We start from the raw sequence: 59947 nt of genomic DNA on the forward strand, positions 1-59947 counted from the left end.
AAAGTGAAGGCCATGTGTAGGCTTGAAACTCTGCTCAAAGTCACTAGAAGGTCACGAGAGGTTTGAAACTCTGCTAACAGTCACTAGAAAAGTAACTAGGTTTGAAACTCTGCGTCACTCGAGAGGGTTGAAACTCTGCTAGTGATATAGGGGTCGATTCTAAATCAAAAAGTCACTAGAAAAGTAACTAGGTTTGTAACTCTGCTGGCGAGGTTTGCGCCTGTGCTAACGTCAAAGTCAAGGGGGTCGAGGTTTGCGCTCGAGATAAAGTATCGGAGGTGGCCGATTCTAAATTACACTATATTCTAAATATGACTTTGAAGATGTGGTGGGGATTGACGCTTATATAAGCCTCTATATGTTCGTTACAAGGTGTACATGTATTAAAGATGTCGTGGATGGCATATGCTGAGGAATCATTGGCCAAAGCTGTCGATTTCGTAACGGCCGTGAGACGCCTTAAGCAGCATTTTTCTGCATTAGCATTTGATGCAGAGCACGAGGCGATATATGGACGCGGTGAATATAGCCCAGAGGAGTGCCAAGCTATTGCCGCAAAGTATGAGTTAGGAGAGGCAATATGTGACAGTTACTTAAGCTATAAAATATGTGACGAGTGTATTATCCGGAAACTAAGGGATGCAAAGTTGGAGCAGTTTAGTGAACAGTTGCAAGCGTGGAAGGATGAGTCTTCAGAATCCGGTGAAGAGTGTTAAATTCGATGAATCCAATAATAGAACATATGTAATGGTGACGTGGCATTTTGCTTACTGGGCAGCAAGGAAAGGCCCATGGGAAACTGTAGCAGTCGATAGAGTTCGATTCCGACGTAGAATCGAGCAATATCATGCAATAATTTCTCCAGTATTAGAAGCCGATCATCGTTCGGCAATGTATCGCTGTAGATTTCAAGGTCACGAGTTGGAAATATAAGGGTGAGCGGCAGCGATGGTTTCAATCAGTCCAATAGTGTTCTTGAAACAGTTAAAATGGATCTTAACGCACTCAACACCAGTACATTCTGTAAAGTATTCAAAAATGTCAAGGACTTGGAAGTGGGGGAGAAGTTTAGAATTGTGAATGCCGACACCATAAATACAAAATATGGTGATCGAATAGTATTGGAAACTGAAAATTTTAAATGTGTGCTGCCATTACGATTCTATGAATATTTCAAGGAAGGCGATCGCCTGAACGTCCTCAAAGAGTCCTTGAAGACTAGTGATGTATTCATCGAAAGCGCCGGAACAGCGGGGAAAACTACCAATTTAAAATTTATGTAAACAATAGATTAGTGTTGTTGTATTGTTGTTGTTGTCGTGGTAAATAAAACATAATATTATAGATAATTGTCTTTTCATTTCGAAATAAAATGAATGTCCCATGAAAAAATACTTCAGTTGTGGAGTGGTCGTCGTCGTCGTGTACTTCGCTCTCTCATGAATACACTAAAGAAACTATCATCCATGGCGACGAAAAATAGCTGTAATAGTAACTATTTCACGTGCTCGTGTTGGTGTTGTAATGATAATGGATATGGATCAACGCCACCATCATCTCCTCAAGTTGAAAATATGCATAGCAAAGCGATTGAGGAACGTTTAATAGATTGTACCTCTTACGCCCTCTTCGACAGCTTAGATAATTCCAAATACATTGAAATCGGCTACAGTACACACCTTAACCTTGAACCAATCCTTCGCATCGCATGCGGCAGTGTTATGCTCATGAAAAGGGAAGATTGGGTGACACTTTTAAAATGGCAAACATATCTCGAAATGAAGTTTTTCCGATCACAAGAGATCGAAAGATGGATAGATTGGTCGAATGTGAACGAAGAGAAAGATGTCGAACGAGATCAAAGTTCGGATACACTTAATAGTAATATCACCATCTACTATACGTGGGAGTCAGTGAAGGGGGCTACTGAAAAAATGTTGAAGAGTGTAAGAATACAATGTGGCAACAGCAGCTCTCAATATTGCACGATGGAAAAGAACGATATTGAAGAACTGTTTAATTTGAAAGATATAATCAACTATCGATTTGATTTACTGGAATCATACGCTCTGTCCTGTTTCTATCAAGATTTTATCGAACAGGTGATTAACTACCGTCACTTTCGTAAAATGGAGTTTGGTGACGAGGAGGAAGAGGACGATGACGACGCTAACATCTATCGGGATATTGAAGATGTGCTAAACTATAAGAATAATGTAAATTCTCACAATACAGAGTGTGCATGATGGAAATATTACACTATAGACCTACTTATTTAATGTACCACATATATCGACGTCCTCAATAAACGATTACTGCCTTTTAGCATTTTTTCATTTGCCCCCAGATTTCCTATAAATATGCAACCACACTGTAGCATGTCAACAATGTTGAATCGGAAGCGGAAGTGTACGGATGGAAGTGGCTTGGTTAATACTCTCATAAACAAACTTCCAATTGAGCTACATATTCCCGGCTATCAATATTGCGGACCTGGTACTAAATTAGACAAAAGGTTAAGGCGCGGAGATCCCGGCATTAATCCACTAGACGCTCAGTGTAAAGAGCACGACATTAGCTATAGGGATAACCAAGACTTGGAAAGTCGACATCAAGCAGATCGAGTTTTAGAGCGCAAAGCTTGGGAACGGTTGAAAGCTTCTAACGCAAAATTAGGGGAACGAGCAGCGGCTCTCACAGTGGGCACCATCATGAAGGTAAAACGAAAGTTGGGGATGGGAGTGAAAACGAAGAAGAAGAAGAGCAGTTTATTGAACTTGCGCAGGACAATTGCTAAGAAAATGAGGAAAAGCGGCAATACCGCGGATGTTATAAAGTCAGCTGTTACTGCAGCAAATATGGCCATAAAAAGTTTAGGTGGTAGGAAAAATGTAAGCGTACCTAGAGTTATTCCCATACCAAAACAGGGTGGGGTTTTACCATTTTTGATACCCCTATTCGCCGGTTTATCGGCAGTGGGAGCTTTAGCCGGTGGCGCGGCAGGCATTGCTAAAGCAGTTAATGCATCTCGTGACGCACGTAAAATGCAAGATGAAACTTCACGCCATAATCGCACGATGGAATCGATCGCTATAGGAAATAAAAGTGGCGGTGCGCTGTATTTGAAACCTTACAAATCGGGAGGCAGTTTGGCGTTGCATTTAAAAAAAAAAAAAACTTCAAAAAATTGCCAAAGCGGCCGTTAACAGATGTAGATCTACGTAAGCACGCAAAAGGGTGTGTACCATACTTTAGGGACGTGTTTATGCGAGATAATATGCCTATATCGCCATGTAAAAATGAATCCGGGGTTATTAATTTAGATAGTCAAAGGGGGCGTGGCACTCATTGGGTCTCGTACAAAAAACGTAGTAGACGAGTTTGGTACTATGATAGTTTCGGTAATATTCCACCACCACGAGAAGTGATCGAGTATTTCCGCGACTGTAAAATCTATTATAATTACGGACAAGAGCAACAATTTGGTACAACGAATTGCGGCCATCTGTGCTTAAAATTTCTGTATAAATAACACGAGCACTGACTAAACGAGCAGTAGCTGTAATCATGTCGACGACGTTCAGCATAGAGGGCGTTGGAAATACGGCGAGTCATGATTTCTATCCCCCCATTGAACTTCCTTCGGGGAAAATGTACGTTATCGGGATGGTGGGGTTTTATGGCTGTAACAGCATAAGAAACATTCACGCGGGAAACGATAAGTTTTACTATAAAACTGAGTCAAATAGCGTATACTCCAAGGTGATAACAATTCCGCACGGTGCGTACGAGTTGGAAGAGATAGGTAAGCGAGTATATAAAAGCTCACATTCCTACAAGCCGCTTTAGTCTACGTGCAAATAACAATACGCTCAAGTGTGAACTTAGCTGCGAATTTGATATAGATTTCACCCCAAGAGATTGCATAGGACGCATGCTCGGTTTCGAATCGAAGATATTGGATGCGAATGTTCTACATACATCTGCTTTAGATATTCAAATCATTAAGCATACCAACATTCACATAGAGTGTAATCTCATTACGGGATCCTATCGAAACGGAAATCGCGCTAAGGTCCTTTACGAAATAGACGTTTCCGTTCCACCAGGTTATCGCTTAGATAAAATTCCCAGTAATACTCAATATTTGGAAGTAAATACCAGTAGAATTAGCAATATAACTATAAAGTTGACGAATCAAAAGGGCGAACCGATCGATTTCGGGGAAAGTGAACCGTTTACAGTACGATTGGAGTTAAAAGAATATGGGGTTACGTATTAATCAAGGTCCATTGCCAACCTTCCTCAACACTATAAATAAACAAGATAACCGGAAATCGAGTTATTCTCAATCGAGACAGGGACCGGGCACATTAATGCCAGTAGAAAAATTTTTCTTGGAATCCATTGGCCTGAAAGTGCAAAATGGCGGCGGCAGCAGACTCGTTAAACGTCTTTCAAAGCGTACACTTTGACGAAACGATTGTTAAATCCGATATTCATACCCATCTTCCATACGGAGGATCTTCAGATTACGGACTTTCCAGTGAAATACGAATATTAATTCAAAATCAAGAGCTGATAAGCGCCACCTACGACAGTTTTTTGTACTTGGAAGGAAAAATTGAATGGAGTCAGCCGGAAGGAGAGGGTGCCATCGCAAAAACATGCAACCTAACAAACAATTTCGCACCATTCCTTTTCGAAGAAATTCGCTATGAGTTGGGAGGTCAGAAAGTGGATGTATGCAGGAATCCTGGTATTACATCCTCACTGAAGGGATACGTATCGTATACGTCTACTGAAAGCAAAGGTCTCAAACATTTGGGGTGGTCACCGACCGATGAATCCCTTCAAGTAGATTTCAATAAGAGCAACAAGGAGAAGCATTTCGCTGTTTGCATTCCGCTAAAACACATATTCGGATGCATGGAGGACTATCGACAGGTTATCGTAAACATGCGACAAGAATTGGTATTAATTCGTGCTAGAAGCGATGCCAATTGCTACATCGGTACCGCCGACGATGCAACAATAACATTAACAAAAATTCAATGGAAAGTTCCTCACGTGACCGTTAGCGATAGCGCCAAAATTAGCCTATACGAACGCATCAATAAAGATGCTATAATCACAATGCCATTTCGTCAATGGGAACTGTACGAATTGCCCGCTTTAAAACAGGCACAGTCGGATATATGGCCAATCAAAACTTCAACTCAACTAGAGAAACCACGATGGATAATTGTGGCATTTCAACGAAGCGGTAAAAAGTTTTCACACGAAGCAAGAGCGGCCAATTTCGATAACATCAATATTCGAAATTTAAAACTGCATCTCAACTCGGAAAGTTATCCGTACGAAGCGATGCATTTAGATTTTAATGCCAACAAGTACATCATTGCATATCAAAACTATTTAAACTTTCGGCGCGATTATTACTCGAAAGATGAGCATCAAGACGCCCTCTTTGACTATTTGTATTTTAAAAGTTGCCCCATCTTCGTGCTGGACTGTTCAAAGCAAAACGAATCTCTGAAGCATTCGACGGTAGATGTTAAGTTGGAAATGGAGTCGATGGAGGCCTTCGAGGCGGGAACGGTTGCCTATTGTCTGATCCTGCACGATGCACTAATTCAATACAATCCTCTGACCGGGGAAGTGAAGAAACTATGATTTGTATTTATTTAAAATGTATAAATAAAATGTAATGATAAAAAATGTTCGTAGTCTTATTTCAACCGCGACCCCAAAATGAAGGTAGTGGTGCAGAAGCAAAAGCTGCTCGTTCAAAATCTCGACACGACGCCAAATGTGGACCGCAAAAAAACCCATGGCGTATTACTTCCAAACAGCGTAAGATGCGTCATTTGTGGACCGTCCAATTGTGGTAAAACGAATACGATGCTCAGTCTGCTAACTGAACCTAATGGTCTCCGATTCAAACACGTGTACGTCTATTCGAAATCGCTGAATCAGGACAAATATAGGGTTTTGGGGGAAATTTTGCAACCAATGAAGAATATAGGCTTCTTCACATTCAACAAGAACGCGGACATTATGGAGCCCAGTGCTGCCAAACCTAATTCGGTTTTTATCTTTGACGATATCGCTTGTGAAAAACAGGATAATATTAGAGCGTACTTTTCAATGGGCAGGCATAACGCCATCGATTGTTTCTACTTGGGTCAGACGTATTCTAAAATTCCTAAACAATTGATTAGAGATAATGCCAACTGAATTGTCCTATTCGAACAGGACGACTTGAATTTGCGACATATTTATGAAGATCATGTCGCACCCATAATAACCATGCAGCTGTTTCGAGAGATGTGTTCGGAAAGCTGGCGAACCCCGTATGGGTTTATGGTGATAAATAAGGATGCGGATGTGCAAAACGGTCGTTTCAGGAAAGGCTTCGATCACTATATAATACCATGAAAACATGTTTATTGTTCAGTTCAACTGTAACAGCTTTAACAGCTTTACCAGCTTTTAACAGCTTTAATACCTCTAACAGCTTAACAGCTGAACGGCTTTAACTAACAGCTGAACAGCTTTAACCGCTGAACAGCTTAACAGCTTTATTGGGGGGAACAGACCCTGTTCCAGTTGATCTGTTCATTTGATATCGGTTTACCTGTTCCGTTGATCATGGATAATAAGGAGATGGCCTTGAAACGACGAATAGTTCAGGCGCGTAAAGCGATACAGCAAAAGTACAATCGTCTCAAAGCGGATCGTTTTATTAAAGAAGTGGAATTTGTACGAACGTATAAACCGCTAATTCAACCGCTAGCTCAGATCGTAAAGAAAATCGAACCGCTGCCATCATCGGTTATGGAAACGAAAAAGGAGGAGCCATCAGAGGATGAAGTATTTACATCACCTCCCAAAAAACGTCAATCTCCTATACAAAAAGAAAGACACCACCACAGCGTACGACGCCTGCGATACCTTATTACACGCGAGTGAGACGTAGGCCCTCTTCCCTTACCGAGATCAGTCCGCTAGCTAGACTTCCCTACTTTCAAAAATATCCACCAACTGATATTAGTCCTATGGTTAGACCTTTTCATCCCACGGCTACTCCATCATTGAGACAGCCGCCATCATTTCTACAGAGTACAGTGATAGGAGAGCATCAACCGGAAGAAGAGGAAGACGAGTCCTCTATCGCATCAGAATCATCTGCTTCATTACTTGATATGCAAGGTTCGCAAGCCTTTTTGGAACAATACAAACACCTACCACGTATATACGTTGAGCGCATGATAAGAGATACGAGTAATGCAATTGACACCACCTTTGGAATTCATTATAATGTCGAAACGGATAAGTGGAGAATGGGCAAGACTGAGGTGACGATAGATGACGAAGATTTGGTCATTAACGGGAACCGGTACAAAGGTACTGCGGGGCTATACGAACTTATCATCATGAATGAACCGGATGAATCGCTAGTATCCAAGCAGGATAGAAGTAACTATAAGCAGATAATAATAGCAACTCATGTCGCACGGCGCAATTACGACCCCACAGAACAGATTCGTGGCAATAAGAGCAAAAAGTATACGCTTATAATAAAGCCTCTACTAAAGGAGGAGGAAGCGGCGAATAGGGGGCGTGCGAAATCGGGAAGCGGTATTACTCTATTCAAGGAACTCGACCGGCCGATCGAATTCAAATACTGGAATAGCGTGCATGAATTGATTAGAGACCTAGAGGTTTTATGGGGTGAAAAAATGGCAGGCAACACAGGAGTAAAAAATGATATAATATCAATCGTGGAAGAGCTGTACGAGGAGGGTTACATACAAAAGCCCACGCAGCGATTTTTACGTCAACTAGTATAAATACCCCATTTCCGTCTTCCCCGCCTACATTCATCATGGATAAATTCGGACGTTCTCATACCCATGCTCAATTTGGAAAATTGCTAAAGACAAAATTTTCCATTACCGACGATACTATAAATGTGGAACGTAAGAGACTAAGTAATGTTGAGGATCCTATTGAACGTCATGATGCTCTAACCTTACAACATTACCTATCAACAAGACTGGATCTCAATGGAAATCGTTTGATGAATGTGGCCGATCCAGTAGACGATGGCGATGCCATAAATAGAGGATACTTCATGTATTACATGCAGATTGCGAAAGTACCTGTAGACGGTCTTCGTAATTACGTGGAGGCACTAGAGGAAGAGTTGAAGGCGGTCAAAGCAACCCTACATAAACTAATAGAGGATGCAGCAGGTGGTGAACGAGTTACACAAAGCGGCGCGCAAAAACTTCCCCCGTAGACGTATCATCATTAAAGGCTTCGATGATCTTTGGCAAGCAGATCTAGCCGAATTTATACCTTACGCAAAAGAGAATAAAGGCTACAAATACATATTGGTAGTTATCGATTGTTTTTCAAAATATCTATGGACGCGAGGGTTGAAGACTAAAACGGGTGAGGAGGTGACAAAAGCCGTACAGGCTATTTTCAAATCTACGAGACGCAGACCGAAAAATCTACAGACCGATGCCGGGAAGGAATTCTATAACAAATCATTCGCCAAATTGATGATGCAAGAACGCATTAATCACTATTCCACGTACAGTACGAAAAAGGCTGCACTGGCCGAGAGGGTTATAAGAAGTATAAAAAACCCCTTGTACCGGCAGTTTAGTTTACGTGGAAAATATGTATGGATAGATGCAATCGAATCGATCACGAGCGAGTACAATAATCGTAAACATCGAACAACGGGGATGAAACCGATCGAAGTGAAGGCCGATACAAAGCTGGACGCCTACCGCCACATCAAGCTCTTCAACAAGAGATATCGTTTTAATGTTGGCGATGTTGTTCGAATTAGCAAATTTAAATGTATATTTGCGAAGGGCTACACACCCAACTGGTCTAGCGAACTATTCAAAATTGTAAAAGTACGAATAACCAATCCGGTGACGTACTTATTGGAAGACATGAATGGAAAACCGATTTTGGGTGGATTTTATGAGCAAGAGTTGCAAAAGGCCAAATATTCAGATGTATATTTGGTTGAAAAAATACTCCGCCGGAAGAAGGATAAAGTTTATGTGAAGTGGTGGGGCTTAGAAGAAAAATCTTGGATCGATAAAAATGATATAGTTTAATATTGTAATTTTTTTTTATAAATAAAAACAAATATTTTAGAGTGTTTTTTTTTTATTGTTACGTTTAAGGAATTCTCATAACCTATCTACTGCATCTAGTGTTGATGCTTAAATAAAACTCTATATATGCAGGTGCTATTTTATTTTCCATAAATATACATTTGATAAAGATATTTGAAAGCTCCTGGATCGTTGCACTGGTTCAGCTTACAGCTACAATTATAAAAAATTAATTTTTCAGCTTCTCACTCCCGATACACTACCTGCTCGTAGCCCCAAGGAAGAGTGTTAATGCAGTCTGGTTGAATAATCCGCTTATCGTCGTGCGGACTAAGGACCACTTTATTCTGTTTGATTGTAAATACAGAATGCTTTTTCGATCTGATGAGGTGCTGATGACTCTTTATAATGTCGGCATTAAACAGTGAGTTCTTGTAATCATCTATGGTGATTGTCTTAATACTCGCTGCAGTTGATCCCTTAGATTTTTTAACTACATCTTTTGTATCTACGCGATAAGCGTACATTTTAGCGCGAAGACCAACAAATTCCAGCATAATTTTGCCATTGCTTTCGTCCTTCATTAGACCGGGAACCTTTTTATTCACTAGCGGTATTCCAAAAACGTTATCGCGCTCATAACTGGACGTATCGAATAGATGTATATCCTCCTTTATCATCGACTCGTATATGTCGGGTACGTTGGTGAACGAGTAAATCAGACTGTCGGTATCGGTGTATAAGAGTTTAGCGTTATTTTGGAATTTAGGCAGTACGTAATCGTAATGGAAATTGTAAAGGAACGTTTTGGAAATGTCTAGAACCGCAAAACCCACATATATCGGTTTGTTGAGGAACACCTCTAATCGATTCATTTCAATAATGACCATATCGTTATCAAATAAGGTGCAACTATGAAAATTTGGTTTTGCAATGCACGCCATTGCTCCATATCTTCCCTCGTAGCGAGATACGAGACGTACATCTTTATATTTCCTTACGTTCCCCATTAATTTCCCAAACACACTGTTGACCCATCAATTTGAAAAAGTGTATTTCGAATTCGTTTTTTGCTTGCTTTCTCATGGTCGCATTTAAATCAACGTACGTACGTAGCCACGGCGATTGCTTGAAACGTAAGACGTGATGTATTTTCACTAATTTTAATCCGTGTCGGACGTACAACTTTAAATTCCGATAATGGACGACGTAGTTACGTTTCGCGTATAATGTCAGCAATAGTTTCTTTAATTTCGAGCCTGGGGGAATTCTATGTTCGGGAGCCAATGGCAGCTGACTGTGGGTCTTATGAATATGATTGGGATAGTCAAAATCGCATTCTAGAATGTAGCCAATGTCCGAATCGTCTGGATGATTTAATATGTCTAGCGTTTCAAAGTTTTCTACAAACGAAAATTCTCCGCATGGAAGCGGCTCACACATTGTGCGCCCATAAAGCGAGTTTACGTCCAAGTACATTAAGTAGTTCGTAGGGAGGTTGGGATCGTATCCGCTTAACATATATTTATTGTTCGCTTTAGCATATCGAGTACTACACTGAGTTACACCGCCTCGAGTTCCACTCTCGATGAAAAGAATTTGATCGATATCGGTTAAAAGTTCCAGTTTAACACCCGTAATTTTTAACATGGCGTCAAATGCGAGCCCTGGAGCCGTGTAATAGTGCAAAGGATCCAGCTGATACGTTTGCATGCAAGTGATTCGGAAAGTTTCGAAAATATCGGCCAAAAGAAGCACGTCCGTTTTTAAGTAAGGATCGGAGTATTGACCTAAGGTTTGAATGGAAAATACGCGCCACACGTTTGAAGCGTGCTCGTACTCTTCGTCAGTAATGTCCTCGTTATGTAAATGACTAAAAAATGCATCCTTTGGCGGTAAAGCGGTCTCATCTAGCTTTTCCCAACAATCCAAATATTCGTAGGGGAAAACACCTTTTCTCGTTAGCAGATTGAACTCGGTGTCGTTACGACTATAGGATTTAGTGATAGTTTTCTGTTCGTCACCCAAGTACGCTGATAATTTATCAATACTACTACTCATAAATCGGAACGAGTCGATAAATCGAAAAGAAATTTTTGTATTGTCCACGTATTTTGTAAAAGAGATGTACTTTTCTTTGTTTAATGGGAGCAATTTTATGTGGCCCGGTAAACCAGTGGATAGTTCTCGAATAAAAAAATGCGCATCGTAACCGCTTAGATTATGAAATACGACGGGAATTACGGTGCTATCTTGGTAGTTTATGTTGCACCGAGAGTGTGAAGCGCCCCTATACAGACCTCTGCCCTTATGATTATGGTCCCTACAGCGAATGTCCCCATCCACGAAAGGTTTTTCACAAATGTGACAGTGCGTGGCATTCTCGAAATCTTTGCGTTGCTCATCACTCATCGTCTCCATGGGAACTGGGTTGTTAAAAATTGTATTCGTCCAAACTGCAATGTCCCCTAATTGTTTAATAAACCATTGAATGCAGTCTGCGCCCCGATACAATGAAAATTTTGAAAGAGACTCATCGTATGAACATTTCAGATAGAACGCGATACTAAAGGGTATGTGTTTCTGGAATAATTTCGTACAATCATCGTTGTTGCCAAGATCGCCATCGCATTTAACTAGAATGCTTTCAAGGTCAGCGTAAATAGCGAACGGGACCTTCTCCTTGTACGCGTAATGCGCAAATTCTAAATATTTCTCTGTTTCGTTTGGTACCCTAGCAGCGCACTCGTTTATTTGCTGACAGTAGGTAGAGTGTTTCGCAAGAAGGGCGCTGGAGGAGAAATGGTTTAAGCATACATTGCAAAAAAATTTCTTATGACCCCACTTCGATAGTTGCGAAGATAATAAGGCCGACATATTTTTAATCCAAGCAAAATGGTAATGAGTTCGCGGACTGTCTTTGGAAGATAATACTAATAAATTTACGGTGCGAGGAGCATTGCGGTTGCTACTCACCATGAATGGCATAACACGCTGCTTTTCGACACAGTACAAATTAATAGAGAGATTGTTCAATTTCTCAAACTTCTTTACATCATTAAGCTTAATGGGGAATTGAATATTGCCACGATTTAACACGGTATCGAAATGAGGATATTTTGACACCCTATCTACATGATTGTTCGCCGGATACAAAGCCGAAACTATTGCCCAAAGAAAGCAAAATTCGTCATTATTTTTTACATTAATAACCGCATGCTTTCGAGCGATAAATTCTGGCGTTTTAATGAAAGTTGAAATACCGCCCCTTATGGGAACGTATTTGTTTATGTTTACTTTTAAATTGTGTATTTCCTGTAAAGCGAACCCGGACCCTTCTTCCTGATATAATGAAAGCTTATTCTGTAACCTATCGATCACTTCATTGTCATAACACTCGCGCAAATCAGTTCCCCCGTCAATAATCAAATTTTTCGTTGCAAACGTTTTCAAAGTGACATCGAGATTTTGAGGATTAATGAAACTACATACAAGAGCGACGTTTACTTTTAACATTGACTTACGTGACATAACGCTTACCTTTTCAGTGAAAATATCGTAAGCCTTTTGCAAAAAAATTAACGGGTCTTTGTATTCGAAATTCACAATTATACCAGTTAAAAGGCGAGATTTAAAACAGGAGTGCACTGAGCGCCAGATTAGAGGACGCACATTACCATTACCTAATCCACCACCTTGAACGTTACTTAGCTTTTTCTCTAGAAGCAATGCATAATATTTAAGAAGTGCCAAATTTGATTCTAATCTAGCCGGATTTTCATTTTTATTATATATTTTATTACTAAGAGCTTTTTCTACTATGGAAACATTATCACGTAAAATTGATAAATGACGAACAATCTCATCCCTATGTTTTAATAAAGAAATACACTCCCGTGTCAGATTTACGATCCGAGTGCTCATTAATCCTACCGGATGATACCATATTTGCACACGCCTGTTACGTTGCAATGTCACTGCACAGATGTGCGACTTGCACACGTTTATCTGTTTGAACTGAGGGTTCACGGGTGTCTTTATATTACCATCCTATGAGTCATGGTTTTTTCCAAGAAGAGTGCCTCCTTTGTTCTCACTTCTCAGAATGTTCTATGAGTCATCACCTTTAACCTTCATTTAGTTCAGGTAAGCTCCTTAGTTTTGACAACAACCACCCGGTTGCAGAATAGTAATTGTGTAATTATTAAACAGTATGAAGTTTCGATGAGAGAGACATGGAGAAATTAATTTTTAATCATGCTTATGCCCTCCGGAGACACTCTATGCGGCATTTTCATTTATTGTAATTTTTGTTTGGTTTTTGGGGACGTTAAACGGGGAAGGTATAGATTTGCGTCTATTAATTGCACGGCATGTGAAACTCCCGCATGAAATGGTGTATATAAAAATATGTTTCTAAATCTTTGTTTAGCGATGCAAATAGGGGTCTAACTGAGAAAGAATTTTATTCAAAAATGCATACGGTCATTTTTTCAATAAATATTTTTATACAATAACTAAAAATTGCATATTTCTGTGAGCTGCCGCTCGCGCCTCCCCTGTAACTTTAGAACGGGCGCCTGCAATTATTCATCCTTGAACGCCTTATAATTATAAGACTCTGATGTATCAATGAAAGTCATGAAACTTTATAGTTGGCATTATACAAATATTTGCATGTGACAATTTTTTATGGTAGACATTTTTCACATGTATGCAAAACGCCTCTTAAATCCCGAACAGTGCAAAGGGCTATTTTGATCAGCACTTTTGTGTTGCACATCGCCTTCCAAGAACTAAAATAGTACAATGTACAAAGTGTCTTTTGTTTTGACCGTTGTTCGCAGGAAATTGCAGGAGCAGTTCGTATCTTTACGTCATCGCCCGATTTTCCTCAAACGCAATTTTTTCTAAGAACACCATTTGAGCATCGAACTAACTTACAGAAATAAAACATGCTACGTAAACGTATGTAAAATGTTGGGCAGATATGAAAGTCAATTTCGAAGAAACGAGAGAAGCTTTGCTTATATCATTTTTAAATCATGCTAAAGAAGGCAGTATTTCCTACAAAAATGTCCTTGATGCAATCTGGTTGCGGTTAAAAATTGTTGGACTTGAAACGCCGTTCCAGGAAAAAATTTGAGTCTTCTTAGCCTTGTAATTAAAATCGTACCTAGTAATTTTTCGCTAAAAATCCCCATAAATGCCTGTATTATAATTGAAAATAGACCCAATGCTTTGGAAATGTTTCATTAGTGAGATTATGAATGCGATGAACGTTATCGCAATTCTCTCATTTCCATTAGTTATTTTTAGGAGCAGGTACGTTCTTGACGAACACAAAGTCTTTTGCGTTCCCAATAAGTTTACTAAACTGTAACAACGAGAAAACTATTGGATATGACTGGAGAAATGTCATTTTTAATCGCGCAAATTGTTATCCACACTGTTCACGTAAAATGTTTGTAGCTAAACATGTCCTCAGTGTGATAAATAGGTGCATTTTTTTACCTCGAATCGTAACTATAAGCTAATAACGTATTAGCATTGAGTAAAGAATTTATTTATTCAAGCCTTCAAGCGATAGGCGATGTTATACCTAATTAATTAAATGTGTTTAATTAAGACATAATTTTTTATGCAAAATGAAATCAAATTATTAAAATTTGAGGTGCACGATTATTCGTTCTTGAATCCGTATAGGTACTCTTCTTTTACCTGAATCATGAATGCATTTATCTAGTTCGTTAGGCATTTCTGTGAGCATCCGTCATCGCATACGATTCTTAGAATTGGTACAAGGTGCGTACTGCATCCAATTTCAATGTATTTACCCTGACTGTTGCAAAGGGTGTAAGAGGTACAATCGATTAAACGTTCTTGAATCGCTTTGCTATGCATATTTTCAACTGGTGCTGCACCGTTATCAATACAACACTAACACAAGCTGCATGTGAAATAGTTGCAGCTATTTTTAAACGACATGGATGTAATCATGAGAGAGCGACCACTCCACAACTAAAGTACCTATTTTCTCATGGGCTGTTAATTTTATTTCGAAACGCTAGCGCAGTTCAGAACCACTCAATCCTAGTGACTTTTCTAGGAGGATTTTAGTGTGATTTAGAATCACCCGTACACTACCATCGACAAGAACCCTCAGGCGCAAACCGAATTACTTTAGCTCGGACGCAAACCTTCGAACTTTATCTCGAGCACAAACCTTGACAGCACAGGCGCAAACCTCGCTACCACAGTTCAGAACCCCTCAATTCTAGTGACTTTTCTAGGGATTTTCATTTAGTCAGATTTAGAATCAGCCATATATTACCATCGACAAGAACCCTCAAGCACAAACCGACTTACTTTAGCTCTGACGCAAACCTCCGATACTTTATCTTGAGCACAAACCTCGACCCCCTTGACGTTAGCACAGGCGCAAACCTCGCTACCACAGTTCAGAACCCCTCAATTCTAGTGACTTTTCTAGGGATTTTCATTTAGTCAGATTTAGAATCAGCCATATATTACCATCGACAAGAACCCTCAAGCACAAACCGACTTACTTTAGCTCTGACGCAAACCTCCGATACTTTATCTTGAGCACAAACCTCGACCCCCTTGACGTTAGCACAGGCGTAAACCTCGCTACCACAGTTCAGAACCACTCAATTCTAGTGATTTTTCTAGGGATTTTCATCTAGTGAGATTTAGAATCAGCCATATATTACCATCGACAAGAACCCTCAGGCACAAACCGACTTACTTTAGCTCTGACTTTGAGAACGCGTCAGCTTAGACTCACTTTAGTTCAAGACACAACCCGCGTGACCTACAACTCTTAGCTCGGACACAAACCTCCGATACTTTAGCTCAGACGCAAACCTCGATCCCTTCACCTTGACGTTAGCACAGGCGCAAACCTCGCCAGCAGAGTTACAAACCTAGTTACTTTTCTAGTGACTTTTTGATTTAGAATCGACCCCTATATCACTAGCAGAGTTTCAACCCTCTCGAGTGACGCAGAGTTTCAAACCTAGTTACTTTTCTAGTGACTGTTAGCAGAGTTTCAAACCTCTCGTGACCTTCTAGTGACTTTGAGCAGAGTTTCAAGCCTACACATGGCCTTCACTTTTGAGACCCCAAATGACCTTGAACACGCGTATGGGAATTTCAATGCAGGACCTGGCCCCAACACCGAGCGCAATAACCCATGGGGTGACTAACCCAATGGCTTAGCACACGCGCAGTAGTTCAAATGACCTTGGAATTGGTGCATGCGCAGTAGTATCAAATTTGGAGTTGGCGCATGCGCAGAACTCAAGGTCAAAGTGGTCCAGGATCGGTGTTGCTCTACTACTATGATCGTCTAAAGTTGTAGTGTGACACGACACGAATGAAATCAAACGCGTTTGATTTTTTAAGCGTGAATTTAGTCGTGACGTTGTCATATCAGAGCTTTTTTGTAGATGTGGTGCTATACCTTCGAACATTGATAAATCCTCAAAAATTTCATAACAGATTTCTCAAGCTTGTTGCTTGACACCTGCGGTGTCGCATTTTTATTAGTTGACAGTTTTTCTCGTCTAATTGCTAGGCAACAGATTTTCATTACCTTAACAACCCAAATTTACTCGGTAAAATACAAACTTCTTGTGCAATTCTAAGTGATAATTGCAAGTGTGGTAATTTCAGCGATTATTCAATGCGATTATTCAATGACATTTGTCAAACTTCGACCAGTGAAATGTCGCGAAATTTTTTCGTATTAACCGGACTTCCACCACTTCATTTAGTTTGGTCACTTATAACGAATTATTTTGTAGCACAAAAGATCGAATAGAATTAATAGCAAGTAAAGCAACTTACGTAATTTATTTTGACGTTTGGTTTATTAGCGTCATGGAAATAATGTCATGGGTTTCGGGATTATTAAGCGGCAGAGCAAACGATGCAAGCTTTATAGAAAAGTCGATGGTGTCCGTCTGTCCGTGAGCACGATAACTGTCAAACGCTTGAACCTATTCGGTTCAAACTTTGCACAGTTAACATATAATATAGGTACCACATGTAACAAGCCTATTGAATATGGGTCAAATCCAATGGCCCCGTAGGGTCGCACCGAGGTGCTCTGCCGCTTTTTTAGATGCTCTTTAGGGGTTTATTTGATCTACCAATGAATTTTATCCAGAACTTAATGAAGTATTTATGGTCAGTAATGTATAACTACGTACCTGTCTTTCGAATAAACTAAACACCATTTTCATTATTTGGCATTTTATGTCGTGAAGTAGCTTTCGTATGTAGGAAATAGAATCGATAATTCAATCTAGTTTATGGATTTCCATCAGTATAGCTCGTAACGTCAATTTATATCCTATCGCTGTGTAGTATTTAGAAAGCTCATGGAAACTCTAATACAATGAAGCAGATACAAAACAACATCGAACATAATAAGTCAAACGTAGCCAAATAGATTTAGGGTATTGGTCCAAACATGCAGGTAGATTCGAAGTAATTTGTTCCCTTTGAAATGTGTCTAGTTTATATTTAGGCAGTATAGCCAGTATAGTCAAAAGAAATTAAATAGTCAAAATAGTGTTAAAAGCGTAGGTAGGTTGTGAGATCACAAAAAATAACCGCACTCACGCACCCTTACTGATCCCTACTGGCGTTTTTCTAATAAAACTGTATTTAATACCCAAGCCGTATCAGTTATTTACAGCCTACACAACATATAAAACGGATAAATAAAACGCCTACCCTAACACGTAAATTGTGAGCAAGTGTTATATACCTACCTAAATAAGCTTTTACTACCCGTTTGGTAAAGCGCAGAATTGAGTAAGTACCTACTAAAAACGGTAAACATGTTAGGGATTTAATGGGTCTAAATTAAGGCATATTCTATTTTACCGCCATATACATGAAGCTCTGTCTTAAACATTTTACACGGGGTGTTGATTACATAAAATATTTTACATTATTAGCCAGGTAAGTGAGTTTTTACTGGCGATAGGAGAAGTTGACTGGCTAGCCGTCAGGAGAGCCTGTCATCTCCTAGAGCCAGTAAAAACTATTACCTGGCGTATAATGTACAATATTTTATTTGTTACTCATTTGTAAACAATAGTAAACGTAAATAATTAGTTCTTAAATTGATCTTGAAAAAATGTCTAAAATATCATGTTATCCATGTAACAGAGACTTCGCATTAATTCTGGCCAATGAAATTACTAGATTACTAACTTGTAAAATTTTTACAGGTCAGCTGTCAGTTTTACAGGTCAGCTGTCAGTTTTACAAGTCAGTAGCGTTTAAACTTGACGTTTACCCGTTTGCGTTTTGTCTTGTTAATCAACGTTTACAACTGAGTAACAAATAAAATATTTTTCACTAATGTGCCGAAAATGGATCGACCTGAGACGGACCTTCAATGGAATGCCGCAGATTGAGTTCAACCATTGAATAAAACACTATTTTTATTCAATGGTTTAACGAAAACTAGTCAGCAAAACACCGTGAAAACAATTCTCACAACGGAAGAAAACCGTACAATTTATTTGTACGGTTGTCGTTATTCATACTCATAAATATAATATGAATGATGTAGGTTAATTAGATGTAAGTAGATGTTAAATTGTTCCCCTAAATACTAGAACCGAACAGTCTTTAATACGTGGATGTATGGTCGATTTGTGTAACATTTTCAGTGGAGTTCAATCTTATATGGGGAATTGCGAGGGAATTGCGCTCGATTTGTGCTGATTTTTACGTTGTATCATTGAGTAATTAAATCCTAATCCTTCACTCAACGGTTGTATTTACGGAGTAAAATTCGATTCTTCATTATTGTTTGTGACATGTTTTATGAAATACACTATTATCCTCAGTGGAAGTAGTAAGAAGAATAGTGTGCACAAATCAGATTACACTATTATTGGGATGGTGCATCGCAATCGCAATCGACCTTATAGCGTATAGGTACATCACAATACAATAATATAGTGTAATAAATTGGGGGTCCGTGAAGTGAGCTGGGCATGAAAAGCACAAACAACGGATTTAGGTTTAATCGTTTGTGCTTCGTTTGTGCTCGTTTGTGCGTACAACAAAAGTCAGCAAAACCAACCATACAAAAATTATGGGCAATTCAAAATGGTCAGCTGACTTCACGCACGAAATTAAAGCACAAACGACGGGTTTAATTGCAATCGTTTGTGCTTCGTTTGTGCTCGTTTGTGCCGTAAATGTTAATGAAGAGAGAGTTTGCTTTTTGGTGGTGGATATTTCATTGGCGACGAGGAGTTTTAATAATAAAGATCAGGAAAATGATGCATGAAGCCTTTGAATATAAAATTATTCAAAGATGAAGTACATTGACGAACGAAGTATGATATTTTTCAAATGAGACAGATTAATTTTTCTGAACCATGTATTTTTGTGAAATGGTTACCAATTACATTCGCATTAAAATATTAATCAGATTTTATACATGCACACACAGCACACTCGCAGTAAATGTATTATAATTTTTAACCCTTATATGGAACCTAGTTGGCATTTTAGAAACTACCATCATTCCGAAATTCGATTAAATTTATTCAACTGAATTAATTATTTTTCATTGTCGCTAATAAGCCGATAGCGATTTACACTTGCAGCATAGATAGATAGCACTTAACTATTTACTCGGCTCATTTTTAGCGAATTTCCACAAAAATAAAAATGTCCTCGTGTGAGATCGAAGGGACTTCAGCGCATTTTTGTGCGGCAGATCATCAGTATTCTATTAGCCACTTTTGACTGAACCATCAATAAAAGATCTTGTCGAAGGCTACTACATTCACTCGGTACCCGCTTCCCACTTTCCGCGTGCACCCGCAATTCGCGTTTGAAGATTTGACTCCAGCATCAGTAAGATCACAGTTAAATCTGTGGTAAGACCGTGTCAGGGGCTATCACATTCCCTTTGACGGTATCCAGTTCCGACTTACCGTTCACCCGCATTTCGCATTTGAAGATTTGACTTCACCATCAGTTAGATCTTGTCGGAGGCTACCACATTTCCTTTTTCGGTGCATACTTATATTACACCCACATTTTGGTGGATTTCGCTAAAAACTTTCCACAAGATAGTACTTAATTTTTGGGGCACTTCTCATTGCTCGAGCTTCTATTGGCGACACGAGAAAGAGATACAGCGATTTAGGAAACGTTAAACCGCGTGATAAAATTCGCAACGGAAGGTAAAAGGCACCCTAGGACAAAAAACAAAACTCCGCCACGCAGGAGTTGTGCGCGTTTACAACATCTTTCCAACGACACCAATTTGAAAAGGATCGGACCAAAACTGTAGTAGAAGATCGGAAAAAACTGAAAAACCTTCACGTCAGTAAACTACGCTCTAGAATGACGCCCAGATGTCGCCAACCTCACATCATGTAGCCCTGTCCCTAAGGTTGACAAATTACACGGCCTTGTAGATACACGTACAGCCGTTGCCTTTCTACAAGAGTTCTTCTACGCATCCACATTTGCTGCCAGCCAGCCAGCCAGCCAAAGTGAGATTAAAAGCTACTTTTTACAAATAAATTTGCAAAAATGCACTATTGTGGCTACTTTGTTGTTGTGTTCCATAATTTTACACTTTTGATAATTTTGTATCGCCGTCTGCCCGTCTATCTCCGTCTGTCTGTCCACCCGTCTGTCTCTATCCAGGTGCAGTTGTGCATGATAACTTTTGTATTTGCGTAATCCAATTTTCTTATTCGTTAAGATATTTGTATGTAGGCGCCTCCAGTAAAGGTAAAACTAATGCCGAATTAAAAATTTCCAATTTTTTTTAATGAAATGTATGTAGGCACTTCGAATGAAGGCAAATCAAAATAATTACCTATTGCGCATGCCCAGACCCACATTCGTTGTTTGTAGACTAATTCTTCTAAAATTTTAGAGTAGGGTTCTTCTTATAAACTGAAGTAGCACGTCAAAAATGGATTGCACATATGCAACGCTTACTTTATTAATTGTGGCCCGATTTTTACGGTTTTAACAGAAGTTACACCTTACAAATGGGAAATGAATGCAAGTGGAAATGCGCTTTTTTCACTCATGGTATTAAAAATAGAGCAGGGTTTGAATCTAGTTCTAATCTAGTGAAAGCTTGAGCCAAATTACCAAATTTGCTATGGCCAGCACACCTGCGCATGCGCTTTCTGTCCAAAAGCTTTTCAGCTCTTCCTGTTATGTCTATAAGAGTACGAGTATGTGTACCAAATTTGATTCCAATCAGGTTTAGTCGTTTAGCCGAAAATTAGAGAATAGACAGACAGACCGACATCACCGGGATTTTGTTTGATGCGGATTCCAGGCGCTTGAATATATGTATTTCTGTAAAAAAAATGGGCGGGTGGTAAAAATAAAAGATTCACCGTCAAGACTCATTCTTCAACTGGTTGATTGTTACTTGAAAAGACTTGCGTGTTAATGCTACTTTTAGGGCCGGTTGTATAAAACTTTACTACAACCGAAGGTTGAACAACCGACGGTTCAATTCGACCTTCGGTTGGAAAACGCAGGCGTTGTATAAAACATGCAAGCGTCATGGAGAAGAAGACACCTGAGCAACTACGTACCAAGTACGACAATTTGAAAAAGGATGCAAGGCGATACTTTGCAAAGCAGAGGCAAGATATTTATAGAACAGGTGGGGGTGTTATTGAAAATGTCATCAGTGATATTTTAAAACATATTTTTGAAAAAATACGGGCTATTACAACCCTTTCTATGGAAGGCATTGAACCACCTGTTGGTGATAGCGATTTTTGTAAGCATAACAGTTACACTTGTTTAGTATTAATGTGACGTGCTTATAGGTAGTTTAAGTACTTCTGAAACAAGCAACTTTGAAGAGACATCTAAGTCTGTGGCAGAGGCAGGTGATGACGACCAACATTTCACACAACCTCTTGATGATAAAATGCAAGATGTTGAAGGCATAGAGGTGGTATATGTAGAACCTTGTGTAGAAGAAAGTGTGGCAAGTACACCAGCAAACGGTAAGTGTACCTTAACACATTAACATTTATTATGTTGTATGTCACAGATTGGAGTACCTACACACCAACTATGTTGCGGACAAAAAAACATAAATTGCTGAGAGAGAAAAAAGGTGATACAACAAATAAGAATGGTTAGTATGTACATAATTTAGCAGTATTAATGACTACATAAAAATTACAGCACTTACATCATCTAAGGTGTTAAATGAAATAACCAATTCCAAAATTGAGTTGAATAAATTAAAAAAAGATTTATTAACTCAAGAGATTAGAGAAAAGGCAGAACTAAACAAAGAGATTTTAGACACTCATAAATTAAAAAAGGAAAATTTAAGATTACAAAATGAGTTGCTATCCTTACAAATTAAAAAGCTAAAAGAAACAAATAGCATTGTATAAAAACTTTACTCTTTAATTTAATGTAATATTAAGTTTTATAATGTAGAAAAATAGTTAATAAATGGTTGTCTATAAAAGTTACGGTTTTCTGCTTCCACATGGTTCTGTGGTTGATCATCAATCACTGGTACAATAACATCAGGATCAACCAATGGTTCCCCGTCATTTCTAGCTCTTGCTAGGTTATGTAAAGTGGCACATGCAATAATACTTTGTTGTGCTGTTTGTAGCTTGATACGTATCCCTATGCTTAGTATGGGAAAACGACGTTTCAACACTCCAAATAGCCTTTCAATTGGATTTCTTGTACGGATCTGGGCCTCGTTAAATAATTGTTCAGCATCATTATTTGGATGCAGTAATGGTGTTATTAAATACTTCTGTATGGCATAACCAGAATCTCCTAAGATTATGCTGTTATTGAATTCACCATTCTCTAAGCGGGCATGAATCCTAGAGTTGTTGAATATGGTTTGGTCATGTGTAGATCCAGGCCATCTCACTACTATATCCAGCACTCGAAGAGATGCATCCCCAACAACTTGTACAATTAAAGAAAAGTATCCCTTTCGATTACGAAAGTACTCTGCATTGTGGCCTCCTACAAATTTTATATATTTGAAGTTACGAATTAGATAAATTGGCATAATTTATTAATTACCTGGGGATTGTATGCGGACATGGGTGCAATCGATGGCTCCTATTGTACGAGGAAATCTGGCAATGTTGTAAAATGCCAATTGATGATTTCTTATTTCCTCTTCAGTATTAGGCATACGAATGTAGTTTTCAGATAAAGTACAAATAGCAGCTGTAACTTTTTTTACAATCCGGCAAGCCGTGGATTTGTGGACCCCACTAAAATCTCCAACAGCTATGAGCATATTCCCTGTAGCATACAGGCGTAATGTTAATAACAGCTGGTTCATAGGTGTAATCGCCTTATTCCTATTGGAAATACACACAGAAATATTGTAAACAGTGATTAATTTGAAGTTTGCACTTACCTATTACTTATAGTTGCCAACTGGCCCTCGATTAATTCTAATAAAAAAAGAACAGATTCCTTTTGCAAACGAAATCTCATCGTAAATTCCTGGTCAGACCACTTTGTAAAATTATCTGGTCTTTCTCGAAATGTACGTTCGCGCCTGACTCTACGATTTAGCTCTAAAAGTAATTCTTCATCTGAATCTGTAGAGCTAGAGCTGCTACTACTATTCATAACTTCATATTGATCAGAATCTGATGATGCATCCATAATAAACAGAAACTTAATTCCAATTATCAACAAAATATGAAAGATGAAACTCAATAAAATACACGCGATGTAGGTACTCGGGAAAAAATCATAACCTATAAATTGAAATTCGAACTGGCGGTTGACTAGACTGGCGGCGAGCGCCAAGGATTCCACTTTGGCTTTCACATTGCGCGCATGCGTACATACATTATTTTGCTTACAATTTCAACAGTTACCTTAACCCTAGCCTAATAGTTTTCCGTATTTGTGTTTTGTACGATTTGGGTTTTTATTATATTTAAAAATGAACAGTACTAATATTTGCAAACTTTGCAACAAATTATTTGGCGAACGCTATAACTTGAGAGCGCATATAAAAAAATTTCATCCAGGTAAGAAACACCATTTCTTATCTATTCGAAACATAAGAAAACATGTAAAACGTTGTGGTAATAGTTTACTATCCGTGCTGGTATCATTTCAAATTCGGCAACAAGACCCGCACACGCACATGTCAAGTACCATACAAGAAGATTCAGGGAAACGACCAGCCCTCCGTTAACATCGGTTACGAAATGGACACATAACCACCGCCGACTCTACGTAACCAACCGCTCATCAAAAGTAGTTTTTAATATAGGTACACCGGCGCTGAAGTCTGCACATTCCCAAGGAGGTAAACAGCCTACAAAGAGCTCAACACTTCTACAGCACTTTGAAACGAGGTACCGAGGTGTACAAAAGGATGTGCATCAGCGTAAAAATCTAATCTGCTCCAACTTTTATATACTACCGCTGCATCATAGAGTAGATCAACCGCCGCTCCTCTACAAATGCTCAAGGTTTACCGCTGTCAACAGCGTAGATCTAAACACTTTTACAACTCCGGAGAGGGAGAAGAAACATCAAAGTAACGTGCTAAAGAACTTTCCCGCTGGAACAGCAAGTATTACCTTTGTCATGGACTCCAAAACCTGTTCATAGAAAACAAATCCCCTGGAAGCTGGTTTAGTGACCCATGTTGCAGTGCCCTAAGGAGTCTCTGCCAGGTCCGCTTACCGGATCCTCGATGCTTCCCCCTTTGTTCATTATTCCGTCGTTTATCGCTACCAAAATGTTTCAATCCTTGTTGATGTTAGAGTCAAGTTGTTCAATGTTACAATTTTTGCTGTGTTCAAATACCAAATAAAAACTGTAAAGGTTTTGTATAATATAAAAAAAACATCTATACAGGTATAATTAGCACATAAGTAAAATTTTTAGACGTGATGATAATCCATCATTATTATAGAGTCGCTATTAGCTTCAGCTATTTGCGATACGACCGATGTCTGAGCCTTAGGGCAACTCGAGGGGCAACTACTTTTCCTTCTGCACACTCTCTTCTTCCTTCTCGAACAACGTCGTCTGCAACTCCTTCTTTTCCTTTTACAAGTACGCCTCTTTACTTTACGTTTGCACGTGCGCCGTCTTTTCTGCAGCTTACATCTGAGCTTCCTTCGCCCAGGTTTACACTTAGTTCGAAAGGGCTTAGCAGCCCTTCCGGCCTGTGCTGCTCTGCACTGGTACTTTCTTCTGCGAAATTCACTCATGTTGCACCACCGGCGAGCTCCTTCGAGCGTCAGCTTGCATGAAAGCCACGTGGGGTATTTCTTACGCAGCTCTTGTAAGAAATTTAAAAAGGGATTTTTCGAAAAGCGGGAGTTTTTTCGTCTTTTGCAGATTACGTTTGTGCCCTTCTCTCTACGTCTACGTCTTCTACATGCCATAATTTCGGAATAAAATTCTCTGAAAGGTCAAACTAAAATTTTGAAGTTAACAAAACAATCTTGTTTGATACGTTAGTAACGCCCAGACGACTACGTAGTTTCACAAATTTCCTATGCAACTAACAAAGTTTGTCTATGGTTACCACTTTATTTTCCAAGGAGACGTAAAATGGTCGGCGAAATACTGACATTCATCACGTCGATCTTTCAGAGAAATGTACAAAAATTCGAAAAGTGAAATATCACGTCCAAATTGGTGTTCGCAGTTCATAGCTTTTCAAGCAAGGTACGGCCATTTTCTGTTGCTGAAACGCTCATAGTTCTTACACTTTTTATTTCTCTTTTGGAATTACAGATATGTAATTCGGAAAATGTTTTGTCGAATGTTAAATTACAACAGAGAAAATTTTGAAGTTAAAACTGACATATAAGTGTGTTGCTTGGCAACTTTGGCAAATGACATTTGTTAAATGATTGCCATGAGTGAAGTTGTCAGAAAGCGTTAAATTTGAACTAAACCAGAAGAACATTTAGCCAACAATAATTGGTGCCGAATAATATTCAACAAGACTATTTCGCGAAACCAAATAACTAAAATGACATTGCTCATTTTACAAAGTAAGGTAACTGTTATTTGTGGATATGCTACAGGTAAGAGCTTTGCCATTTAAAAGACAGCCGTTACTATGTAATTTTGCCACTAGTTTAAGATCTGGCAATGAATGTCGTTTTTGCGATCCGTATGAAGACGTTAATAAGTTTTTCAACTTTATTGTATACAGCCATCACGACAAGTAATCTTCAATAAGAAGAGTAGCGCCCAATTTACAGTTGCCACCATTGGTTTCATCAAGCCGTAAAGCAAAATAGAACCAATGTGCTCAGCTACAACTTTTTAGCCATATCTACCATTTTTACAAAGATTTCGCATTTAAGGCCACGGAAAGAGAGTTTTAAACATTTTCCTATTTCAACTGCTCCGCACAGGGAAGAATATCCACCTACACATACCTATTTCCGACTCTTATGAAGGCAAATTATTATGAGCATTGGTTATTGCTTTTTTTTCCTTTTTAAGCATGGCCGAAGAACTGTGGATGCTATCTCATGCATCTCCCCTTTCTTGGAGAACATATTAATAACATGGTTTCGAGAAATAAAACTTAATGGCAGAACGCAAACCAGATCCACGAGGGCGGCCGTGTGCTGCTGGGCTGAATCAACTCTTAAGATTTAATAATAAAATAATATGCATTGTTGGGTGAAGGGGGGTCGTACTAAGATACATTTTTGGACATGAACCTATATTTTTGGAACTGATAAACCAGATTCGATAGCATTAAAGTCTTTATGTCAATAATATGCGCGTGAATCGGGATGTAGAAACACAAGGAGACACTGTTACTGAAATCATCGATGAAGGATCTATTCGACACCTGAATATCTACCAACTTTTGTGCAGAGTATTGTGTCAAGACCGAAAACTGGTCGACTTCGGGGAAGACCTCTTGGGTCACCTTACGTCTTTAAAAAGTGCAATATATCAATAAGTATTATGTGCTTTCTAACAAATGCCAAGTCCCTGTCAAAGACCATCTCAGAAATAGGTATCTCACTTTCGAATGTTAGCAAAGACCTCTTTGTTCTGAGAACTCTTGGCACAATATATCTGCCCAAAGAATGGAAAGAGGGCATTCTATGGTAGACGGGTTCTTCAATTCTAAGCGTTACACACGGACCTCAATCAAATGGGCCCTTGAAGAACAAAGTGTTATTCTCTACTAGTGGCTCCATGAGTATTAAGCAGTCCTATTAAAAGATTCTTGTAGTCAAAGTCGTAAAAAATTCAATGGCGAGTTCAAAGAATGCTCAAATTTGAAAATTTGACCATTTTAACCATACTTATATGATAAATTCCAAAAACATTTTGGAATGTCCTAATAAATGTTAAAACTTTCTCGGCCTCTTTGATGTGGTTGGACATCATCTTGCCCAACCTCATCATCTTCTGGATTGTCTTCCATCTCCCCCCCATCAATTCCTTACTGAGTCCCTCCTCTTCTTTCTCCAATGGATGAGGGGTGCTGGTGAATACTTCTTCCTCAAATGGAGCGTTGGGGGTCGTCTGGGATTTACAATTCCCGCAGATTGTCGGACATTTAAGTCCTGCTTTTCGACAACTACGGAGAAAATTCCCAAAGTTAGCATTTTTCTAAATTCTACCCACTATAGGCACATTTCCCATTTTCACGGAATATAAGGGTCCTCACATATTAGATATGCATGTGGCCAAAGTTTTCAATAGTTTACTCCAAAGTTAAAAAATAACACATACGTATCTACTGTGTTTTGGAGTACCTTGTATAGGTTTAAGTTAGTTAGAGTTAAGTTAGCAACAATGTTGAGAACTAGTGGTTAGACACACAATGGAAGTAGCGTTTTGTAGAAGCAAATAAACCGAGTCTAAAACGAAGTATTATTCTTTACCTAACAAATACCACGTAAAGAAACATGGCGCAGTCGGTACATCACTAGCAAGGGGTCTGTATTAAATAAGATTACGAAGAAGAAGACGTCAATTTCAGGAATTTCAATTGCAAGCGTTAAGGCATAAATTACAAAATGGGTGATGGCGACAGGAGAGGCGTGGCACCATTAAAAATTACGGGAAATACAGCAGAAAATTGGATCATATGGAGGGCACGATTCGAAAATTACCTAATTGCAGCCGAAATTAATAAAAAGGACGAAAAAACACAGTGTGCACAACTTCTACACTATATAGGTGAAGATGGGTTCAAAATTTATACAACGTTCCAATTTGCCGACAACGAGAAAGACAAAATCAAGGTATTACTGGAGAAATTTCAATCACACTTCGAAGGGAAGCAAAATATTTCGTACGAGAGATACAAATTCTTTTCGTTGAAGCAGCTGGAAGGACAGACAACAGAAAATTTCGTAACGGAGTTGAAGACGCAGGCCGGGAAATGTAAATTAGATCAACTACAGGACAGTCTAACTGTTACCATGATTATATGCGGGATTAGAAACGTCCATGTTCGAGAAAAGCTACTCCAGGAGGATAATCTTGAATTAGACAAGGCGGTGGAGCTGTGTCGAGTTATCGAATCATCTAAACTACGTAGCGAAATTATGGGAAGTTCAGTCGGGGCAGGAGCTGCAACAGCAGAAATAAATGAAGTAAACCGAAGCAGAGTGAAGGACAGGTATGTGCCAAAAACAATAAATGACTGTAATAAATGTGGGCAGTCACATCAAATTAACAAATGCATGGCTTTTGGGAAAAAATGTCATTTCTGTAAAATAGCAAACCATTTTGAATCTGTGTGTTACAAAAATAAAAATGCAAATAAGAAAACTAGGCAAATGCAGAGTGTAGATAGTATTAAGAGCACGATTGAGAGTAATGAAAATGAACAAACTTGTAAATATTTATTTGTGGGCAGTGTAAGCAATACTAACAATAGGAAATTAGAATGGGTAACTAAATTAGAACTAAAAGGATATGTGGTAGAATTCAAAATAGATACAGGAGCAATGGCAAATATTATACCCATAGGAATGTTAGAGTATATAAAAGTCCCTAAAGAAAAAATTGTTAAAACTAATATTCAATTACAATCACTCAGGTATTCAAAAATGCTTAAAGATAGCTTCAGAGTCAATATTTTGGCCTACCATGAATAATGACATAAAGCAAACGATAATAAACTGTGAAATTTGTATGAAATATTCCAACTCACAAATAAAAGAACCATTGCAGAGTCACGAAATTCCCAGAATACCATGGAATAAGGTAGGGTGTGATTTATTTGAAATTAGAGGGCAAAAGTATTTATTAGTAATAGATTATTATTATTCAAAATATTTGGAAATAGAGAAATTAGGTATAAACACAACTAGTAACAAAATAATTGAGTTATTGAAAACTATGTTTGCTCGACATGGGATTCCATTAACATTGGTAACTGATGGGGGTCCACAATTTTCATCATATGAATTTAAAGTTTTTGCAAAGAATTGGGAATTTAATCATATCTTAACGTCACCTACAAATGCACAATCCAATGGAATGGCCGAAAGGAATGTACAAACTGCTAAAAAAATGTTTAAAAAGATCATTGAAGATAATAAAGATTTACAAATGGCATTGTTGACATACCGAAATCAAAAAATTGACAATGATTATTCACCAGCGGAAATATTAATGTCTAGAAAATTAAGATCAATCTTACCTATCACAAATCAAAATCTTTTACCGAAAGTAATTAAACAAAATCAGTATAATAAATTTTTAAATGAGAGGCAAGTTACTAGTCAGCATTACTATGACAAAAGAGCTAAGAAATTACCAGAATTAGACATAGGAATGCATGTAATGGTACAAATAAAACCAAACACTGTATGGACACCAGGCAGGGTAGTTAGTATACTTAGAAATAGGACATACAAAGTAAAAATGGAGAATGGCGCTATGTTGATAAGGAACAGAAAATTCATTAAAATTAATTACAAACGCAATTGTCCATCATTTACTATGAGAAAAGAGGGAAGTGAGCAGGATGTAGTTAGGAATGATATAAGACCAGAGCCTACTAAAGTATATATAGATATTGAGAACGAAAATAATAATGTAATAGAAAATAAGTCAGAGTTAGCTCCAGGGGATATAGTTACTAAAAGCGGAAGAATTGTTAAAGCGCCTGTGAAGCTAGATCTGTAACAAAGGGGATGTTGGAGTACCTTGTATAGGTTTAAGTTAGTTAGAGTTAAGTTGGCAACAATGTCGAGAACTAGTGGTTAGATGCACAATGGAAGTAGCGTTTTGTAGAAGCAAATAAACCGAGTCTTAAACGAAGTATTATTCTTTACCTAACAAATACCACGTAAAGAAACATACGGCAAAGTTTAAAACAGTTTGTTCAACAATGGAACTATCATGGTTTGTCCACAATGCACTCCAGATCGCCTTTCTATTTATGGAATGCTGCAATGCTAACCGGTGAACATTTCAATGCATTGGAAGACCCGAACTATATATTAAATGGGGAAGACTATGGAGTAGACAACATGGGGCCGCTCGTGTGTATAGAAACAGCAAATCATGTGGTAATACCATTGTGAAGTTGTTTTAAGAGAAGAACACATAGCGCAGATCACAGAGTTAGTACCAAATGCTTTAGATGACGATGGCAATAATGGAATCATACTCTATCAAGCTATAAGGGAGTATTTAAGACATAACTATCGAGACTTGTAAATTATAGTGTGGTAATATAATATACTACCTAGTCAGGATGTCCATTTTTGTCTTAGTTTTAGTATGAATGAACCTAATTTGTTTTATTTTACAAGAAATAGTTTAAATTATACCTGAACATTTTGTAAAAATTTAAATACATTAGATTTAACAGTTTTCTGTTTAATGGCCTGCTTTAGTACCTTCCAATACAGTTTCCACAAAAGAGCTTCTTGGTTTTGAGGTTTGATATTTTTATGAAATCAAAATCTTAGTTTAAAGTGTTAACACATGAATTGGACGGTAATATTTCAAGATTTTGTTACAATTTAGTAATTTTGAATATTGAAAAGTAAATTTAATTGTGTGATATATTTATTTACAGTTAATTAATGAATTTATAACAGAATGGATTAATTTATAACAGACACGTACCTATTTATTACTCACAAGTCACTTACGAGCACGGTATTTCACTTGAGCGTAACCATATAGAACCTTCCAAATATAGCCTCGTCGCGCTTATATAGCAAACGCCCGAGCCATCGCGAACCCACTAGAACGTTCACATGTCATTTTAGTAGAAAGATTACGTTACATGCTTCCCAATGACTCGCTTCTTTCATTGTCTGACCGGAATTCTTGAATATTTGCTACACTGCCCCCCTCTTAAAACTTTCGTCTCGCAACACGGACGATGGTTATAGTGAAGACACAGTTCCAGGCGACTTCTGTTATATAACGAGGTCTTGATGGCTGTACCTGCATGACGGCACCTTTTTGCTCCTTGAAGGAGAAACAATCAACCGTCCAGGAAACGGTTGCGAGGTTTCGGTGTGGGGTTGAAACAGCGGACAAATAAATCCATTCCAGTGCTTTGGAAAATCACCTCCAGCATGTTGGGTACGATGCGTCAGTTCATAAGACCGTATCCGATCTTCGGATTTGCCACCTTCTTAACGCCACGAGTTCTAGCTTTTGTTTTAAGTGTTGTACCGCATTCCAAAAATCTACATAATTCGACTTATTCCTGGACTGGTCTTTTGTTACCAAATAATAAGTAGTCCTTGCTCCTGTAAGAAATATGATTAACCAATCTCGGGGTCCTTGAAGGTAGATATTTCTTAAGCGCCTACATCGGAACTTGAGTTCTACGGCAACACCCTGGTCATCTTGACATCCTTGGCTATGCAGTGGCTAAAGCGTATTGCGCTGGACTTCAAACAAATATTTAGGTGCCTCACGGACAACACCAAAACATGCCCTTCGAGTTCCCAAGTAATGTGCCATAAATTGTGCGAAAGTGGATCCTTGTGGTTTCACTTGCATTACATTCTCTACTTCCTGTTCCTCGGGCTCGTTCTGTCCCGCGTATGATGCCAACCGATTTATGTGCACTACCACTGGTTTTTCTCGTGGTTGTTTCAGTATCTGATATATTAAGTCGTTTATTCGCTTTACGTCTGCATACGGTTCTTCCCAAGCTCATGTAATTTCGAGGATAGCCCGCGCCGTCTCTGCGACGATGCAATCAAACCAGATCTCTGGGTTGATAACCACAAGCGTGGGCCTTCACGCCGTACGGCATGCTTTCATACTATCGCTAGCCATCTCTGCATATTGTGACGAACCTTACCATGGTTTGCACCCAATTTCTGACGCAGGTTTTCCACAAACTCTGTCTCCACGGTTTCTTCTTGACCGGGTCTTGTACCAAATTTCAAATCACACGACAACCAGAGTTCCCTGCCAAACAACACGGGGCTGGGCTCTCCTATAGCTTCTTGTGCTGCAGAACGGTTCTCCATCAGGAACAAATGCAGATATTTATCCCAACCCCGCGGGTGATCGGACACAACCTTTGACAAGTAGGTACTTTCCCATTGTCCCTATTCATGCATTCTACTATTCCGTCTGACTGTAGGTTTAAAGCGGAGGTTTTGTTCTTGCGAATTACCAATAGTTGACGCAGGTTTTGGAATAACGGCAACTCAAAAATTCCGCCCTGGTCAGAGTGTAGTTCCAAGGGTACCCCAAATCTGCTAAAAAACCGGAACGCCTGCCGCAGTTGTCGCTTCTTGATTTGGTAGAGCATACGTTTCAGTCCATTTGCTGAAATAGTCCATGCATGGCTACCAAGATGTATTTGTTTCCAGAGGATGTCTCTGGGTAAGGGCCTGAGATATTAATAGCTAGGTATTCTTTCAAACAGACTACCCACGTTATATTGCCTCATCCGTGCTTTCTTCTTGCTTACTGGTCCGTTGCTTGTGGCACAGACTTCACATTTTCTGCGCATCTTGTTTGCGGTTTATCCAGTAGAATCGCGCTCGCACCTTAACGCTGGTTTGCGTCACTTCTAGATGATATACACCATCGTACATCTGTCTTAGTACTTCAGATTTCTTGCTCTCCGGTATCACTGGCTGCACAGTTGTGGTTGGCCATCATCATTTTCTACAACTCTCTTCAGAAAACCATCTTCTAACCGTACGATTCCCACATGATCTTCTGGATAAGGTATCTGCATTACGCGAATGGTTTCGCCCTGCGCCGTGTTCTGTCACAAAGTCGTAGGTACCTCGCTTGCAGTCTTTCCAACCATCTAGCCACTTGGTCTTCTGGACTTTTAAATTGCAATAACCATCGCAATGCAGCATGTCGGCCCTTACGAGAAATTTATGTCCGTACAGCAGATACTTAAGGTCTATGGAGATGTTCGATTGACTTAATGACGGTTAGTAGTCCCCTTGGGTGACACAGTAATTGCGTTCCGGTTTAGAAAAGATATTTTACTGAAATATCCGCGATGCCTCTCTCCTCCCATCCTGCATTTGGGACAGTACAGCACCTATTCCAACATTGCTAGCGTCAGTATCCAACACGAAGTCCGCTTCTCTTTAGGGGTTTGGCTTGATGTCAAGCCTATCTGGGCACTCCAAAGTGTCATCATTCCTGGCTGTATCCATGCAGCGCACTACTGCAGCTACTGGGGCACACGTCCCAATTTTTGTGCCCCTCTTCAACTTGGTTGGGAATGTATTCAAATTCATCAGTCGAACAGGCGTTAGTTGTTTATCATTAACTAGCAGTTTGCCAATCAAGATGCCTCGACCCATATTGGTATAATTGCGTTCCATCACACCCTAAGCAGTTTTCCCGGTGATTTTCATCCGTGCGAGCCATCACAACTTTCTGCAACACTCCGGCAGTGTGACATCCTCCACCAGCGTTACACGTAGCAGCTCGTCTCCTTCACTGTGAATATAGGAACTTCTTCATTCTCCACTCGAAGTACTCCATTCTCCATCCATCGTAAACCGGAATTTTCTCAAGTCCATTCCCAAAGTCACCTCATCGACGATGTGTGCTACCAAAACTTGATGCGTACCTTTCCTGAGTCTTCAGCCTCAGTTTTGACGGTTGTAGCGTTTTGTTCCAGTGTAGGCCAGGTCTTACAATGGTCTTCGTTGCACCTGTATGCAACAGCATCGTACACGTTTTCTCCAAGGACGCCCCTTCCCATCGAGCCGTACTAGTTTTCCTGGTTATTGGTCGCTGTTTTGTTGGGCCAGTTTCTTCTAATATGTCCGTTTTATCAGCCCCTGCTGATCACAGTCCATCATCGTCTTTGTCCGTTGCTGCTCCAACTGTTTTAAAACTGCATCGATCTGTTCACTATCTCTTCTGGATTCTCGTTCTTTTTTTCTGTACCAATGGTGTGCACGCGAGCATTAATTAGGTACCACGAGACGTTTCCTTCACAGGATCAAACTCCAGGACATGCGCCAAAGCCTTTGCCAAATTCTCATGTCGCGCAAGTTTCTCAGCTCGTTGCGTTTCCCCGTCGCTAACACCATCGATGAACGTCTGCACCGCCAGGTGTTCTATTAAGCTTTCGGGAGACGTGGGATACGCCGATCTTATCAACCGGGCTATATCGGCTTCGAGTTTTTGCAAAGTTTCTCTTGATTTGTGCGTTCGGTTCTTTAACAGGGCGTAATACACGTGCTGCAAATGTGTATCTCTATACAGTGACACAATTTGGTATTGGTGTTCTGGAATCGTACGCAAATCATGCGGCAAACGTATAAATTTCCCTACACTGAATGAAATCTGATTTCCGAAAAAATGTTAGCGGCCGACGCCTAAGCTCTCTCCCGTTACATACTGGCTTTCATTTCATCTTGAACGGCTTTCAATTCTTGCAATAATTGCAGCAGTTGCTCCATTCCTTCCAACGTAAATCTTGTCACTAGTCTCTATACTGGCATAAACTTTCACTAACAGTTCACTTAAATCGTTGAATGACATATTTATCACCCAACGCCCATACCTGACACCAGTATGTAACAGAGTAAATTTAATTACTTACGTGATTTATTTATTTACAGTTAATTAATTACAAATATAACACGCAAACGTTTCTAGATTTTACTTTTTATCTAGGTTGCTTAGTGATACAATTGAGTTGTTATATTTTTCTGGTTTGTCACATAATTTTGTAATTTGGATAAAAAACTGATTTCTTTGAGTAAATCCACGGAATCAAATAATGAAGTAAACCTCCTTCACCTGACGTTCCTTATATTGGCGCCCAACTTAGCAGCAAAAGAAATCAGTGTTTTGTTGTGCAATCGAAATTTTCTTCGCTTATACGAGAAAATAATCGCGACAGACGAAGAAGATCTGCCTCGTGTACTACCTTACAACCTCCGATCACGAAATCGTACGGCTGCTGTAACTGTGGTATATGGTGTAACAGTGCGCATGCGCCAGACGGAGACAGCTCGAGCAGAGCCACGACCAGGGGAGATCGAGTGACGCGCTCGCGGGGGTTACAAGGTAAGCAACCCACAACACAGTAACCACTAGGAGTTCCTCGACTATAGGGAGTAGTAAACAATCCAAAGACGCCTTCGTCGCCTTTACAACAGTAAACATGTCTGAACCACTGTCGGATATTACTCCAAGCACACCGGCACAAAACCCGGTGATTGGCCTCACCGTCGAACAATTACAAACATTAATCTCAAGTCTTGTAGCTCCCATTACTCCGACTAGACCTGGAGATCATACTGACCAATCTCAACCCGTGCAACTCTCTGGAAACTTTTCGAGATGCAATTCCCGCTTTTCCGGAGATGAAGGAGAGGATGTCAGAGCCTTTATAGACGCAGTAACTGTCTACAAAGAGTGCCTTAATGTTACGGATGGAAACGCTCTGAGAAGGTGGGTTTATGCTAAAACTTTAATGCTTTAATTTAAATTTAATTTAAAGAAAGTTCAATCGGTGTATGCAATTAGTGTGGTTTATGCAACATTTAATTTAATTTAATTTAACTTTAAAACTTTAAAAGTTGGCCAACTTTTAACTTATTAAATTAAAGTTACATGAAAACGCAAGTGCGCAGGCGCAAGTGCAACCAGCTGTTTGCCGTTTTTGTTTATGTTTATTGATTTCAGTTTAGAACATTCTAAAAATGGACGACGTTGCTTTGATTACCTTAGTAGAAAAATATACTTGTTTAATAAATCTAGACGTACATAAAGTTAGGTTAGGAGAAGGTAAACACAAAAGTAAATAAAACAATTCAAAAGCAAAAGTGCGCATGCGTAAATACGTATGTTAAATTAAATTAAAGTTTTGCATAAACTGCTAAGGTACTGAAAATTAAATTAAATTTAAATTTAATTTAAATTAAAGCGTTAAAGTTTTAGCATAAACCCACCTTGAAAGGACTACCCATGCTGCTTGATATAAACTGGCGGCTACGTGGTATCAAGGGGCAAAAGGTCAATTTCACACCTGGAAAGATGCGCTTGATGGATTGCGCCATGTCTTTGGCCGTCATCAACCTCCACATCGTATTTTCCGCGAACGATTCAGTAACTCTTAGAAAGATGATCAACCAACGGATATCTTTGTGAGTACAGCCAGAGCGCTGCTATCTCAACTTCCACCAGAACTGCACGAGACACTCAGGCTGGAAATGGTTTATGGATTATTGAGCACAAAAATTACACAACCTTATCATAGAGACGAATTCGATAATTTCTCCGAACTAACCGAAAAGGCTCGTGCAGTCGAGGCTAACTTTATGGAAGTGATCAGGGAGCCGAACAAACCTGCAAATGAAAGACCCCGCTGTGAGTTTTGCCATAATTTTGGACACATTCGTGCCGAATGTCGCAAAAACGCTGTCAAACATGCAGGCACTAATGTCGCACCGAAAATCGAAAGAACAGGAAATAAACCCACCACACCAACACCGCCAATCGAGACGAAAAACAAAATCACGTGTTATGGCTGTGGTAATCCAGGGTACGTCAAGTCCCAATGCCCAAACTGCCAATCCTCAACTGGAGTTAAATCAGTTTCTGTCGAACTGTTAGCTGCAGGTTGTGAATTGCGAGCACCCAGAGCCATGCTTCATGTAGGTAACCGTCCATGGTAAAGTCGGAGCTGCATTTATTGATACTGGCGCTAGATGTACAATCGCTGGAAACAAACTTGATAAATATTTCCTGTCCTGTGGTCTCAATGCCACCCCAAAGCAACTCAAGATGGCACTTGCTGATGGAAAGCAACATCACGTCTTAGCACTTGAGTACAAAACCAGTGTTTTGCTGTCTGAACGGCTGATACCAAGCACATTTCTTGCCATTCCCGAGCACCTGGATAACAGAACACTACTTGGTGTCGACTTTTTTACTGCTGCTGGAATCGCTATCGATCTTGCGCACATGAAGTACCATTTAATTGACGCGCCCCAACAGCAGTACAACATGTACCCAGAAGATGATTTCGAAGCTCATCGTATTTGCATTCAAAGCCTCAAAGTCTCTCTTCTTTCGCCATCACTATCCCGGATCGTTATATCTTGCCACGGATTGATGACCTTTTGCATTCTGCCAAGCGATCAAATTTCATGTCAACCATTGATTTAAGTATGGGTTACTGGCTCGTACCTGTCAAGCATGAAGACAGCGACAAAACGGGAATTATAACCCCCTTCGGCTTATATCATTTATAAGGATGCCATTCGGACTACGGAATGCTCCCGCGACCTTTCAAAGGTTCATGGATCGATTCCGCCGAGGTCTTGATGATATCATCCTTATGTCATATCTAGATGATCTTATTATTATTTCCGACACCTTCGAAAATCACTTGTCAGACTTGCGAAGGGTGCTGGCGCGTCTACTCGAATTCAAATTGGTAGCAAATCGGAAGAAATGCAATTTTGCATCCGGGCAGGTGAAATACCTAGGGCACGTGATCACTACCGATGGATTCTGCCCAGACCCCGACAAAATTAATGCGATCACTCTGATTCAGCCACCAACTACGGTCAAACAGTTATTGTCATTTCTGCAGCTTTGTAGCTGGCGGTTCAGACGCTTTTATCGAGAACTTTGCTGCGATAGCGCGACCATTGAGTATGTTAACACCATTGAGTTAGAAAACTAATGGAGGGAATCAAATGCTTGGCCAGACGTAGACCACGGGAACCAAAAGTGGCCTCTAACTGTGATTAAAGTACCACACCACTTCCGTTATCATTAGCGTTTCACTTCAGTGGCGTAGAGATATAATTTTCTTTCCACTAATAGGAATAATAACAAAAAAAAAACGTATAGAAGGAGTAAAATACATGCTCGTGGTAAAGTAAACAAAATAGACAAGGATGGGAAAGTATGCAGATTTAATATAATCATTGATTACAAATCTAAATATACATTGATGTGTTCCAGTAGTATAATTAAGGCCAGTTTACTATAACCACTACAACTTGACAACTCCCATTAAATTCACTGTGTTGATCAACAGCTACAATTGATTGGTTGGTCTCAGGTTCATTACAAGTTTTGATAGTACCTACCTACTGCATATTTGACGAGATCTTTGATGAACATTTTCCGGTGCAACCTTTGGTCGAAATCACAGTCAATGAAGCATTGTGAGCACAAAAGTAAATTTCGAGAGCTGTTCTTGAGATATATTTACAAATGTTAGGTAACCATTTTGCTCGAAGTACCGGTTCGTTTGGAAAACTAAGAAACATAAACTAGGTACCTACAACCTCGCATACAACATGATAAATGACATGTCTTACCGATGAAAGGAAATGCCATGTTTCTTCCCTTTATGAGAAATTTTGCATGATACGCAGCTAATCATTCTCAATTCACAAAATTGCGTGTGATAAAAACACTATGCGGCAGTTAGTTATTTATACAAACCAGAGCACAAACCGATCAGATATTATTAGGTACTTTAAAATGGCAAATTTAATAAAATTTGAATTTGGTGGAAAACTGACAGTGACAGGACCCGCGTTTTCATATGTCAAATAATGTCGGTCAAAATGTACCTTCACGGGAACCTATCCACGCGAGTGGCCTCTATCTGTGGCAACTTCCGTCTACAAAAATTCTTACCCCCTCCACCATTATATTCCCTCCATTCGTTTTCTAACTCAATGGTTAACACGAAAGTTAGCTCAGTTTACCTGGGAAGAAGCACAACAACTTGCGTTCAACGAGTTGAAATTCCGCCTTGTCATTGCACCAATCCTACAACAAGCTGATCTTACAAGGCCGTTTGTCCTTCGCACAGACGCTAGCGCTTACGCTCTGAGAGCTTGTTGGATGCAGGGGGAGAGCGACGAGAATGAACGACCGGTTGAATATGCGAGCAGAACGTTGATGCCAGCTGAGATGAACAGCACGACAGAGCGAGAGGCTCTTGCAATCTTCTACTCGATTCAAAAATTTAGAGGATATCTTGATGGACCCACCGTAGTTATCAAAACTGATCACCGACCATTGAAATGGTTGATGGGTTTGAAATCCCCAACCGGAAGATTGGCACGATGGGCGATGTTACTACAGGGATTCGATCTGAAGATTACATACATTCCTGGCAAAAGCAACATCGTCGCCGATGCCGAAGAAGTTGACCTGAAGCGCTGGACTACTCATGGGTATGCACTGTTCAATGGCATCCTGTACCGTTGCACCTCAGAGTCCGACACAGAAGAACCCCAGTTAGTAGTACCCAAATCACACATTCCTGAAATATTGCAAGAGTGCCATAACAACGCTATAGCTGGCTATTACGGTGTCGACAAGACACTGCACAGAATCAGTCGTCTGTACTATTGGTCCACAATGCGCCGAGATGTCGTACAACATGTCCGGAAATGTCCACAATGCCAAAAGTACAAACCCAGCAATTGGAGACCGGTCGGATTAATACAAACTCCACTGCTGTGTCAAAGATTTGAAACACTGGCCATGGACTTGGTTGGTCCGTTTCCAGAGGCGGAAGACAACTATAAATGGATCTATGCGATTGAAGATACTACCACGAAGTGGATAGAACTAATACCCTTACAGCAAGATACTGCAGAAGCTTGCGCGAAAGCATTAATTAACGAGATGATCCTTAGATATGGAACTCCTCGTAGAATAATTAGCGACAACGGTGTCCAATTTACCAGTGATGTAATGCAGCAGGTAGCTCATTGTCTCGGTTTCAAACAGGCTTTGATTCCTGTGTATCATCCTGCATCCAATCGGGAAGAACGCAGAAATCGGGATTTAAAAACCCAGCATTCCATTTTTGTAGGCACTCGCCATACTCATTGGAAAGAAGCTTTACCCACTGTGCGGTTCGCAATGAACTCCGAAAACCATCTCAATCTTGGATTTACGCCCGTGTACTTGATGTTTGGCCGAGAACTCCGAACTCCAGGTGAAGTCCAAAGGGATTTATGTCAAATCGTAAAAAACGAAAACTAATTCCCGAGATAACACCTCATCTAGAGCAGATGGCAAACATCCTCGAAATGACCCGAGAGCATTACGAAATGACTCAAGATCAAGTTAAGAAAACCGTTCCTTATACAAAGGATTAATTTATAACAATCAATTATTTATTACTCGCAAGTCACATTGTTTAATAGCATGGTTTAAGTACGTACCTACAATTACTTATTCAATGTTACTCTCCCCTATTTATTTTAGAGCAAAAGTCTAAATACGTTTTTTTGAGAAAAAAATACTGCATCTATCTATACTTATAATTTTCTTCAAAACCATACAAATTGACAAAATAAAAAAGTTTGTAATAACTGAATGGTAGATGCGATGCGCTTGTAGTTTGTTAAAAGGTTCCAAAGCATCACTAATTCTAATTTATAAAAATGTAATTTTTTATTTTGTCGATTTCTACACTTTTGAAAAACGGAAAATTTTAGGTACCTACCTAATAGAGTATGGACAGATGCAGGTTTTTCTCTAAAAAAACGTGTTTAGATTTTTGCTCTAAAATAATTAGGAGCTAGTAATTGATGAAGAAATTACCATTGCTGTGTCGCGCTAGGCACCACCCTGTATATAAAACAGCAATTGTTTTCGAATGTTCCCTAGCACACGCGGAGATTCTAGACGTTCTTAAATGAACTGTCATTCCTTGGAACGCTGCCGTCACATTCGCCTTTGCCGGTGACTAACGTTTCATGGTGTCTCTTTGTCTGGCTGGATTCTTAGAACATTCACTACAATATGGATGTCGACATTTACTCAATCTTCAACTCAGCAAGACGTGCACTGGAAGAGATGGGCATACCCCCTTGGCCCACCAGCCACCAGGACCATAGAAGTCTCCCTTACACTTTTTCTTCCAGGGACATGTGACGAAACTTATGTATGAAGAGAAAATTCGAGATCTTACCCATCCTCAGGTAACGGATACTGGCTTGTGCAACCATTATTTTACATATGAACTTCGTGTGCCATAAGTAACAATTATGTTTACAGTCTGAGAGACTAAACAAACATTTGTTTTTTTTTAAATAAACGCATATAAACTGAAAACAATTACTAATAAAATACAAATAAAAAAATAAATTACACTCTGAAAAACTAAACAAAAATTTGTATTTTTTTTAATAAACGCATATAAACTGAAAACAATACCTTTAATACTAATAAAATACAAATAAAACAATTTCATTAAACTAAATTAGCACTCTGGAATTAATAGCAAAGAAAATTAGTTCATTGTTCCTAAGCGAAAGCAAATACCATGCCGTTTCCAATCCCATAATCCATATGGATTTTGAATTGTTCATAGACTGTGTGTATCACAGGTAGTGATAGTATAAGTGCACATGTATTAGCCTTTGGATATCTACTTCGATCATCATGTAAGAATTCCAATGTTGGAGTACATTCAAAGCCAAGTGGGGGTACAGCATCAGCACCAGTGACAAAAGCCAAAATTTGCTTTAAACAGACTGTCGTTTCATTATCTGAAATTAAAAAATGAGACGTGTCAGTTGTTAAATGGGCCAGTTAAGTATCAATGGCTTATGTCCGGTTTTATAAATGCCCAGATTAAGGTTAATCAATCGTTAAAAATATGAGAATGTTAGCAACTTTTTATTATAAGGTTAAGATATTTCCCATTCTAATAATTTTTACCATTGATTAACCTTAATCATCGTTTCTAAAACTGGCCATTAAACATTAATGTTTTAACTTTACAGTATTAACAGCATGAAGTCAAAGTCATAGCCTTCTATTCAAACTTTTAGTTTTTTTCAGAAATGTTTGAACAATCTCAGTACATATGTTAAAATTTGACAATTTTAATTTAAATGACGGATTCAAAGTACTCATAACAAACTCCTTTAAAACAAGCAAATAGGTATCACTAAAAATAAAGTGTTTATTCAGTTCTGAAGTCACTATGAAAATGCCTAGCTCTATTACGATTGGTAATAAATAACTACTATGAAAAGATCAATACAATCAGAACCTAATAAACCTACCTTCACAATCAATTAAGTAATCCCTCCAAAATGCCAATAGTCTATTTTCAATAGCTCTTTTATTGGAGCCTACCTCATTTAATACCGGAACAAAAAATGTTTTTAAAAACTCTGCCGTAAGTGGAACTTCTTCAAAGCAGAATAACTTTTTTAGGTCGCTTGGCATCTCCTTACCTCTGTTGAGGAAATTTAAAATGTTTAAACCATCCTTCAACTGATCATAAGCTGCGCGTACACGATGGATCACATAAAATTTAACAGCATCTAAAAATAGAAAATTAAGAAAAGGTTCATAGATGTTCAAGTACACATACCTTTAATAATACTGTTCTTCTCTTCAAAACTTTTTACATGGAAAATGCCAGCTAAATGTAGAAAAGAACTATTTAATACACCCTGTCGCAATTCTTCTAAATTATTTGTGTTCTGAATATGTTCAATTTCTGTTTTTATACCTCTGTCATTTATATCGTCTAAGGTAGGTTCTGTTGCATCAATCCCTTGAGTTAGCATTGAAAATAGAGTTTTAGAAAAAAACTGTGGTCCAGGACCTCCATGTATGAGCGAAAGGACAATCAGTCTGCCAATATCAAAATAGTCTCTGGTTTTTAAGCATTCATTGCACAGCCTTAAATTTTTTGAATTTTCATAACCTTCAAACATTTTACAATTTTTAATTTCATTTAATAAAAGTCTAAACATTTCCCTTGACGGACCCCCCTGATCCACTGCCCCCTCACTGCAGTCTGCAATATCCGTAAAGATCACAGAGATGCGATGTAATGGTGAAAAACTTTTACGTCGCACTACTCTTAAACAACAATCAAGTATTTCTTCTCTATAGATGTTAAAAGTTAATAGATGTTCACTATCAATGTTATTTTTAAATTCTGTCAATATGTCCTTAAGACTTTCACATTTACTAATATTGATAGCCTTTATGGTGTCTTCTTCAAACTGGTCACTGAATATGTCGCTGGTGTCCAACGATAAAAATTCCACAGAATTATCTTTGTTGGCATCCTCTATTATTTCAACTTCAGGACAATCTCTAAATTCAAAAAGTTCATCTCCAACACCGTCATTGTCTTGTTCCACTTCAGCACCTTCTAACATTGATAAAGGACGTAAATAAATGGCTTTCTGCTTAAACATTTCACATACAGCTGTTCCGTCTAATGAACAATCAGTTGCTAAATTCGGTTTTACTAAGCATCTACTCATTGGGATCAACACTTCGAATTTTACTTCCTTTAATTTATCTTTAAATAAATCTTGTAAACAATGATACACTTCTACCTCTGTCCAGTTTTTTTTAAAATTCACAGCAGAGAATCCAAAACCTACAAAGATAATAAGAAAACCTGTTTTATAAAAGACATAATCAATACTACCTTTTTCATATGCTTGGGATTTACATAACCCCGTTAGTGTCGCCTTTGCCATGGGATTGTCTAATAAAATAACCTCTTTCTTAAAAGCTACACCGCTATCACTTTTTCTACTTTTACTTTTTCGTCTTCCTTCTGGAGTTTGTAAATTGGTATATGGCGTTCGATGAACACTAGGAAACAATCGCCGAACTTCATCTATAGCCGATGATGATACTTGGGGTTGTACATTTAACTGCGCTCTAGGGGTCAAAGGTGTCACATTTTGAAGTGCACTTTGCAAACTATTTTGCAGCTGTTGACAAAATGGAGCACTTGTAACAATTTCATTGATTATCCCTCTTAAATTACGGGCGTCAGTCATGGCTATCTACAAAAATTAATAAAATAGATACATGGCACCCTTAAATAGGTATAAGAACCTACCTACGAACTGCAAGAAATTAACCTACTGGGTAGTACTAGTGGCTTTATTAATATATTAAAAAGCTTGTAGGCAGGTGGTAGGTAGTATTTATAGTATTACTTTAACCGTACTTTGACAGTGACAGCTGACAACATAAAATGAAATGGGTGTGTCATATGATCACCGATGTACGTTGCCTTACGTCAATGTGCGCCACCATGCGGCCACTTGACGAACGCGACTTTATATTACGTTTTATTTAATTATATATATATGTTTCCTGCTTCCTTTTGTATATATATATATATGTATATATATATATTAATAAATAGATTTAATATAGCTATGAAAGAAATCTGTCCATATCTAACCAAATTTGATGCATATCTGCCTAAAAATGTTATACATCTGAATTATCTACATATATTTCGCAGGTTTTATTTTGACACAAATGGCGCCTCATACGCACACACGCACTTCATAATCTGGGCCCATAACCTGTGAGAATATTAGCAGAATGAGTTCAATGAAAGTTTTTAATCAGTCAACACGAAAATCAGTTTTAATACAAACTTACAATGACACATTTCTTGAATTAAATTATTGACATATCTTGTAATTTTTGAGCTAGTGACATTCCCTCATTTACATATGCCTCCATAGTTTTATATTCTTCTAACTTAATTCTTACTAACTGCCTGATCAAACTCAATCTCCTTGACAACCCCGTATCTTCATAAGCCTTTGATAAATTTTGCCAAGCTTCCTTGAATATATATACTAAATATTATATATATATATATATATATATATATATAATAAGGGAAGGATATATTTAAATACCAATATATTGTGAGTATTTAAGAAATATTTTATTTGAAATGGGTGCTCCGTGTCATGCGCAGTAAAATACGCGCCAAATTTTATCCACCAACCACTTATATGCTACCAACTACCAACATAACCTCATTTACAGCAGCGTGTTGCCGCATTGTTGTGTGTATAAAAAAGTTCAGTGGGTTTATTTACGATTGTGTGTTTTAAGCGGCGCGAGTAAGTGACGATTATTATTATTTATTATAACAGCTACGTTCGGTTTCGTGATCACGGAGTGGAGCAATATTTTTTCAGATTCGTCAGATTCATTTGCGAGTAAACGAACGCTCTGGAGCTTTACCACCATTTATTTTTTAAAAGGTTATGTTCACTTCGTTGTTTTGTAGATTGGGGGTATATGTGACAATGTTATTTGTTCGAGTTTTGAATCAGAAATATATTTCTGGTTTGAATTATAGTAAAAATTACCTATCTGCATATTTTAAAATGAATACTAAGAGGCGTTTACGATAATTGGAGCGGTTTATAACAAGTGGTACATTGCGGTAATCAGCTCTTATGCACCCGGTGGATGTATTGTAACCATGATTACCGAACCGAACCGAACTCGGTTCATTTTGCGTGAATCCGGGACAACCAAACATTTTTGCTAATTGTATCAGACTCCATGAGCGTGATAAAAGCGGTCAGCAACATAGATAACAAAGCGCCCATTGTAAAAACAATTCAGCAAAAACTTCATCAGCTGCAAGAAAGAGAAAAAATATAACTCTAATGTGGGTACCTTCACACGTTGGTATTCTCGGCAATGCAACAGTCGATACCCTGGCCAAACGAGCCCATCAAGATGGCATCAAAGTAGGTATTATAACGGGAACAGACTTCATCAGACACACAATATTTGAAACTTACCTTCAGCTAAATACCAAATGGAAAAATAATAACAAACTCCGAAGGATAAAACACGAATTCGTAGAATGGAGTACATCAAACCAACCAAATCGAAGGCATGAAATTGCAGTAATGAGGCTTCGTAGTGGTCATACCCAGTTAACACACTCCTACCTAATAAAAAAAGAACCCCCGCCACAGTGTGAACAGTGGAACGTCTTATTAACTGTAGAACATCTTTTACTTGAGTGCCAAACATTTCAACAGGAAAGAATAACATGTAGATTAAAGAACTCCATCCAGGAAATCCTCAACAATGACCATGCAACAGTCAACAATCTTATCAAATTTCTGTACATAACAAAATTAATTAATCGTATTTAAAATGTAACATATTATGTAATGGGCGATATGACCTAGCTGTTAAAGCCCGATGTCAAATAAAAAAAAAAAAATAAAAAAAAAAAAACATTTTTGTTAGAGCATTTGGAATAACGCAACACGATTACAAGTTGTATTTTTATTTCACTCGTGGTTTTATTTTATTATTCAATTGATTTTTATGTGGTAAAAATGAATCCAGGAGGGTGGTTGCAGCTAGTAGTGAATGAAAACAATGAAGTTATTTTTGATGATCATGGTAACATTTATGTGTACAATACAGCAAGTAAGTTCTACAGACATAAATAATTAAAATAATGTAATAACGTGTAACTTAGATAAAACAACTAGCTACATGGAAGATACGAACGAGAATAGAACATTGTTAAATATGCCACTAAACGAGGATGCAGTTTGTGTTAATGTTCAGCAATTCATAATTATTTAATACGCCCCTGTTGTATGTTAGATTTTAAGATTCATTTGCTACTAGATGGCGTTGTGATCCATCTATTCAATGTGGTGACTTGTAAAAAATGCATTGCACGGTGTGTATATTATTTTTACCTGTAAATTCATTGAAATAAACTTCGTTATTTCACCTGAGCCATTCTATAGGTTATGGGCCCAGCCGTGGCCTACGTTAGCTTCAGGCCACCGCAATACTCGCTACGTACGGTGTGACGTCACGATCGGAGTCCTGTCAAATAATGCAAGCGCTGCGTCTTATGTGCGAATTTCCAGTCTTATTTTGTTAGTTTTGTTTATTAGGTGAGTTAGTGTCGGTCACAGGTGAGTTCACTTTAGGAATAACCAATTATTTTAGCAATATGTAAAATATTTAGGACAGGAAAGGAAAACTTCAAAATGCAAAATTGCTCTTCTGGTACTTACACCACTGTTTTTCGTTTTCCAAAGGATCAAAATTTGTTACGGCAGTGGCTAAGAAACATTCATGGCGTAAATTTTCTGCCATCAAAAGATTCAGTGGTATGTATAGAACATTTTGCGGAAAGATTTGTTATCCGCGAAATGCTACAAGGGACGACGATCAATTACTTCATTGCATAGACAGAATCTTAAATTATCTCACGATGCAGTGCCAACAATTTTTAAAAATCAGCCTAAATATTTCACAACACGGCTTCCTCCAAAAAGGAAACAGCCGGAGGAAAGACTGGAAGAGCAAAAAGACGTGAATTATTAAAGCTGAAAGAACTAGAAGCCATTGACAGAATAGAACATTTTAAAGATTTTAAAGCAAAATTTAGAGAAAAATTAGATAACCACTCAGGAATTTCTATAATTGAGGAAACAAGCTATTTATTTTTGGCAAACTGAAAACTTTACATGGTATTCCTAAAGTGGTTTGCTCTCTTTCGATCGAATCCAATTTGTTGGTGAAAATATTTCTACATGACTGTCCAATTGTAATGAACGATGTTTTTATCGACAAAGGGTGTGTTCTTAAAAAGTGGTCGGACTTTGCTAGGTTGATATAATAGGTAATAGAAGATTTGAATGAAACATTTAAAACTAATGCAGTGACAAATATAAATTCAATAATAAAGTAACGTCAAGAAAGCTCTGAATTTTTGAATTAAAAGTGACTGTGATAAAATTAACGAGACTGTTAAGCAAAAACTAATATTTTTATATGTGCCTACATCAAATACATGTATGGATGGAGAAATGCAACACATGTATATTTTGAAATTAGGGTATTTTAGATCAGTCATCAGCTAGTTTGGAATCTGATACAGTTAACTACTTTCAACAAGACTTTGAGATATCGTGGAAAATGAGGTCGTGATATCATCTGACGAAAACGATGCATTATCTGAGAGTGAACATTCTGACGAAGACCAAGAAGTTACCACTGACGACCATCATGATCTACAGCACTGGGCAATTATGTACAACATTAGTCACTATTCTTTAAAAAGTCTCGTGGCCATTATGTGTACGAAGTACGGGATTAAATTGCCTACAGATCCTCGAACGTTACTGCGCACGGCCTGTGGCTTGAACAAGAGGCACATTACTAACATCAACGGAGGGCAATATTGGCATAATGGGATACAAGATTGCTTAAATACTAATTTTTAGTAAGATTTATTTCTTCAGTTAGAAACTAATAATGTCTTTATTTTCAGCAATATCAAAGAATCAAAGACAATTTCAATTAATGTCAACATTAATGGGATACCCTTATATAAGAGTTCCAAAACACAATTATGGCCTATTTTGTTTAACATAACCGAATTTCCAGATATCAAACCGATGTCAATTGGAATATTCTGTGGATCTTCTAAACCATTAGGATCGGTTAACGAGTTCCTACGGCCATTTATCAATGAGCTCGTACAAATACTAAACAACGGTATTTTAATTAATGGCCATATGATACATATTAAGGTAAGGTGCTTTATATGTGACTCTCCAGCTCGAGCATTTGTCAAAGGTATATTATTATAGGATGAAAACAGGCCTTATTTATTTTAATTGCAGGTGTTGCTTCATTTAATGCTAAGTGTATAGCCGAAGGCGAATACTCTTATGAAGGACGAACAGTAGTATTTTCATCAATAAATAGTGCAGCACGATCGGATGTTAAATTTAGAGCCAACGAATATGGAAAACACCACAAAGAAAAAACACCCTTATTAGACATTCCTAATTTTGATATGATTGAAGATTTTATTGTTGCAGATTCTCTGCATTTACTACATCTGGGAGTAATGAAAAATTTACTCATTGGTTGGAGAGATGGGAAACTTGGATATAGTACATAATGGCCAGCAAATACAATTGAACACTTAAATAGCAAATTAGCTATGATAAAATTACCAAGTGAAATGCATCGATCTGAACGTGAACTAGATTGCCTTGCCTATTGGAAGGCAGTTGAATTTGGGAATTTTTTAAATTATATAGGTATAGTGGTCCTTGGCGATGTTCTAGAAGAAAAATATTTTGATAATTTTTTACTATTGTTTTGTGCAGTTACAGTTGTTTCAAGTAATAAGTACCAGCAATTTTTAGAAGTTGCTGAACAAATGTTTACTACATTTATTACTCAGTTTATTGACTTGTATGGTGTGCAGTATGCTACTAGTAACATTCACAATCTTCAACATATTGTCCGTGAAGTCAAACGATTTGGTCCATTAAACACCTTATCTGCTTACCCCTTTGAAAATTGTTTATATCAAATTAAAAAAATGCTGCGTGGTTACCACAAACATTTAGAACAAGTTGTAAATCGGTTATCTGAGATATCCAAATGCAACTACATAGAAGAAACAGAGGAAAAAAATATCCTATAATCAAAAAATGGAAGAATAACATTGAAATTTCCATGGCAAACGGTTTTGTGTTAAAAAATAAATTTAAAGATTCATGGTTTTTTACAACAAGCAATGAAATAGTCCAATTTTTGGGAATTGTTGAAAAGGAAACACTAACTACTTTAAACGGACGAAGTCTAATTAGTAAAGGTTGTTTTTTTACAAAACCAATCCAATCTTCACATTTAAATATTTATATAGCAGATAATAAGGTGTAAATTTGTTGCAATAAGTAAAGAACCAAATAAAACTGTTTATATACCTTTACTTCACACTATAATGTAAAGATATTTATATTTCATCAAAGAATGCATCTTGTTAAAGCTGCTATTTTTTGGACTTATCCTAGTGTGTTTTAGCTACAAATAATAAAATACGATAATACTTACAAAGTTTTCTTTGTATTTGGGAATCTGTACATTTTCTTCCAGTGTGTTGAAAGACGCTTCATCGTCAATTGGTGCAAAAGTGAAGGTTGGCGGCTCTTGGGTAACACTTTTTACAGTATTTATGGACAACTTAAGCAGTTGGTCAATCTTTATTTCAAGCCCTGCATATATTTGGATTAATTGGTGATGGCGGTTTCTTGCATCATCATCAATTTTCTGTAAATGCTCCATTATTTCCGATACTTTATCTGTTTGGAATGCATCATCATTTTGGGATTGATTATTATTATTATTATTTTTTTTTTTTTAATAGGCATCGGCTTCTGTGGCCATTAGCCTTACTTCACTTTTCGAATTGGCATATTTTGACGGTTATAGCCTATTCAATATACCGATGTTTCTCATAAAATTGATTGTGTTTACACATTCATCTCTTCCTTTCAGGTTGTCTTCCCAATTCCTTTTAATATTAAAGGTAACGCGTTGTGCGTCGTATTATGTGCAATCACATAGTATATGCTCCGCCGACAAGGCAACGTCGCATGTCTCACATTCGGGAGCGTTCTCACCCATCAGCAAGAAACTATGCGTAAGGGCGGTGTGCCCTATCCGCAATCTGTATAGTTTCGTTAGAGCGTATCTTCCCAACTTTACATGCAGTAATGGTCCTGGGTTTGGTTTAATCTTCTTCAGTTTCCTTTCTGCCTCTGTTCACATTCCCTCCCACTTGTTTTTCACTTGACCCCCAGCAATCAACCGCCGCGATTTTTTGGTCGAGTCCGTGAAATCTACCACATCTAAATCGAATTCTTCCAGAACTTCTTTCGATCGCATGCCCAGAGATCTACAGTTATTCAATCGCGCAGTTCCTGATTGATTCACGAGTATTCGGTGGTTCGGGTGGTTGTCGTTTAACAACACATTTAAATAATACAGCGCGGAGATTTGCTTTCTACGCAGGGACAGCGGAAGAACGTTTGCCTCGACGTGAAGGGCGTCGATCGGACTCGTCGGAAAGGCTCGAGTTGTCCTAGCAAAGTGTTGTTACAGGTGGAGTAGACGTTACATCCGTAGTCTAGTTTCGAAAGTATCAGTGCCTTATATGTATATATGGATAAGTGTCTTGGGATCAGCTCTCCACCTGTGATGGGCGAGTACCCTCATGATATTTAAGAGTTTTCGACATGATGTTAATAGGCTTTCAACGTGACTAGTCCACCTAAGCTCACTGTCAAAAACCAGGCCTAAAAATTTAATTTCCTGAGACACTTCAATGATTCGGCCGTTCATGAACAGTACGGGATCATAGTGCGGCCTACGGAGCCGGCAAAAATGCAGTGCCTTCGTCTTCTCTTCCGAGAGCACGAATCCAACTTCGCTCGCGTTTCTATATATACGCTCAATGGCGACCTGAAGTTTTCGCGTCGCACCACCGACCGTCTCGTTCGGACAACTTATCATGAGATCGTCGACGTAAAGGCGTTTGTCGATATCTCTCGTAACTCCTGGGGCAATCTCGTTTATCGCTATAGCGAAAAGTGAGCAGCTCAACGTGGAACCCTGCGGGACACCGTTCTCCAGCACGCGGTCTCCAGAATGGACATCACCAATCCTGACGGCAAATGTTCGTCTCTCGAGGAACGATTGTACAAAGTTGGGTAAGTTTCCGCGTAGATTGTAGTTGTACATTTTTTCTACAATGCCTTGTCTCCACGTCATGTCATATGCTCCTCTAATGTCGAAAAATACCGCCACAAGGTGTTTGCGCTGGTCTAGTGCCCGCAGGATTTCATCGCCGAGCCCGACAAGATGGTCGATCGTCGATCGCCCTCTACGGAACCCGGCCTGATACGGTGTACCAGTACTCCACTACTCTCCAAAAACGATTGGAGACGCACATTCACTAGTTTTTCTAGTAACTTTCCCAGGCAGGAAGTTAAGTTGATTGGGCGATAGTGCTTTGGGAGTAGAGGGTCCTTCCCCGGTTTCGGTATCGGGACTATGATGGCTTTCTTCCATTCTCGGGGGTAAGTATGTTTTTGCCAGCAAACGTTAAAATATTTTAAAATACTCTTTTTCAGGTCATCAGTACAATGGCGAAGCATCTCGTTATGTACGCCGTCAAGACTCGGTGCACAAGACTTTGTGCTCCGAATGGCGATTTCTAGTTCCTCTGTAGTAAATGGATCGTTGTACCTACTCCAGATGCTCATCGGTGTCGAAGTCGATCACTCTGGATTCTCTATTTTCTTTTGTTTCGAGAAATGATTCAGAGTAGTTTGCCGAGCTACTGACTCGGTGGAAATAGTCGGCAAGGATCTCGGCTATTTCTTGTGGATTGTTCACTATCGTGTCGTCTGGACCGCGCAGGAATTTTGGATGTCTGGTCTGAGGTCTGCCGGATATTGCTCTGATCTTCCCCCATACCTCGCTTGATGTGACATCTGGCGAGATACTGGACACGTAACGTTGCCAAGATGTTCTTTGGGCGTCCAGAATCAGCCGTCGACACTCCGCTCTTCTCCTTTTAAACTCGACCAAATTTTCATTCGTAGGATGTCGTTTGAATTGCATTAGGGCCTGTTTTTTTATATTGATTTTTTGTTTTATTACAGGCGACCACCACGGAACTACACGGGTAACTATTATTTGAGTTTGCAATTATTTCCGTTTCAAGCTGTGAGCATGCATACATGGCATTTTATTCCATGAGGATAATGGTGTTGAATTACCATAATTAAGAAGACATTCCAACTTAGAACCACCCACATTAGGCCAATCTAAAACACCAGCAACCACCCAATTCTTGGGCACTACACTGAGGACATATTTTCCTTGTTCACGAGTTTGCACAACACTCCAACTCGCCTTATATGACATCTAAACTGTTTGAGAGTGTAGTAATTCCCAGAATAATTAAGTAATAATTAATTTTATTTTTATAAATGAATTAACGCGTATCTGTTAACAGCTTTCTGAATACCACAGATCACAGATGGATTACTTCATAATTCTAAGACATACCCACTAAAACCACTCCTGGGCCTCGTGTTTCTCGAATAGGGACTGTTTAGCACTTGCTTCTATCCGAGGTGGCCCTCTAGTTATCTTTCTCCCTTTCTTCCTCTTCCTTCTTTGTTATCACCGTCTCCACATATTTTCTAAATGTCCTCCAGGTATTGTGACTTTCGAGTACCTTCGCTACTATATTGTCGGGTGTGATTTTCCCCACGTCTTTACATAACTCATCTCTCTGCTCCTTCCACTTTGCGCATGTGAAGAAGGTGTGCTCTGGATCGTCTTGTACTTCGCAGTACTTGCAATTGGGATTGTCCCTTTTCTTTATCCTATGTAGATAGGAGCCGAAGCACCCGTGCCCCGTTAAGAATTGGCTTATGTAGTAATTCGATTCGCTTCTTTTATTATACACCCATGTCTCCACCTGTGGTATAAGGCGCCTCGTCCATTTGGCTTTCTGTGTGCTGTTCCATTGCTCTTGCCAAGCTTCTACTAATTCGCGGTTTGCGTTCTCCATGCTATCCTCCCCCTTCTCCTCCATCTGTCTCTTCCTTTTTTTGGCGAGAAGCTCCATAGGTTCCATTTTGCTAATGACACTCAATGCTTCCGCCGATACCGTTCTATAGGTTGCTACGATTTTACTGTTTATTTGCCTCTGTGTGGACTTTATTATTAGGCTATACTTCTTTATCTCCATGGCCCTTAGCCAAATTGGGGCCCCATACATAACAATAGATTGTGCCGCCAGTGCAATTACCCTCCTTTTAGCGTGGGTCGGTCCCCCGATTCTGGGCATTAGTCTGCTTAGATCCCCCATCAGCTTTAGGGCCTTGTTTGTTGCCGCTATCACGTGCTTTCCCATTAGCAACCCCTTATCAATTATCATACCTAGATATTTGATTTCCGTCTTTATCGGTATACTAATCGTCTCATGCGCAATTTGTACCCCTTTTAGAGGTAAATGTCTGTTTAGGACTGCCGCCTCCGTTTTTTCTGGCGCTAATTTTAGGCCACTCTTCCTTATCCAGTCATCCACCGCATTCAGCGTTACTCCGATTTTGGTGTTGAGGCTTGTCACGTTCTCCGCCGCTGCCCATATCGCGACGTCGTCGGCGTAACAGATTAGTTTAACCCCTCTGGGCAGCATTACCTTCATCAAGCCATCGTATAGCAGGTTCCACAGGTCCGGCCCGAGCACCGATCCCTGTGGTACCCCTGCATATACCGCCCTTCTTAGCCCCTTCGTTATCAGTATCGCCCTTTCTCTTAGATAGTCTTCACTTCAACGACATTTTGTAGGTACTTGTCTATCTTCCAGCTAGCTAGGCTTTCGATGATCTTTCCCCATGGTGCCGTATTGAAGGCGTTTTGTACGTCAATCAGTACTACTGCTCCATATTTGGATTTATTTTTCCCCGTTTTCCTGGCCTCCTCGATAAGGTCCCTGATGGCTGTCATAGTTGACCTTCCTGCTCGGAAACCGTGTTGGTTTTCGCTTAGACCGCCTTTGTTTTTTATATTGTCGACCAGTCTATTCCTCAATATCGTTTCGTACACCTTCCCCATTATATCGAGCAGGCATATAGGGCGATATTTTATCTCGATGTCCGTGGTCTTCCGGGGTTTTGGAATCAACACTAGTTTCGCCGTCTTCCAGCACTCAGGGAATCGTCCTCCTGCTCCTCTCCTTCAGTCCCTTCGTGGACGAAGAGCCTCTCAAATTCGCCCTGTTTCTGGTCGGCCGTGAGCTCGACCCTGGGGTCCGGCATCTTAAGAGCCCGTGCGACTATCCTGTATGCTTGCCCGAATGGGTCATTGCTTAGTTCACTACACAGGTCTCTCCACTTCGCTCTTTTCTCCTGCGCTATCTCCGCCCTTAGTTTCCTCCGTGCCTCTCTGTAGATGGACTCCAGTTCAGGTTGACTCTGTCCACTTTTTCTGCTTCTCAGCAGCTTCCTTCTCTTCCTGTTTGCCTCGGATTTTGTTTCCTCAACCCTTTCCGTCCACCAGTATGGCCTACCCATTCCGATTTCGTCCCTCTGCTTCCGGATCGCTTTCTTCTGTACCGTTGCCAAGATTTTAGTTATTTCTTCCGGTTCGCTAGGTCTCCCCTCCTGGTGCCAGCGCGTCTCCATCGCGTTCCCGATTTTAACGCGGTCTAGTGCGATGTTCATTTCCCAGCCTCTTTTGGTTTCTACCTCCGTGTTTTCTATCTTGTAGTAGATCAACTCGTGATCGCTCAGAGTTTCCTCTTCGGTCACCTCCCATTCGCTAAGCTTCTTTGCGACGCCTGCCGTTGCTATTGTTAAGTCTATGTAGGAGCAGCCGTTGTGCCTAATACACGTGGGGCGTTTCCCGTCGTTCATGATCGTCATGCCCAGTTGGTGTGCCCACTCCGCCAGCTTCACTCCTCTTTCGTCGTTTGTTTGTCCTCCCCACATTGGATTTTTTGCATTGAAGTCACCCCCTATGATGACTTCTGTCTTCTTGCGTATATTTCTCGCTATCTCGTCCAGAGTATCCTCAAATTCCTCCATAGTGGAGTTGGGACTTATGTACGCGCTTACGACCGTGGTCTGTCCGACTTGTACCATCGCGTGGTTATGTCCGCTGGTGAAGTTCCAGACAACACTTCCGCCCTTCACGTTCACAATAGACGCGTTCCTTTCTTTGCTCGCGTAAACATGTCTCCCTCGGTGCTTCTTGTTTGGTTCAGCCAAGATAATTAGCTTTGCTTCGCGGCTTTCCGCAGCCGCATACGCCAGATCGGTGGCGCGTGCACTATTGTTCACATTCACTTGCACTATTCTTAGTTCCCCCTTGTCCTTAGTTACGTTGCGCCCCGTGGCTTTGTCCATGTTAAGTCACTGATAGTCTATGCCTTGTCCTTATAACTAACCTATACCTATACTATTCTACTAATTTACAAGTCTTTATGTCTTTTTTACTTCGCTTTGTCCTTCTTTGCTCATTTGACACTCACGCGCGATATGACCCGTTTTACCGCACTTGTAGCACACGTCCTTCTTACTTCCTCCTACCGGTTTATGCTTACAATCCTTGTCGTTTGGTCTGTGGCCCTTTCCCGAGCCCTGCTCCACGTTTTCGCATAATGCGCAGTTCGGGCTATCCCCGCACTCTCTGGCCTTATGTCCCTCCTTGCCGCAATTGTGGCACAGGCTACTGCGGTCTGTGCCCTTGCACTGTGAGCCTATATGTCCTGCCTCCCAGCATCTAAAGCATTTATCTATCTTTTTCTCGCTTTCTCTCACCCGGCAGCTAGTGAGGGCCACCCTCAATCGGCCTTCTTCTATTAGTTTTTCCGCTATTTTCTTTTCCAGCGCTACTTTCGCGTATTGTCGTTCCCCACTCACTTTTGTGATTCTCAGAACTTTTGGCATCGCCCCGGGGTGGGCTTTTTTAACCGCCTCTATCACCTCCTCTCCTGTTGTGTCCCTCCTTGCCGCAATTGTGGCACAGGCTACTGCGGTCTGTGCCCTTGCACTGTGAGCCTATATGTCTTGCCTCCCAGCATCTAAAGCATTTATCTATCTTTTTCTCGCTTTCTCTCACCCGGCAGCTAGTGAGAGCCACCCTCAATCGGCCTTCTTCTATTAGTTTTTCCGCTATTTTCTTTTCCAGCGCTACTTTCGCGTATTGTCGTTCCCCACTCACTTTTGTGATTCTCAGAACTTTTGGCATCGCCCCGGGGTGGGCTTTTTTAACCGCCTCTATCACCTCCTCTCCTGTTGTGACTCCATCCAAGTCGCGTATCTCGATCACGGTTGTGTCCTGTAGTACTCTTACTTCTCTACCTTCCGTGGATTCGGCCAATCTCCTTCTAAGTAATTCCGCCTTACCTTCGCCCTTTTCTACATGGACTAGGATGTCCCCTTCTCTGGTTTGGGTGACACCTCGCACCTTCACTTCATCGTTTCCTATTTCCGTGGAACGCACCTTTTGTAGTACCTTCGCGTATTCTTCTTTACCCTGCAGTTTTATCAGCACGGCTTCCGGCCTCTCTCTTGTATTGCGCGTCGCTCCTCCCTTCTTATTTTTCCGGGTCCTTCTCTCTTCCTTCGTGCGAAATTCCTCGTCGTCTGGTCCCTCCCCGGGTGCCGTGATGACCACCTCCATTCCTTCCAAGAGGTATATTGCCGCTTTCCTTACAGCCTCTGCGTCGCCGTTGTCCAGCATGGCAATGACTACTTTCTTCCTTTTGGCTTCCCTGCATACTTCCCGTAACTCCTCTATTGCTCTGTATACGCCCTCCATTCTGTCCTCTGCGGCGGTATTTATTAGCTTGCCGTAATATTCCGCCCTGATCCATCCTTCTCCCGGCTGCCATGTACCTTGGATGCAGTACAGGTACTCTCCTTTTTTATTGATATCGCCTCTGTTTAATTTGTCTACCATTGGGAAACACGCCTTCATTTCCCTCGCCACTGGTCCTTCCATCTCTACATCATCCTCCACGTAAAAAACGATGTCCCATTCTCTGTTGAAACCTTCCGGGTTTGTGTTGCTAGTTTTGACTTTTCCCATCTCTTCGGCGGGCCACTCCTCCTCTACTATACTGAGGAACGTTTCCAGATCCCTGGTTTCCCTGCTTAGCGCCTCCGCAATTTCTTCCCGTATCTCCGCCTTTCTCCGCCCTCTTTGCCGCTTTTCCTCCGTATACTCTTTCTCCAGTTTTGCGTAGCGCGCATTCGCTTTTTCTACTTCTCTCTCTAGTTTTTTGTTGGTGTTTTCCATCTCCTGCAGTTTCTTCTTCATCTCTTCATGCCGGCCTTGCAGTTCCTCGATGCTTTCCTTCATGTTTCCAATAACCACCGATTCTTCCAGCTCTGCCTGTTTTCCAGTTAAGTTTTCTGCTCTTGCTCTGGCTCTTGTTTCTGCTTCCCTTCTGTTTTCCGTCGCTCTCACTCTGCCTTCCATTTCCCTTACTAGGTCTTTTAATGTTTTATTAACGTTTTTCCCGCCTGGGCCCGCGATGAACATGTTTATTTCATCCATTTTTTTCCTCAGTAGTACCACCTCTCTATTGCTATCCTCCTTTGATCTGTCATCCAATAAGCCTGGGCTGCTCTCAGTCTTCCTTTTTTTTTGCCATGCGTAAGGTTGTCGTTCTCTGTCATCATGTGTCGACTTTGTTTCCTCGGGTGGCGTCCTCATAAGTGACGGTCTTCTGACTATTCTGTCGTCTTCTGCTGCCTGCTGTATTATTTTATTTTTTCCTTCTTCATCAGTCGCGAACTCTCCGCCCTGTTGTCTGCTTTCACTGCCGCTCCCGGCCCGATCTACCGCCTCCTCCTCAGTTTGATTCGTTGTCGCATGATTTGTCGCCCCCCCCGTATCCCTGGGGCAGACCACCGTAGGTGGTGTGGGATTCCCGGCTCTCCGGACCCACCCGGGGAGAAAATCCTCTGGTTTTTTCTCCATCATGCTTTGGTTTAGAATGTCCTTGTCCATTGCCTGGGTCGTTTTCTTGCCTGTTGTTGTCCTGTGTTCCGTAACCTTACTCTTGTCCTTTGTCGTTGCCGGGTCTTAGCTGTCCCTTTTACGAGGGTCTTCCTTTGCCACTTTCACTCTCACTAAACTAAATGCCTCCCGTCACCGTACTAACTAACCGCACTTACTATTTACCCCCTGAGCACTGCTATATTGCTGCGCCTATTGCTATTAGAGCCCTAAGTACTGCAGTGTATCTACCTAAGCACTACGGTATTTCCAGTTCCCCTAACTTAATTTAATTTTATGCCGACACACCGTGAACTGTTTAACTATCCACACGCGCACTCGTCGCCGGCCGCTGGCACACCACTGTCCGCTTACGTCCACTTATAATCTAAATTACACACTAACTTAAACTACTATATACACCTACACTACCTATAGCGTCACGAATTATATTTTTCGGCGCACGCAGGGGTGGTTTCCACCCCCTCAAGTGGGGTGTCAAATGACACGCCTTTGCACTCTGGTCTCACTTTTATTTGTCCGCACTTAGTACTGCGCCCCCCTGCGTCGGTACGGCCCTATACACCTACACGTCCAAATTGTAAATTCACCGCGCGCAGGGGTAGTTTCCACCCCCTCGAGTGGGGTGTCAGAAGACGCGTATTTACACCCTGATCACGTTTTTCCTTGTCCGCACTTGCTACTGCAGCCCCCGGCGTTAATACGACCCTATCAGTGTTTGTTTAAAATAAACAGATAATGCTCCCGCTACCGTACGGTCGGTCCGATTTGGTTAGGACACACCTCCATCTATATTCCGTAACCTCCTCTGTAATTTGGCACTAGTCCCGTCGACGTAGCACCACCCCTTCCGCCACCGAAAAGCACGTGGCGCACCCCTAACGTCCGCGGAAGGGACCACTCCACCCCCTTGTGTGAGGTGTCAAACGACGCGTATTTACACCCTGACCGCGTTTTTCCTTGTCCGCACTTGCTACTACTATCCCCGGCGCTAATACAGCCCTATCAGTGTTTGTTTTCAATAAACAGATAATGCTCCCGCTACCGTACGCTCGGTCCGATTT

At 39.8% G+C, this 59947-nt stretch overlaps 10 protein-coding genes across 12 annotated transcripts; 3 read left to right on the plus strand and 7 right to left on the minus strand.

Moving 5' to 3' along the window:
* Window positions 1-4425: 4425 nt before the first annotated feature.
* Window positions 4426-5676, plus strand: LOC116182872. The gene has a single exon (XM_031503431.1). It carries the CDS (start codon window positions 4426-4428, stop codon window positions 5674-5676), a length of 1251 nt encoding a protein of 416 aa, XP_031359291.1.
* A 3657-nt stretch (window positions 5677-9333) lies between these two features.
* On the minus strand, window positions 9334-11650 carry LOC116182871. The gene is made up of 2 exons (XM_031503428.1): window positions 9416-11650; window positions 9334-9365 (listed from the first exon to the last, which is right to left on the minus strand). The coding sequence occupies exons 1-2, from the start codon at window positions 10160-10162 to the stop codon at window positions 9360-9362; spliced, it is 753 nt and encodes a 250-aa protein (XP_031359288.1). The 5' UTR covers window positions 10163-11650; the 3' UTR covers window positions 9334-9359.
* On the minus strand, window positions 10162-11564 carry LOC116182873. The gene is made up of 2 exons (XM_031503432.1): window positions 10265-11564; window positions 10162-10178 (listed from the first exon to the last, which is right to left on the minus strand). Exons 1-2 carry the CDS (start codon window positions 11562-11564, stop codon window positions 10162-10164), a joined length of 1317 nt encoding a protein of 438 aa, XP_031359292.1.
* A 10106-nt stretch (window positions 11651-21756) lies between the features above and the next one.
* On the plus strand, window positions 21757-22649 carry LOC116182879. The gene is made up of 4 exons (XM_031503439.1): window positions 21757-21984; window positions 22034-22216; window positions 22264-22350; window positions 22401-22649. Exons 1-4 carry the CDS (start codon window positions 21762-21764, stop codon window positions 22616-22618), a joined length of 711 nt encoding a protein of 236 aa, XP_031359299.1. The 5' UTR covers window positions 21757-21761; the 3' UTR covers window positions 22619-22649.
* Window positions 22601-23924, minus strand: LOC116182878 (putative nuclease HARBI1). Its single transcript, XM_031503438.1, has 3 exons — window positions 23626-23924; window positions 23280-23566; window positions 22601-23219 (listed from the first exon to the last, which is right to left on the minus strand). The coding sequence occupies exons 1-3, from the start codon at window positions 23877-23879 to the stop codon at window positions 22654-22656; spliced, it is 1107 nt and encodes a 368-aa protein (XP_031359298.1). The 5' UTR covers window positions 23880-23924; the 3' UTR covers window positions 22601-22653.
* A 4328-nt stretch (window positions 23925-28252) lies between these two features.
* Window positions 28253-30914, plus strand: LOC116182874. The gene is made up of 2 exons (XM_031503433.1): window positions 28253-28902; window positions 30791-30914. The coding sequence occupies exons 1-2, from the start codon at window positions 28253-28255 to the stop codon at window positions 30912-30914; spliced, it is 774 nt and encodes a 257-aa protein (XP_031359293.1).
* A 10915-nt stretch (window positions 30915-41829) lies between these two features.
* LOC116182880 (G2/M phase-specific E3 ubiquitin-protein ligase-like) lies at window positions 41830-45238 on the minus strand. Of its 3 annotated transcripts, none has more exons than XM_031503441.1 (5): window positions 44557-45238; window positions 44134-44500; window positions 43054-44082; window positions 42740-43003; window positions 41830-42217 (listed from the first exon to the last, which is right to left on the minus strand). In XM_031503441.1, exons 2-5 carry the CDS (start codon window positions 44492-44494, stop codon window positions 41973-41975), a joined length of 1899 nt encoding a protein of 632 aa, XP_031359301.1. In that variant the 5' UTR covers window positions 44495-44500; window positions 44557-45238; the 3' UTR covers window positions 41830-41972. The 3 variants fall into 3 exon arrangements, with proteins under 3 accessions (XP_031359301.1, XP_031359302.1, XP_031359300.1); XM_031503442.1 differs by having other exon boundaries at window positions 43054-43990; window positions 44039-44082; window positions 44134-45238; XM_031503440.1 differs by having other exon boundaries at window positions 44134-45238.
* Window positions 45239-55039: 9801 nt separating this feature from the next.
* On the minus strand, window positions 55040-56260 carry LOC116182875. Its single transcript, XM_031503434.1, has one exon. It carries the CDS (start codon window positions 56258-56260, stop codon window positions 55040-55042), a length of 1221 nt encoding a protein of 406 aa, XP_031359294.1.
* Window positions 56261-56335: 75 nt separating this feature from the next.
* LOC116182876 (cellular nucleic acid-binding protein-like) lies at window positions 56336-56803 on the minus strand. Its single transcript, XM_031503436.1, has one exon. It carries the CDS (start codon window positions 56801-56803, stop codon window positions 56336-56338), a length of 468 nt encoding a protein of 155 aa, XP_031359296.1.
* Window positions 56804-56822: 19 nt separating this feature from the next.
* Window positions 56823-58874, minus strand: LOC116182877 (myosin-7B-like). Its single transcript, XM_031503437.1, has one exon. The coding sequence runs from the start codon at window positions 58872-58874 to the stop codon at window positions 56823-56825; it is 2052 nt and encodes a 683-aa protein (XP_031359297.1).
* Between the last annotated feature and the right edge of the window lie 1073 nt (window positions 58875-59947).

The sequence above is a fragment of the Photinus pyralis genome, unplaced genomic scaffold (assembly GCF_008802855.1).
Source record: "Photinus pyralis isolate 1611_PpyrPB1 unplaced genomic scaffold, Ppyr1.3 Ppyr1.4_unclustered_Scaffold788, whole genome shotgun sequence".
NCBI lineage: Eukaryota > Metazoa > Arthropoda > Insecta > Coleoptera > Lampyridae > Photinus > Photinus pyralis.

Bases quoted from the DNA above. Each gene is read 5' to 3' on its own strand.
- LOC116182875 (XM_031503434.1), bottom strand. From the start codon at position 56,260: ATGGACAAAGCCACGGGGCGCAACGTAACTAAGGACAAGGGGGAACTA.
- LOC116182877 (XM_031503437.1), bottom strand. From the start codon at position 58,874: ATGGACAAGGACATTCTAAACCAAAGCATGATGGAGAAAAAACCAGAG.
- LOC116182880 (XM_031503441.1), bottom strand. From the start codon at position 44,494: ATGACTGACGCCCGTAATTTAAGAGGGATAATCAATGAAATTGTTACA. The intron at 44,083-44,133 runs GTAGTATTGATT...TTATCTTTGTAG, and splicing joins ATCCCAAGCATATGAAAAAG to GTTTTGGATTCTCTGCTGTG. The intron at 43,004-43,053 runs GTATGTGTACTT...TTCTATTTTTAG, and splicing joins GAAGAACAGTATTATTAAAG to ATGCTGTTAAATTTTATGTG.
- LOC116182873 (XM_031503432.1), bottom strand. From the start codon at position 11,564: ATGAGTGATGAGCAACGCAAAGATTTCGAGAATGCCACGCACTGTCAC.
- LOC116182876 (XM_031503436.1), bottom strand. From the start codon at position 56,803: ATGCCAAAAGTTCTGAGAATCACAAAAGTGAGTGGGGAACGACAATAC.
- LOC116182871 (XM_031503428.1), bottom strand. From the start codon at position 10,162: ATGGGGAACGTAAGGAAATATAAAGATGTACGTCTCGTATCTCGCTAC.
- LOC116182874 (XM_031503433.1), top strand. From the start codon at position 28,253: ATGGGTGATGGCGACAGGAGAGGCGTGGCACCATTAAAAATTACGGGA. The intron at 28,903-30,790 runs GTCACATCAAAT...AGTTGTTTTAAG, and splicing joins GACTGTAATAAATGTGGGCA to AGAAGAACACATAGCGCAGA.
- LOC116182872 (XM_031503431.1), top strand. From the start codon at position 4,426: ATGGCGGCGGCAGCAGACTCGTTAAACGTCTTTCAAAGCGTACACTTT.
- LOC116182879 (XM_031503439.1), top strand. From the start codon at position 21,762: ATGGAGAAGAAGACACCTGAGCAACTACGTACCAAGTACGACAATTTG. The intron at 22,217-22,263 runs GTAAGTGTACCT...TGTATGTCACAG, and splicing joins GGCAAGTACACCAGCAAACG to ATTGGAGTACCTACACACCA. The intron at 22,351-22,400 runs GTTAGTATGTAC...TAAAAATTACAG, and splicing joins TGATACAACAAATAAGAATG to CACTTACATCATCTAAGGTG.
- LOC116182878 (XM_031503438.1), bottom strand. From the start codon at position 23,879: ATGGATGCATCATCAGATTCTGATCAATATGAAGTTATGAATAGTAGT. The intron at 23,567-23,625 runs GTAAGTGCAAAC...TATTTCCAATAG, and splicing joins TTGGCAACTATAAGTAATAG to GAATAAGGCGATTACACCTA. The intron at 23,220-23,279 runs GTAATTAATAAA...TAAAATTTGTAG, and splicing joins TGTCCGCATACAATCCCCAG to GAGGCCACAATGCAGAGTAC.